A 72,089-nucleotide genomic window follows, 5' to 3' on the forward strand; every position below is an offset into this window, starting at 1 on the left:
AATTTCTTACATACAAATTAAGACGCTAAAATACTTATGATCTCACCAGCTTCAAAGCTGATACTCACATTCAAAATTACTTATATCCTCAGGTCATCATAGACAAGTACCGATGCAAGGATTAGGGAAGATGGAGCTCGTTGAAAACTCATCTTTCATTTTGATTTATGCTATAGTGTTTATCAAAATTTGACAGAACACAATTGTATAATAATTATATTATTAATGCAGTTTTGGGGTGTGACATTGGGCCTGTCCAACTGTGTATTATTTTATTCTAGGATTTTAGTGTTTAAGGTGCATGCATACATCCTTAGTAATAAACGCTTTTATTATTTTCATTAACGTATTGTAAACCCTAGCTCGCCTCTACAGTAGAAGTTCTTAATCAAGCTCTGCTGAAGCGTGACTACATTTGAATCATTCAGTATCATCTTGATTCCATCTCGTGTTCATTCTTTCGTTTATTATAATTGTTTGTTCTTCATTGATTAACCTGTAAAAGATCTAAACGATCTAGAGATTATATCTCTTAAGTAATAATAATAATAATAATAACAACAACAACAACATCAACAGGTTAGATGATAAGTATAATATTTGAGAATAGTTTCAAACAAGTTCCACTAGCCTGGTGGTAAACGAGTTGTATTTGTGGGGTGGAGATTCTGGTTCAAAGCCCACTGCCTCCGTTTTCATCTGTTCATTTTTTCCCTTGAAAAAGTCAGCAGAGCTTACGACTTGGCCAGCCACGTAACGTTTGAGTCGGCAAATTCGCCCAATTAGGATGTGGTGATTGACATTTGAAGGTAAAATCCATTTGAGGGGCAATGGTGAACAATTTATCTGGTATTTGAGGCATTATCGTACAAAAAATCAGACTTTGGGCATAACCGACCATTTCGAGTAAAATTGGGGGCTTTTACGAAGAAAAAAAAACCCTACATATAGTTATCGATGATATCTACAACTTTCGTTTAGATTCCGTCGGCTAATTTTGACTTTATTTTTCGTCCATATTTTTATAAAATTAAATTTTTTTTGCTAAAATCATAACTCTCTCGTACAGACTCTATTTTTGGCATTTTTTTTTCAAAATTCCTATTTTAAAGAGCACTACGATTTTCTTTTTTGTGGCTTTAGCTAAAAGTCATTCATTATCTTCGTAGTTTTTTACGTCACACATTCATTATGCACGGCTAACTTTTATATCTTATAAAAATCATATCTAATTCATACGGATTCGGATTTCGACAAAAATTATATTTTTAGTATCGGGACGATGTGTGCTTTCTATATATATATATATATATATATATATATATATATATATATATATATATATATATATATATATATATATATATAGGTTTAGGTTCATGTGAGACGGCCTAATTTAGTGAGACCGTGAGACACATTTTTTTATTTGTTTTTTATTTTTTTTAGTTAATTTAAGTTCTGAAAATAATATTTAAAAAAAGAATTTTTGGACTCTTCCATTTATTTTGCATTTTAAAATTATTTTTTAGAATATGTACAGTGTAATATTCTATTAGAATATTTCGCGTATTTTTCAATAAAACCGGATTTTTTTTTATTTTTTTAGTTAATTCAAGTTCCGAAAATAATATTTAAAAAAAAAGAATTTTTAGATTTTTCCATTTATTTTGTATTTTAAAATTATTTTTTAGAATATGTCAGTGTAATATTCTATTAAAATATCTCATGTATTTTTCAAAAAAAACGAGATTTTTTTATTTTTTTATCTATTTTTTATTTTTTTATTTTTTTTATTTTTTTATTTTTTTAGTTAATTCAAGTTCCTAAAATAATATTTAAAAAAAGAATTTTTGGATTTTTCCATTTATTTTGTATTTTAAAATTATTTTTACATTTTGGTCTCACGGTCTCACAAAATTAGAATGGTCTCAAATGAACCTGAAACTATATATATATATATATATATATATATATATATATATATATATATATATATATATATATATATATATATATAATGCATTAATTACTTTCTTAAAATAACTAAAATTATTGGTCCAGAATCAATCCTACATGCACACAATAGATAGTTAGAACACAACAACCTAACCTTATATATATATATATATATATATATATATATATATATATATATACACACACACTAGCCGTCTACCCGCGCAAAGCTGCGGTGACGAATAACTTTATTCGACAATTAGTTTTTTTCAACGATTAGGTTATTCAGAAGACATGTTATATTTCAAGGAACACAAAACATATACATAATGTTATTAATCGGTTTTGCAGTAGCGATTAGTTTCTTTTGGAAATTAGTTTCCTTTCGCCAATTACTTTTTTTGGCTATTATATTTGTTTCACCGATTAGTTTCTATACGGAAACATGTCATCGTCTAAAGAACATGAAATGTATCAGAACTCGATTGCATTCAACAAAATTCGGACACATTGTTTTGGTATGTTGCTGATTATCCCGAATTGCAATGTCATTATAAAGTTCTTAGGGTTTTTATGAACAGGCGAATATTAGTTTCATTTTGGCAAATACTTTCTGAGCGTTAAATAGTTCCTTTTTTTCAAATAATTTTCTTTTGACATTTCGTTTTTTAAAGCATGTCATATTTTTCTCTAGATTTGTTCCTTAACGACATTTTTCTTAGAAGTCAAATATTATTTTGCATATAGGTGTGAACATACAATACAAGGGTAAAAATGTGTCATTCATTTACACTTTGTGAGGCATGAAGAGAAATTAACCTAACATGAATAAAAAAGATACCCATTAGAAAGATGTTCTAGTGAAGAGAATAGAAAAACATCAAATGTTATGATTAAATTATGCAACAAAATGTCACCTTAGTTTATGCAACATATTTATAAGATTAGTTGATATCAACAAAAATATAAAACTTTCAGATTCTGTTTTCACTAACTCACGTTTACCACCATCACAACAATATCATTTTCTAAATTTCGAATTGATCTTTGTTTGTTGTAAGGTTCAGAAACTTCTGGCATACAACATGATGATTGTAGACGTGCCTCAACACCTAATTTTCCTAATGTTGATCGGAGTAGAATGGAATTCATCACAGTTGTCATCATACTGTTCATATATGAAAAGATAATTACCAAATTAACCCTTTGGAATATACTTCACAATTATTTAAAGTACACTTGCATTAGCCAATTTAATAAGAAGAAGTTATATCAAGACAATTTGATGTTACCCATGTGTCACCACAAAAGAAATTTCGTCCACCAACAATAATCGCCACCTGGATTTAAGACTTCAATGTTGCAGATCAGATCAGTAAATAGTCGTGCTGATATATATTTATTATTGAATTTTAAGGCTTACTTGAATTACACGAGAATATTTCAAATAAAATTCTCTAAACCATAAGAAACCAAGATCTGTCAACGTTGCAATCATAACTGAAATGCTAAAAAGAAAAAGGTTATTTTAGCAATGATATGATCAATAATCAAACCAAAAAATAAATTATTCATCAGAATACAAAAAATAGCTAACCTGAATAGTCTAGTATGTGCAGGAAGAAACTAAGCTTGTAGAAAAAGGTTTCCAATTGTTTCAAATCATTTGCAGGAATCTCAGAGCTACTATTCCCAAAAAAGACCACCTGGTTTCCTCATATTGCCACCAGATAGCAAAACGATTTCACTTAACTTTAATCATAATTATTGGAGTAGCATGATAAATGAAAAATACTAAGCTTACCTTTTATACCAAGAGAAATCATAAAGTATGCTGACTTTTGCATTTTTTAGATGATCAAGTTGAACCAAAACATTAAGTAATTTCGACATGGACAAAAGATGAGTTACAGTGGAATAATAGGGGCAATATTGGAAAATGATTAAAGATGAGTTACAGTGGAATAAAAGGGGCAATATTGGAAAATGATAGAGTCAAGGCACATACTTTAGCTGCAGTTGATGCTTGCCATCTTTGTATCTCACGAAGCGACTCATTTCCAGGTCCATTACCTGATATGTTTCTAGATACAAATCAGTCTGGCTTTGCTTCATAGAATCTGGAAGTCGGCAATAAATTTTTGCATTATATAGAGTTATTATTAAAAAAAACTTTTCAAGAATTCTCTTCATCAAACGTCAGGAAGTGCTTTGACACAACCCCGTACGCACAGAGGACTAATACCATTTCCCTGCCTTCTTGGATAAGAGTATTCTATAAATATATAAGAAATTAGTATATAGAGATATTCATAATCCAATGTACAAAAAGCTCTAGATCGAGTTAGATGAACTTAGATTACAGCCAAATGACAAATATATTGGGGACATTCTTTTCAAGATTCAAAATGAAATATTGTAAGAGCAACATACCAGTTGATTTAGTGCCTTTGTGTCCTCAGATAAAGACAGCCGATATGCATGGACTTCGCTATACTTTGCAAAAAGTGATGAGTATATTAATTAACTATAAAGCCAATAGCCACATGGTATAACCCATTTACAAGAAAAGCATGTTTGATGGTGGTAAAGTGCATATCGGAGATCGAAGAAGAACCTACCATGAAGCATATTGACAGTGGTAGTGAGGTAGGTGACTGCGGTCAGCGGTGATGGTGGTGGCGGATGTGGCGGATGTGGTGATCGATGTTGGTGGTCGTGGCGGCGGCTTAGGGTTTGTAGAGAGAAGGAAGGGAGAGATTGAATTATTGAGGGAGTGTGTAAACCAAGTATTGATAGCGTGAAGGTGCATCAGATATTTCGATCAGTGTTTGGTAATGAGAATATGCAGAGGTGGAAATAGAGGCGATTTCATAGAAACGGAGCCCGTGCCGAACAATGGTGAAAGTCATGGTGGGAGGAAGTTGAATATACCGGAGAAAGGAGGAAGTTGAAAATACGGGAGAAAGACGTTGAGAGGTAGAGCTCAAAATCTGGAGATGGGGACGACCGAGATATGAGGCTTTGATTAACAATGTGAGACCGAGTAAACAATCTCATTCAAATTTTAATATTATTTTATTTACAATTAGTTGTACTTTAGGCTTAAAGATGTGAACTTCTTTAAAAAATATTATTATTATGTTGAATTTATTTATAGAAATAGTAATATTTCTTTTATAAGTTAGTTATATATATATATATATATATATATATATATATATATGTTTTGGCGCACTTCTTTTTACGATTTACGGTCGATTCGACTGATTTTCCTATTTTATTATATTATAATAATCATGAAACATATAATATTCACATAGTTCTTCTTATTACATCAAATAGGTTACAATTGTTGACCCTAACTAATACATCATCATAATAATGATTTACCAGAAACGTGGACGTTACAGAGAATCTCTACTCGAATACTCCTTCTTGTTGGACTCTTAGAGTTCCCGAGACTCTACTAAAATATTCCTAAAAGTTGGGAGAATTTGGATCTTCAATCAGAAGTGTTTCCAGAGAGAAAGGTAAGAAAGGTGTGAGAAAATGAGGAATTTTGCATCTTATTTATAGAGTTTTAGGGGATGCATGTTGTAACACTCCAAACATTATAAAAATTTAAAACTTTTATATACCACCATAAACCATAATTATTTTACAAAAGAACCACTGATTCAATCTCCCGGTTGGATTACCCTTTAGTCCACAACCTCCAGGTTGGAATGTCCTAGCCGGTTGGACTGTCCCGGTCTGTTGACTGACAACATAAAGTAGTAGTCTCGACCCCAACGTAACATGTTGACATCAGGGGCGGTCCTAGCTAGGTTCCCGGTGTGGCACCGGCAACACCTAGCTTCCACGCACATAGTAGAAAAATTTTCGCTTTTTTTTTAATTTTACCTATTGTGCCACTACGTAAAAACATCGTACAACTACTAAAAAATTTTGTGCAACTAGCCAACTACATAAAAAAATATTTTCATTGTATCAGGAATTACCAAACGAAAAAAAATAATAATAACGAGCCCAAATGCCCAATGTTTTAATCAATTATTGTCTAATAGTCCAACTGCCCAAAGCCCAAAATAAAACTTAATTGGATAAATTAGCAATTGGGCTAATTGTTTGTAAAAAAATAGACCAATCCTAATTAATTGAGTGTTTACTTGAGTATTATCGTTAGAAAAAAAAAATCACGGTTACAGAATCCAAAATTCGACTACTCGACTTCCTGATTTGCGTGATTGCGTCCAAAAAACCTTCGACCAATCGACCTTCAATCGTGCCTTGGCAGACTCGTGACCTCATAATCGTTCATGACTTGATCGTTTTGATTGTTGGATCGATCACAATCCTTGTCTCCTTGATCGATTTCAACAATTCTCTTGAAGACTTGAAGCATTGAAGCAAGTATCGACCCTTTGCCCTTTTCTGTCTCTTTTCAATTTCTACACTACAATGAAACAAGTAAGTTCTACTACCAATTCATTAAGATATTTGAAATTGATATGCTTTTTAGAAGTTATTGATTGACTTGGGTGAAATTGATTTGTTTTATTGAAGTTATATTGTTTGCTTAGGTGCAATAGCTATGTTTTTTTATTGAATTGATTGTTTGATTAGGTGAAATTGATATGTTTTATTGAATTTATTGTTTAATTAGGTGAAAGCAACTTGTTTTATTGAAGTCATTGTTTGATTAGGTGTAATTGTTATGTTTTTATTGAATTTATTGTTTGATTAGGTGAAAGCAACTTGTTTTATTGAAGTCATTGTTTGATTAGGTGTAATTGACTAATTGTTATGTTTTTATTGAATTCATTGTTTGATTAGGTGTAATTGTTATGTTTTTATAGGTTAAACTAAGTGGTTTTTTTACCAAAAGACAAAGACCTAATCCTAATGAAAGTGGTGAAGAATGTTCCCAAATACCAATCACCAATAAATCAATCCCTTCGGTTTCTAATGCAACTCCACAAACACCATGCTCTAACCAACCTAATGATAATCTTGACTTGAAAGATCTTCCAAAGGACCCAGCGGATAGGCCATTGATTACAAGTTACAAACCAAATATAAGAGATGATGTAAGAAGAGCATATTTGCTTCAAGGACCGTGTCAAGTAAGGGCACATAAGTTTCCTAAAAAAAAATAGGTGATAGATTTAGAAGATTCGTTCCTTCATGGTTTGATGACTTTGATTGGTTGGAATATAGTATGAAAAAAAAATAGTGCATATTGTTTATATTGTTATTTGTGTGGGGACCTCATGGGACAAAAAGGAGGGACAGATGCATTTGTTTCGCAAGGTTTTGATACTTGGAATAAAAAAGATTCATTTCAGACTCATGTGGGTGGTGTTGATAGTTTTCACAACAAAGCAAAAGTAAAAAGTGTGAGTTTTTAATGAGGGAAAAACAAGCTATTAACGTAGTCTTGAGGAGGCAAACCGAAGCAGAGGACCATAAATATAAAGCTCAATTACGTGTTTCTATTATTGTTGTTAGACTTTAATTGAAAACCGGTTTACCATTTCGTGGTCATGACGAGTCGGTAAACTCGGAAAATAGAGGGCTTTACATTGAAGTGTTAAAAGTCATTCGAGAGACTAGTGAAGATATTTTCAACAATACTTTAGAAAATGCTCCTAAAAACAATCAACTTATTTCCTCTAAAATTCAAAAAGAACTTGTGCAATGTTTTGCACAAGAAGTACTTTTGAGTATTCGTGAAGAGATTGGTCAAGATGTTTTTGCTTTATTAGTTGATGAATCTAATGATGTTTCAAAAAAGGAACAAATGGCTATTGTTTTGTGTTATGTCGATAGTCTTGGCTTTGTGAAAGAAAGATTCATAGGACTAGTGCACATGAATGATACATCTTCTTTGACACTCAAAAACGCCATAAATAAAGTACTTACAAGTAATAAGTTGAGTTTTAGTCAGGTAATTTATTCTTTACTTTTTTGTTATTTCAATTTAATTTTATATATATATATATATATATATATATATATATATATATATTAATTGTTTTAAATTTTAATAGATAAGAGGACAAGGTTACGATGGAGCTAGCAATATGCGGGGGGAATTCAATTGTTTGAAAGCTTTGATATTACAAGAGAATGACACGGCTTTTTATGTACATTGCTTTACACACCAACTTCAATTAGTGGTTGTGGCTGTAGCAAAAAAGCATGATGGTGTTAGTGACTTTTTTGAGCAAATTTCGTTGATGGTTAATGTTGTTTGTGCCTCGTGTAAAAGAAAAGACTTAGTACGAGAGCAAGCAAGAGAAAAGGTGCAAAAAGGCTTGTGTAGTGGTGAACTTGAAACTGAAAGAGGGTTAAATCAAGAGACAACACTTGTTCGAGCGAGAGAAACAAGATAGGGTTCACATTTCAACACACTCACAAGTTTGATGAAGTTGTTTGCGGATGTTCTTGTAGTTTTAGATTTTGTGAAAGAGGATGGAGGGTCATTGGCAAACCGTCAACAAGCATCTGGAATCTTAGCATATTTTAAATCATATGAGTTCGTGTTTTACTTACATATGATGTATGACATTTTACACCTTACGGGTACATTGTTAAAGCAACTTCAAAGAAAAGATCTAGACATTTTAGAAGCGGCTTCGATAGTTAGAGGGACAATGGAGGCATTGCAATCTTTTAGAAACATAGGGTTTTCTATCATTTTGCCAAAAGTATCATTTTTTTGTCAAACATACGAAATTGATATTTTAGATATGCAAGAGTTGTATATTGGTGCGAGAAAACGTAGGACTACAAAGACTAATAGGTTTCATTTTGAGGTAGAAATCTTCAGCACGGTGGTAGATATGCAACTTACAGGATATCGGGATCGATTTAGTGAAACAAGCACCCAATTACTAGAATACATGGGTGCTTTGAGCCCTTGTGATTCATTTGCAAAATTTGACAAATCAAATTTATTGAAGTTGGGTAAGTTATACAAGTATGACTTTGATGATTCAGATATGATATACCTTGAAGGACAACTTGAGATATTTTATCACTCTTGCATCAAAGATGAGCGCTTCACTAGTTTGAAAGGAATTTCCGACCTTTCTCGTTTGATGGTTAGTACGGGGAAGCATCGGTCTTATCCTTTGGTTTATAAGCTTTTAAAGTTGGCTTTGATATTACCCGTAGCAACCGCAAGTGTAGAAAGATGTTTTTTAAAGATGAAGCTCTTGAAGACCGACTTGCGTAACAAAATTGGCGATGAATTTTTGAACGACGCATTGCTTTGTAATGTCGAGACCGAAGCACTTGCGAAAGTTGAGAATGAAAAAGTAATGGAGCGGTTTCAAAAGATGTCTGCACGAAAATGACAAACTTAAATTCTAATAGATCGTTGTTATATTATGTTTAACCAGAAAAAAATTTGTATTAGATGTTTTATATTATGTTTGACCGGATTTTATTTTTAATGTTTTATATTATGTTTGACCGGAAAAAAAATTATGCAACCCTACTACTAATTCCTGCATCCGCCCTTGGTCAACATATAACAAATATTATACATATTCAGCAGACAGATAATTATACACTACAAATCACGGATAATCCTGCATATCTAAGTCTAATCGCATGCATATAAATTTAGGTAGGCCTAGAACCCATGTATGTACCTACGACCCTTGCTTGTGGGTAATTTATTTTAAAAGCATTTTCATATTTGTGCGGTATTATATCCAACGGACGAAATATCCAATAGAACTGAAAAAATAGTAAAAGATATTTTTTTTTTAAGTTCCATCACTGAAATATCCAATAGAACTGAAAAAATAGTAAAAGATATTTTTTTTTAAGTTCCTTCACCCAATTAGGGTTTTATATTTTGTAACCTTTCGGTCAGTATTATGTCGGAAATTTTGGTTGGATATTCGCCCTTTTTCTAGTAGAGTTATGGATCATATGCACATCTAACATCAGCTCTTCTATTATCAACTGCTTTTCTATCGATGATTGCGCAATCTACATACCTTTGTTGCCTTGTAAAAGAAAGAAGAGCTTGTTGAGTTTTATGATTGAGAAATACAGAGTTTTACTTTTATTACTATACTATGCACGCAAGGTTTTTTGCATGGTTCGCACTTCACATGATGTACTTTGATTTTTGTAAACTCGAGGAAATTAGGATTAACTCAATACAACGTTTACATGAGCTGTACAAAAATCTAAAGACCAAAGGATGCTTATTCCTAGAGAAGACAAGTTTTAGATTAAGAACACCAAGCCATGCGTATTAAACACTTTTTTCTCGGAAGATCACGTCCAACAAATTTAGTTTTACTCTGAAAGCATATCCATTTGTAATCTTCATGCGCCAACTTCAATGGTGCAATTTGGCACATTAGGGAGAGTTTGTGGTTCAAAAACTGCATGATTGGCTTTATGTCCATTTTGTGGGAACACCGGATGAATGTCAGCGTGCAACAAAGCTTTCAGATTCACAACGTCAATGATTTTCTGATCTCTAAATTCTGGGAGTTTTTGCTCCGCCAATTCCGCAACCTTGTCTTCACATCTAGATACTTTTTCATCAATGACTGGCTTTTTGTTTTTGTATACAAAGTATAGTATCATTTGAATGATTCCAAAAGTGAATCCAAGTACATTTGGGATCTGTAAAAGATGGTATAAATACACTCATTAGTTAAAACATAACCAACTTTGTACAAAGGGACATACAAGATGCCATTGTATTGTTTGTATTATGTCATACCGCAATATTAAAGTCACCAAGAAGAAGGCCATAAAAGAACCACATAACAGCGCTGAGGGTGAGCGCCACTGATAGTAGAATTGGCATGTACTCTACGCTTTTTGTTTTAATCACTTGTCGCTGCAAAGTAATATGAATAGCATACATATTAACAAATGTCACCATGTAAAATGCAAAAAGAAAAGGAAAAACTATATATTTTATATGTGCATATGCACGTACCAGAACTCCCAAAGGTGCTACAAAAACACATAAAGAAAACACGAGGCAAATCCATCCAACTATAACGCCACGAGTAACTCCATTTGCAAGGAACTGAGTCAGGACAACAATCAATCCAAACCCAACAACTATTAGCAATATGATTAGCTTCATACTCTCCATCTGCATATATAAACCAAGTTTTATAATAATGGGTTAATTCAACCTTTCCTTGATAATAACTATGATCCTTTTATTTCATAGCGAAGTAAAGATTAGCAAATACCCGAGCCTTCTTTGGTGCATAGAAGAGAAAGAAACAAATGTACAACGTCTCGATAACACAGCCAACTGAGTTAATGGTGATGAGAAGCATGACATTGGACTTGAGTAATGCATAGTATATCCAAAGCATGGCACTGAATAAGCCCACAACATATGGCGCAGACTGAAACCCTTCGGTTGATTTCCTTTTGTAAACTTTATAAAACGTTGGTCTGCATTTTTATCAAATTATGTTATGTACGTTTAGTAATATATAGAAGCAAGGGGAGGAGAGATTAAAAAGTAGGAGACTTACATTGGTGCAAGAAATACCATAAACGAGACGACATTACCTGAAAATATTTGAAAGAAAAATGTTAGCAGCAGAATCATCAACGAAAATATAGATGTAAGGGGAGGAGAGGGAATTGAAGTGGTTATATACCAAGAAGGCCAAATGCAAGAGTGAGGTGATCAGCCATGTTCCCAGTCATCTTCCTTAACTAATTATAACAATAAGTGATACAAATATCTTCCTCTCCAAAAACCTGGTGTTGTTTAAAGAAATGTTACCTTTCTCTCTATATCTCTCTTGTTATTTGTGATGAGTGGTGAATGAGAGATTCTAGAGTTATCCCTTTATATAGGCCGGAAGGCTTGAGAAATGTGTCAATTTGTATTAGAGTTATCCACTAATACAAATATCTCTATATCTCTCTTGTTATTCGTAAGAGTTCTAGAGAATTTATTAGTTATTAATTATTGTTCATTTTGTCGTGTGTGTCAATTAACAACAGTGGACCTCCAGGTGGCACTTTTTGAAGCATATGTCACCCACTCATACAATTGAGCTGATTAAACATAGAAATCGTTATCTGCTTTCGTAAGCTTATCTTACTTTAAAGGATGGGTGTATTACGTACATATTGATTAGTAGATAGGACTCTCAATTGCTCAATCTTTTTTGTTCTAGTGCTTGCATAATTGAATATAACTTCACCACCATTTAAAAGTACCTTCAACAACATGGCATTATTGTATTTCATCATTGTATTGCTTTTAGGCACATATTTCATTCAAAAATGCCGTAATAGAAGTCTTTTGCTATTTTTCGTTTATATCAAGATCAAGCCAGGATGTCAGTGAAATCGTTATGATGTTTACATACGAATCAACACTAGCCCAGCAATTCATTATTGGGGTCTATCTCATCTTGAGTTATTTCCATACGTAATGGAGGATACTTTTAAGATTCTTGTTGGTATGCACTTTCTAATTATTGTAAGTGATCAAAACAAAAGAGCTTAATTTGCCTTTTTTACAAGCCTTCCATAATGCAATTCTGGTTCAATCTTGATGAAATTTTACCAGTTGTCCATAAAAAATCCATCTGTCAGCTGGCTAGCTAGCTTTCGTGACAACTTAACAAAATTAAAGAGATGATGAAACAAAAAATATTTTTTTTAAAAAAATCATAAATTTGTTAGTCATTTTATAAAAAAAATAAAAATAAATAAATAAACTCATTGAACTTCAGTTGAACACTAACGAGACATCTCATTATGGTTGAGTTTAATCAACTAAATGTCAACTAAGCATTCCTGATCATTCAACGATTTCATTAAACTATGGATTATGGATGTTCTTATAATAGCTTTTGTAAGGAAAAAGTTGAAATCATGGATGCTCACTAAGCATTTGCATTTGTACAAGATAGTTTAGGGACACGTTCTTCATAAAAAGAATGATGTATATATGCAAACAAACACCAATTATTGAACATCAATGGTATTCTTTAATCATTTCTTTTTCTCTTTTTTCCGTTTTCTATTTTGAGCATCGGATGGTTGTTGTCTGGGAAATATATTTAAAACTCAACAAATGTAATTATAAAAGTTGAGAAAAAAAAAAGATACAACCTAACGAAGTTTATGTTTTGTCACTTTCAAGATGTAAAGTGATCTTTCAATATGTAGAGTGATCTCGAAAATGAATCATAGAATCAGAAATAGAAGTCCATTTTGAAGAAAAAACTATTGTCTAATAGCAATTGTGTCGTCCCAAATTTTACAAAGAGATTTCTGATTTGAAAACGGATTAACCGATTTAACCCTTCAACTTAAAAACCATAAGTGACATTCATTATTTTGAAACCATTGTGTTTGTAACGTCTTGTTCTTGGTATATATTTCATTCATAATTAATCATTTTTGTATAGAAATTCGACGAGTTAGGGGCCCCAAATTCGAGTAGAGATGGATTGGGACGCGGGTTAAGAAGCCTACTCGACGAGTTGCGAAGCCTCAACTCGACGAGTAGGCGGGCAGAATGAAACCCTAATTTTGAGGGCTTTGCACCCTATTTAAACACCTTAACCCCGATAAGCTGGCCTTATTCCATCCTTCATTGTCCCAAACCCTAGCCTCGAAACCCTAATTCGCTTTTGAGAGTTTTGAGACAACTATCTGTATTCTTGGTGATTTTGAAGAAGAAAGTACTTGAAGAAGGAGCAAGGACGTATAGGAGGAGAGTAGATCCAGAAGTTGGGATTCAGTTCTGGTTCATCTGTGTATAACATGCTTAGATCTTGTTTTAGGATGCTTTCTTCATGTTTTGGTCCAAGTATGTTGGTTTTTGGGATTTGGACGTCCTATGTGGGCAAACCCTTCAGATCTAGGGTTTTGAGGGGATAAAGGTGCCAACTTTATGGCCATGGAAGTCCCATGCAACTCTTAGACCATCTTTTTGGTCTTTTGAGCCAAGTAGGTCATGCATGCAAGTAAAGATACGAACTTTACGTGACCAAACTGTCCCTAGAGTCCAGATCTATGACCCCATTGCTTCTCTTGAAGCTTTGATGGCTTTTGGAGTTAGATCTAAGCCATTGTGAGTCAGGATTAGAGCTCATTTCTTCTAGGATGGGTCTTATTGGGTAAAACCGGAAACTTTACCCTCCTAGATGTGTATTCGATCCAGATCTGGAATATAGGACTTAGATTCGAAGAATAATGTCTCAATGCATTAAGAAGGCTTAATAGACCAAAGAACTCGACGATTTCATAGAGGAACTCGGCGAGTTGAGTCGAAGTGTCCCGATTCTGTTAGAGGAAGGACTCGACGAGTTCAAAGACGGACTCGACGAGTTGATTTGGAAAGTCCCGATTCTGTTGATAGGAGGAACTCGACGAGTTGGATCGCGATTTCAGGGTTTTATGATTCATGGACTCGGCGAGTTGAAGGGCCAACTCGGCGAGTTGAGTCAACTCAGAATGTTGCGTTTGACCAGAATGTTGACTTTGACTTTGACCAAAGTTGACCTTTAAGTGGGTCATGAGTATGAAATGGTAATTAAGAAAATCTTTTATGTATAGAAGCTTGAGTTTGGTTGATTGTCGGAGCCGAGGATTTTCAGCTACTTTCCGATATTCGAGGTGAGTTACCTTCCAGTAGAAGTGCGTCGAAGGCACCAATGTCGGCCCACTAATAGCTGATTATAGTAGAGACGATTGTCTTTGTGATAATTGACTGGTATGCCACTATCTATTATGCTTTATGTGCTAGTATGATATGATATTATGTGATAGTGGTAGGAGGGGTGGATTAGACCCCGTAGCCGGTTGAGATAAACCGGAGGGTAGGTCGGGCACCCAGATATGTCTGACAGTATGATTATGATATGTTATTATGTGGTAGTGATAGGGGTGAAACGGACCCTGTATGTAACATCCCATTTTTCGGGTAGCTTCAAATTCATCCCTCAGATTTGAATTATGTCACTATTGGCCCCTGGGTTTGGAAGGAAGTGGAAAGAAAGGACCATGCATTGTAAAGGTGGCAACTGGGTGAGTACGCCCAGCGTAAGCTGGGGTACGCCCAGCGTAGAAGGTTAAATGGTCGCGGGTTTGGAGGCGTACGCCCAGCGTACGAGATGTACGCCCAGCGTATGCTTAGTGACACTAAACCCTAATTTTATGGTCAAGCACTATATAAATAACATGATGACTTGAACCCGAGCCCCTTATCAGCCTCCCCAACTTCAGAAAAACCCTAGAACGTCTTATCCCTTCATTTTTGTTTGATCTTGATCTTGAGAGGCCATCATGGTGATTTTTAAGCTTGGAAGAGGAAAGAAGAAGTTGGCATGGAACGACTTGGGAAGTTTAAGCTTATATATTTGGAATAGCATCATCATTTGAGACTCTTTGGAGGTATAAAGTTCATAACTTTCCTCAAGAATGCTTAGATCTAGTGTAGTTTGATTTTGAATTCATTTTGGTCCCAAGTATAGAACTTTATTGTTCAAATCCAATTGTTGGACTTAGAGTTGCCACTCTTAGATCAAAATGAGTCCCTAAGGCAGAAAGTTGTCATATTGAATGTCTTATTGGATTCATGCATGAGTTAAGATCATTTCTATGAGAATGGAATGCTATTTTGGAGTTTGGGCTTATTAGGGTCATGCAAAGTCACCAAGTCAGTGACTTTATGGATTAAGACGTTGGAAAGGACTTGGATATGTGATTGTAGCTTCTGGATTGGAGTATTAAGCACTTAATGGGAAAGTGACTTAACAGGAAAGTACGATGAGCGTACATGCAGGTACGCCCAACGTACTCACCATTTAGCTAGTACGCCCGGCATACATAGGAGTACGCCCAACGTACTCATCAGATATGAGACTTGCAAGTTTTAGGCCTCGGTTTGGGCCATGCAAGGGATTTTGGTTCTTTGGGCCTTAGTGGGCCATCAGAAGTCAAATAATATGGGCCACTAGTAGGCTTGGAAAGCCTACCTAGTGTTGGGTTTTGTTTTGGTATTGGGCCTTGGCCCAAATTAGAGAAAAGACAAAATGGACTATATGGACCACCTTAGTCAGGATTGATAGCCCATATGTTGACTCAGCATTCGTTATTTGGATAGTTTGGGATCTTTGGTGAGGCAGCGATTCGGGAGTTCGATTCTTCAGTTCGGATCGGCTTTGTGAGGTGAGTTTTCCTCACTATACTCAGGGGTTTAAGGCACCAAGGTCGGCCCTTTTGAATTGCTATTATGATATGTTATATGCTCGAGTATTGTTATGATCCGTTAGATCAGTATCCTGGTAGATAGGATGTTATATGTTGTTATGATCCGTTAAATCAGTATCCTGGTAGATTGGATGTTATATGTTGTTATGATCTGTTAAATCAGTATCCTTGTAGATAGGATGTTATATGTTGTTATGATTCGTGAGATCAGTATCCTGGTAGATAGGATGTTATATGTTGCCATGATCTGTTAGATCGGTATCCTGGTAGGTCGAATGTGGTTATGCTTAGTGACCTATAGTTTGGTCTGACTGTCTGTATGTTGTTAGGAGATTACATGTTATATGTGCACATGATTGATTGGTAGTTGAGGGTATTCCATCCCGAGGATGATAGGACCTTAGTATGTTGTCTTTATAGATTGTTATATGATTATTTGATATAGGTACACATGTTTGATTGGTTATGGGGGTATTCCAACCCGATGGTTGATTGGACCCATAGTACGTTTGCATTCCAACCCGATGGTTGAGGGCCTGGGGTATTCCAACCCGATGGTTGATTGGACCCATAGTATGTTGGCATTCCAACCCGATGGTTGATTGGACCCATAGTATGTTGGCATTCCAACCCGATGGTTGAGGGCATGGGGTATTCCATCCCGATGGATGATTGGACCCATAGTGTCTGTTATATATGTGTTGTGTGTGGGCATTCCAACCCGATGGTTGAGGGCCTGAGGTATCCCATCCCGACGGATGATTGGACCTATAGTATGTTGTTTGTTATTGTATGTGTATCGTTGTGTGTATGGGTATTTTAGGGGAACTCACTAAGCTTCGGGCTTACAGTTGCTGATTTTGTTTTAGGTATTTCTGATGATCGCGGGAAGGCGAAGGCGTGACCGTACACTTCCTCATATTTTGATTTGGATTTCTGGGATACTCTGATATGAAACTATTTTGAAAAAAAAAAATTGTAATAACTCTTGGCATTTGAAATGTTTTTAAAAGTTTAAATTTGGCATGAATTTCAATGGTATTCTTTAATCATTTCTTTTTCTCTTTTTTCCATTTTCTAGTTTAAGCATCGGATGGTTGTTGTCTGGGAAATATATTTAAAACTCAACAAATGTAATTATAAAAGTTGAGAAAAAAAGATACAACCTAACGAAGTTTATGTTTTGTCACTTTCAAGATGTAAAGTGATCTTTCAGTATGTAGAGTGATCTCGAAAATGAATCATAGAATCAGAAATAGAAGTCCATTTTGAAGAAAAAACTATTGTCTAATAGCAATTGTGTCGTCCCAAATTTTACAAAGAGATTTCTGATTTGAAAACGGATTAACCGATTTAACCCTTCAACTTAAAAACCATAAGTGACATTCATTATTTTGAAACCATTATGTTTGTAACTGATGAGATATTAATTAACTTTTTGATCGATTAGATCTTTGTAACAGGTATGCGATGAACGTAAAAACAGTAAACAAAACACAAATATGAGTCAAGATGTGTCGAATGATTAGATTACTCGATCCTCAGCAGAGCTCGACTAAGAACTTCCGCTGTAGAGGATTCTAGGGTTACAAAACAAGAACGATAAATTTGCTAAACAATAAATCTCTAATCGTTACTGATCGTCCTTCCTTTCTAGGATGCATGCAAGCATCTATTTATACTAAACCCTACAAAACTCACGGATGGACAGGCCCATACCGGAGATACATATTGGACTAGCTAACGAGCCCAATAGACACAACACAAAATACAACCCAACAATCTCCCCCTTTGCGTAAAATTGGAGCGAGACTACTTCTTCTTCTTTCTTGGGCCAGCAGCGAGAGCCTTCTTTACTGTATCAAACAGACGTATGATAAGTGCAAGGATTGTCTGTCTGAACCGAATGTACCATTGAATCATATCATCAAAGTACTTTACATCATCCGTTGTGTTCTGCTTGCATCGATGGATGATCCCTAGAATGTGTTCCAAACAGGCAGTGGTGTAGAGATGTTTGTCTGCCAAGGCGAAAAGACATTTCTGTCCTTCGTTCCTGGTAAACATGACAGAGTTTCTCTTTGGGTCAATCTTCCCCATCTGCATCATGTTGAGATCACTGGCAGAGCCAACAGGAGATATGGTGGGCTTCTTCTTGAATACGCTCGCAATCTCCTGATCCATCAAAGCAACTTCCATGATATAGCAAACAAGCATCCTCTTAAAGTGGTCGATGATCGGACCATATTCAGCTTCATTTGTAAGAAGGGTGTTGTGCAAGATAATCCAATCATGGGGATTCAGGTTGGGAAGATCTGCAAGTGAGATGGCATGTTCGGCTTTGGCAGATCCCCTTAGTACCTTGAACCGAACGTTGGTGAAGTTACCTTCCCTATATGGCTTCAGGACCCGAACATTAATGATTTTCTGAGCGCTCCAAGTTTGGTATTGAGGTTGAGCTGCCCTCAGATAAAATTCAACTAAGTCCCGATCAACCTGTGGATGAGGATGGGGGAACTCAGCAATGTTGTCAAAGGCGTGAAAAACAAACGCTTTTCGGGTCAGTGGCATGTCGAACTGAGAGTCGACAGTGTTAGAACAATCTAAAGAGATCACAGGTTCTAGCCACAAGATACTTGGTGTTTCGATGGCTTCTTTAATCAGCCTCTCAAGAGTCCACGGAGGAAAAAGAGTTTTCTGCTCTCGAGAAGATCGTGGGCTTCTTTCTGTCTTCTTTCGGCTTCTTCAGCCTCTCTAGCCACACGAGCACTGATGTCAGCCTCTTTATCTCGACTTTGCGGCTTCAGAATGTCGGCAATCGTCTCTTTATCATCTTCATCACTCTCCTCAGCAATGTTTTTGCCTTTGTTTTTCACACCAGAACCGGAGGCTTGGCCTACTGGAGGAGGTTCGGTTGTGTGAGTTGTTGTTGATGTAGGAGGTGGTTGAGACACTTGTTCTTTTTCTCCCCCTTGTTTCGGAATGGACACGAAATCAAGGAGCCCTTCAAGTTTGCTCAAAAGAGAAAGGGCGGGAGCAAGCTTCTCTGCAAGGGTACGGTGTACTGAATAATTGATGATTGGGTCATGTGCTTCAAGGATGTTTGAGATAGCAGAGTGGACATTCGAAGCACACGATTTAACCACCTCTCTTTCAGATCGAAGAGAGTCAATCTCCTGTTGACAGTTGGAGAGTTGAGTACTCTTGACCTTCAGAGCAGTAGTCTTCCTTGCGAGAGCATCCATTAGAGTGTTCTCGGCAGCTAAGTCTTCTTGAAGCTTGGAGAGACATTCCTCAATGGTTGTTCTGAAAGCTGAGTTGTCATTAGAAATAGATTGTCTAAGTGAAGCGAACGACTTCAGCTCAGAATCGACTGATGTAGCCAACTGGTTGATAATGGGTTCCAGTGTAGTCTTGGTGGCTTCAGCACTTTCCTATAAAGATTTCAACAAGGAAGAAGCATCAGTGAATAGTTTATCGACTTTTTCGGTCGCTGCCTCACAAGCTTTGGTTGAGGCGTCTATGGCTGCAGTGGCGGAATCGATAGAAACTTGATGAGCTTTGGAGAAAGCGTCAACAATTTTCTGAATGGCAGCTTCAGATATGGAGGACTGAGATGTGGAAGATGAGGCGATGAGCGAATCGATTTTGTCATGGAGCTCTTTGAGATGCCTCTTTGTGACAGGAGCATCGTCATCATCGTCACTCTGAACTTGAAACGGACTGTAATAGACCGAATCAAAAGTCATATTCTCCCCTTCAAGGAGTGGTTCTTCATCCTCTAAAGCATGAGCAGGAGAAGATGGTGGTGGTGAAACTGGAGGCTCGGTGGTAGTAGTAGTTTCGGGTTGGGTGGTGTGTTCGGTTGTTGGTTCGGTAAAGATTGGAGGTGGTATTGGGATGGAAGTAGGTGGTATTTGAGTGGTGGAGGTTATGGGGGGAATGGAAAAAGGAATTGTAACGGGTGGAGAGGAAATTGGAGAAGTAGAGATGTGAATCTCTGGTGTAGGCAAACGTAGTGGGGTGTTGCCACGGTGAGATCCATCTGAATCAGAACCCTCGTCCTCAGATTTACTTGAGGATGAAGCGATAATCAGCTTTCATCTCGGTTGGGTTTTTCTCCTCTTCTGTGGTGGAGACTGAGCAGCCTTAGTGGTTTTCATTTTCTTGGGAGATGGGCCTTTTACTCCCTTTGCCACCTGTTTTCCCTTATCAGCCTTCTTGCCTCTAGAAGCAGGCTTGTCAGCGTCATGAATTGATTTCAGCATCTCTGGAGTAAGATCCCTCGGACCAGAACGTTTGAACTCCTTGTACATTCTGATAATCCGGCTTTCAGCAGGAACATCACCATACATCGTTTCCGGGATAGACCCGTTGAAGGGAAATTTCGAAGCATCCGACACAATGACCTTCGTGGTATGGAAAGTACCAATCGAAGACATTGGAGCATCAGCGACAATGGGGACGTGGTACTTGTCCATCACCCATTTCGTGACAATAGTCCAGAACCGGGCATAAGAAATCTCTGAGTTTCGAGAAGTAGAAGAGAGACTCTGAATGAGTTGTTGCCATAGGACCGACCCGTAGTCCATGTTGATGCCATTGTAGATCCCGTACATGATTGAGAGAAATAAACGACTTGCCCCATCGGATCCAGCACTTCGTTCAGATAAGCCCTTGAAAAGAACAGTGAACATCTCATTCCACTGAGGGGGCAGGCATGACTTTTTGAATTTCGTGACTGTAGTGAGCACCTCAGTGTACCCCATGGTGTAGAACATGTTGAACAGATGACCCATTGGAATGGTTTCCGGATTAACCCTCGAAGAATCAGGTTCAAACCCTAACAGCGTACAAAACCTTTGCTTTGAAATCGACGCCTTGTGCTCAAATACATCGAAGAAAATCCTGTCGACGACCTTGTCGTAGTGATCCGTGGCAATGATTTGTGATAGGAACTCCATTGGAACAGCTTCAGCCCTGGTAAGAGCAGGAGCGATTGGCGAGAACTTCAGGCATTCGATGATGGGAAACATGAAAGCGTCGTACGCCTGAGGAGTGAGATCAATGATCAAACTCTGCTGGGGACGAATGGGCAAGATGTGAGAAGTTGCGTGAACAGATGAAGAATCCGCCATTGTTGAGATGAAAGTGGGAGAGATGATGAACAGTAGAGGGTTAGAGGATTTTCTTGCTCTCTGGTAATATAGGTGCAGTAAAGAGGTAAACGGTGGATCACATTGCCTTTTATACTGTGGGTAAAGGAGAGAGAAAAATCTTTCCCAAATCTTTGATTGAAAACGAAGGGTTTTTCGGAGGTGACTGACGCGTGACAGTTGGGTGTGCCGATGATCACGCAAGAGAGAGAGTGTCAGTCCCTAATCACACGCCTTCCCATCAGGCGCCGTTTGGAGATGAAACGGTTCCTTTTCGCATGCGTTTCCCTGTTGCGCCGTTTGAAATCAAATCGATTGGACTCCCGCCTAAGTCATCATTTCGTCATCTTATCCCGTTAGAGATTAACGGCATCTTTAAAGTAAAATCCCCACGTGGATCAATATTAACCACAACCTTTTATAACAACCAATCCAATTAAAATTCCTTAGAATTAATGAAACCAGAATTTTGGAAAATCAAAAAGATTTTTGTGCTGAGTGTGTAAAAGAAAAAGAAATAAAGCAACATTTTTGAGGGATTATGTGATGTCAATAAAGACACGAAACAATGGATCCCGGGCACGAATCTCTTCCTACAAAGTCAAGAGAGAATTTAAAGTGTTTGTGTGGTTTCCCGTTGAATACCGATCAGACACTTATTAAGAAGTGTTGAAAGGCTTCTTTTAATTAGGCTTTTGGGGTGGCTTTCACTTCGATTCATAATTCCTGATCTTGATATAAGATAGAAATCGAACAAAGTACTTGTGAGACCAGTGTAGTCTGTTGAACAAGTAGGTTGGAGATAATATAAGTGGTAAGGTAAACTAATATATATGAAATCTCAAAAAAAATTAAAACTGGATCCCAAGGGAAGAAATGTTATTGGATTTAACAATTTCATAGGAATCACACAAAAGAAAAATAGAGATTTCATGTTGTACCCCCATGGATAAGTCTGTCAATTCATTAGTGAAAGCTAGAGCAAGTTAATTGTTCACCGTCAATGCATAGTAGGTATTGAATTGTGGGTTTCACTTAGCACGTAGTGACACGAAGCTAAGATCATGAACACAGAAAGTTTGCAACCATAAACCTCAGTGGTAATGTCTGAGAGTCTCAAGGGTTACGTTTGTGAAACGAATGAGATGGAGAAAAAGTAATGTAGATGGTGTAAAGAAACCAAAGAACCTCTGCTGTGAAAAATAAGGACTAAGCAGAAAACTCTTATCTCATGTGAGAAGAGAGTTAGGTAGCTCATGATTAGAATAAATATGAGAGCCTAATTGGGTAGACAAGGTTTGTTTGTACCAAGTCAGTAAGGCTATTATTCAGAATCAGGTGAGGGTTTGGACACATACAGCAGCATGCTTCTAGGGACACTTAGCTAGTGAAATAAGTTAACCACAAAAAGATAAGAGCCAAAACTAAAATAAAAGATAAAAAAAATATTTTTGGAGTTTTTGAATTTTAAAAAATAATAAAAAAAATAAAAAAATAATAAAAAATATTTTTGGGATTTTTGAGAAAAAGGAAAATAAGACATAAAAAAAATTAATAAAAAAATGTTGGAACCAAACCCGAGCGTTCGGTTTATTTCGGTTGAGAAAATTTTGGAACCGAACCCGAGCATTCGGTTTATTTCGGGTGAGAAAAATTGTGGAACCGAACCCGAACGTTCGGTCTATTTCGGTTGCCAAAAAAAAGGTTGAAAAAGAAAAGAACTTTGACAATAAGATAAACGAATTTGGAAAAATAATACAAAAGATTTACAACCAAAGAAACTACCTTTGAGTGGTAGGCGAAGATCAAATGATACAACCGAACCCGAGCGTTCGGTTTATTTCGGTACACCAGAACAAGACCCGAACCCGAGCGTTCGGTCTATTTCACTTCTTCCTTTTGATCTTGAGAGGTAATTTTTGGTACTGACTCCGATTCCATCATTCCAAGCCCTTGTAGAATTTTGTTGAAAGAAGCTTCAGGAAGAGCTTTGGTAAAGATGTCGGCCAGTTGATCAGTGGTTCGAACAAAATGAATTTCGACGTTCCCATCTTCCACATGATCCTTAATGAAGTGATAGCTCAGTGCTATGTGCTTAGTCTTGGAGTGTTGCACTGGGTTATGACAGATCCTAATTGCACTTTCAGAGTCGCAATATAGTGGGATCTTTTTCATATTGAGTCCATAGTCCCGGAGCTGGCTTTGGATCCAAATCACTTGAGATGTGCAGGAGGCAGCTGCGATGTATTCAGCTTCAACAGTAGACAAAGATACACAAGTCTGTTTCTTTGATTCCCAGCTAACCAACTTCCCGTCAAGGAATTGGCAGCCTCCTGTGGTGCTTTTCCTGTCTAGTCCACAACCTCCAAGGTCTGCATCTAAGTAGGCTTGAACGAAGAAACCTGAGTTTGATGGATACCATAAGCCAAGAGAGGTAGTTCGTTTCAGATATCAGAGAATGTTCTTCACTGCAAGCATATGAGGTTCACGAGGATTCGCCTGAAATCTAGCACAGTAACAAACAGAAAACATTATATCAGGCCTGCTTGTAGTAAGGTACATTAGAGAACCAATCATCTGGCGATATAGCGTAATATCGACTGCTGGCTTATCCAAGGATGGAGTAAGCTTGGTGCCGAACGCCATTGGAACTTTAACATTTGAGTCTCCCATCATGCCGAATTTAGCAAGGAGAGTCTTGGTGTAGGCTTCCTGGTTAATAAAGATGCCTTCGGGTCCCTGTCTAATATTTAAACCAAGAAAGAAGTTAATCGGACCCATTGAGATCATTTCAAATTTAGTCTCCATCAGCTTTCTGAATTCAGCTGTTAAGCTAGGATTCGTTGAGCCAAAGATGATATCATCGACGTAGATTTGAACAATCATAAGGTTGTTACCTTCCTTCTTACAAAAGAAGGTTGGGTCAACCGAACCTTGTTTGAATTTGGACATCTTTAAAAACTTAGTTAGCGTTTCATACCAGGCCCTAGGTGCTTGTTTCAGTCCATAAACCGCTTTATCCAGAATATAGCAGTGATTGGGGTACTTTTCATTGACGAACCCCGGAGGTTGCTCCACGTATACCGTTTCTTCAAGTTCTCCATTTAGAAATGCGCACTTTACGTCCATTTGGTAGACCTCAAAGTTCTTGTGTGCAGCATAGGCAAGAAATATTTGAACAGATTCCAGCCTAGCTACAGGAGCAAAAGTTTCCTCATAATCGATTCCTTCCTCCTGGCAGTATCCTTTCACAACTAGACGAGCTTTGTTTCTTATTACATTGCCTTCCTTGTCCATTTTATTTCTAAAGACCCATTTGAGACCAACGACCGAGCCATCTTGAGGAGTTGGAATGAGGCGCCAAACTTTATTTCTTTCGAACTCATTAAGTTCGTCTTGCATAGCTTGAACCCAATCAGAGTGATCAAGAGCAGTGTTTACTGTCTTTGGTTCAACTTTGGAGACGAAAGAATTAAACATGCAGAACTCTACTTTTGAGAACAAAGAAGTTTGTTTTGCCTTCAGTTGAGATCGGGTCAAGACCTTTTCAGAGACATTACCCATAACCTGTGAAACAGGATGATCTCTAGTCCATTTGACAAGAGGAGGGTAATTTGGATCATAAGATGGATCCAATTTAGCATTTACCATCTCTTCTAATTCAGATTGACTGTCATCATCATAAAACATATCGGCATTCTCCCCCTCGACTGATGAGCTTTCAGGTGTATCTTGACTTTCCGATGCTACAGGAGTTTCGGGTGTATTTGAGCTTTCGGGAGCAACAGTACCTTCGGGTGCAGTAGAGCTTTTGGGAGTAGCTGGAGAAGAGTTCTCCCCCTCAACTTGTGAACTCGGCAATTTTGAAGAAGATGGATTCTCCCCCCTCAACTGAAGCACTGTGCGGAGAAGGTTCATTTGGAACTGATTCTCCTTCACCCAGTCGTTTGGCAGCGTCATCGACGATTTGCTTCAGATGGTCAACTTTGTTGTCTGCTGCATTGGCTTCTGAGAGAGTAGCCTTCTCTGGTTCATCGAATAACTCCACAAACTGCTCAAATAAATTGGCAACTGAGGCTGTGACTTGGCCTGTTTGAGAGAAGATTTCTCCAACTGACTCTTCCATGGCCTTCAGCTTCTTGACATAACTGTCATCGAAAGTTACATAATACGTTTCTTCAATCTTCCTCGAACGCTTTTTTAAAACCCTGTATGCTTTTGAAGTGAGAGAATATCCCAGAAAAATCCCTTCATCGGCTTTTACGTCGAACTTGTTACGATGTTCTTTAGAATTGAAGATAAAGCATCGTGAGCCGAATACGTGGAAGAATTTGACATTTGGCTTTCTGTTGTTGATGATCTCATAAGGAGTAAGAGTGAAACGCTTATTGAGATAGGACCTGTTCTGCGTAAAACAAGCTGCAGCAATAGCATCAGCCCAGAAATATAGAGGTAGAGAAGCATAACTTAGCATGGTTCGGGCCGCCTCACACAAAGATCGGTTTCGTCTTTCGACAATCCCGTTTTGTTGAGGGGTGTAGGGAGCTGAGAAGTTGTGACTGGTTCCTTTTTCTGCTAAAAATTCTTCAAATTCTCTATTCTTGAACTCCAACCCATTGTCGCTTCTGATGTTGCGAACAACTTTCTTCAACTGCACTTCAACCTGCTTGATAAACATCTTTAGCTTGAGAGTTGCCTCAGATTTGTGCTTCAGAAAGAACACCCATGTAAAATGTGAAAAGTCATCAACGATAACAAGAATATACTTGCTACCGCCAATGCTTTCAATAGATGAGGGACCACACAAGTCAATGTGAATTAACTCAAGTGGTTCAACGACTTTAGTGTTTATTATGGATGGGTGACTTTGACGACTCTGCTTCCCCATTTCACATGCAGCACACAAGTGTTCTCGATCAAACTTGAGCAATGGAATACCCCGAACATGACCTCCTGTGACAAGTTTGTTGATATCCTTGAAATTGAGATGGGAGAGCCTTCGGTGCCACAACCAGCTTTCATCAGAATGTGCTTTGGATAATAAACAGACAGCTGGATTTCCTTTGATAGATTTGAGATTGAGAGGAAACATTTCGCCTTTGCGCTCTGATTTGAGAATCACTCTTTTTTTTTTCTTCTCTATTATTTCCGAACCCTCATCATCAAACGAAACTTTAAGACCGGTACCTCCAACAAGTTGAGATACACTTATGAGGTTACGCTGTAGTCCTTCAACATATGCAACTTTTCTAATCGTGAAGTCTCCATTTGTTATTATCCCATAACATTTTATCGTGCCATAAGATTTTTTCCCAAACTTGACATTCCCGCTGTTTGGAAGAGATCGGAATTCCCTCAACTCTTCCTTCCTTCTTGTCATGTGACGTGAGCAGCCACTGTCAATATACCATTCTTCGTCGAACTGCTCGTCACTGATAACCTGCAAAAATCAAGCAGATTTAGGAACCCAAAGTTTCTTGGGTCCACGTGAGCCTTTCACAGGAACAGGAATAGCAAGAGAAATTTCAACAAGATATGTTCTTTTTATTAAAGTTGTTTCATCTTTCTTCTTAATAGTGAAAACTTTAATTTTGTTGGGATTTGTTACAGTCGGTTTGGATTCAGGTTCAGGCGTTTGGGCCTTAGAATGCTTTTGATCATTCTTGACTAAGGAAACCTTCGATTTTCCTTTCAAATCTGTTGAAGATTTTGGATTTTGAGTTTGAACAGAATTGGATTTAGAATGGGGTTGAGAAGAATTAGAATGAGAGAATTTAGCCTGAGAAGTTTTCTTGACTTGAGGTTCTAGGTGGCCCTTTTGTTTTTGGTCATTAGTGGGACCGAACCTTGAACCTTGGTAGCTTTTGCTCTCGGAACCGAACCTATGCTTTCGGTAGCTGGTGTTCTCTGAACCGAACCTTTCCCTTCGGTTGTTATTACTTTCTTGTGGCCTGACAGTACTTTTCTCTGACTTTCTGTCATGATCAGAAAAATGGGCGTTTTGAGATCGCCAGAACTGTTTTCGCTCTGAGAGATTCTTTTTTTTCTCAGATTCCTTTGCTGCTTTTGATCCTTTACTTGCTTCGGCTGTCGGTGGATGTTGGCTTTTTTGCTTTTGCTTTTTGTCAGCCGGTTCACATTGAACTGATGATGTTTCGCTTGAAGGAGTGACTTCTTCTTCAGGAACTTCTTTTGCACCGCTAGTACTTGGCACATCGAAGTTGTCAGGCTTGTTTAGTGGCTCTGGCACATATCTACCTTTGGTTTTCCAGGACGTTCGCTCTGACAGACCAACAGTTTCGTCTGCATTATCTATAGGAGCAGACCAGAAAAACTCATCACAACCATCTGCATTATCTTCGTTTACAATGGCGGTGAGTTCAGCTGTTTGATGTTCGGTTACTCCTGTGATCTTATACACCTGATTTGGTGTAGTTCTCACCTTTTGGTACACCACGACCTTTTCTTCAAGAATCGGGGACTTATTTTGGGATAAACGAGCGAACTCCACAGAATTTTCGGAAATAAGATTTTAGTGGTTTTTGGGTTCGCTCTTGACAAACTCAGAACAGTCGACTTCATCCTCTACAAAAATTTCACTCATATCATCATCCTCATTGAGCTCAGACGCGTTTTCAACATCAATTTTATTTCTGAGCTCAAGTTGGCATTCAATGAGTCAAACTTTTGTATGGTTTCGGTCCTTAGTTTCAGTTTATCGTTTTCATCCAAAAGATTTTTCAACATGTCCTTATGGTCCTTGGACTTTATAAAAGATTCAATTTTGTCCAGACCATATATATAAGTCGGATTCACATCATCAGATGAAACTACACTTTCACAATTATATGCTTCAGCGTCGATTTCATCCTCCTTAAACTCAAGGAAGGGCAAAATCATGCGATGAATTTTCTGCCCTATTTCACAGTTAAGATGAAGTTGAGTGATGTTAGCATAAAGACGTTTAGCAATTAAACAAAAAACATTTCTTTGTTTCAGAAGTTTTAAATTGTCTCTTTGTAAATAAATGTTTTCGTCTTTGGATTTAATCAGCTCCGACTCCTTCAGCTCTATCCACATCCTCCGTTCCTCACTCTTGGAAGACACCCTGCTTATTTGGTCAGTTATGTTAGAATTGGTGACCCGTGTTTGAGTTAAACTACTATCTAGATTTGAGATTCTTGAATTTAAGCTTTTTAATTCTTTTTCATACGAATTTTGTGGGACTTTAAATGAAACAAAAACGGATTGTACCTTCTTGATCAATTCATCTAGCTCATTGAACTGCACGCTGAGAGGTTTTGCTGTGAAGCATAGGTCCTCTCGCTCCTTGGAGTCTTCATTCCCACCATCCGTATTGTATCCCCTCATTTGTGATACATCTGACACCATCAAACACTTCCCACCACTTCCTTCACCTCTTGCAACGTATGCCTTTCCATGAGATGGCTTCTTGACCTCATCATCCTCTGAGTCGGTTGACCAGACCTGCACGCCACCGAACTCATCATCCGCTGCCGAACCCTGCACAATTAAAGCATTCATTGAAGGGTTAGCAGTAGCTTTCTTTCTCTTGACCTCTTCCAGCTTTTTTCATCAACACCGCCTCTTCATCTTTTTCCTCATCCTTCTCTGTCATTTTCTTTAGAACGCAATCTTTCGCATAGTGGTTCTTTCCTCCACAGTAGTAGCAGTTCACACCTGAATCTCCATCAACTTTCGCCTCTTGCTTTGGTTCCTCTGTCTTCGGTTCCTCTCTAACTTTTTCAGAACTATAGCTTCCCTGCCAATTTCGGTTCTTATTGGTAGGGAACCTTTTCTTAATGAACTTCTTTGGATTCGACACCATCATTGCATAGTCTTCAGAAGTAAGATCATAATCTTCTAAGTTGAGATCTTCATCATCTACCACACTTTTGCTTTTGGACAAGAGGGCCAAGGACCCTAAACTGGAGACCACATTCTTCTCTTGCAAAACAATCTTTTCTTGGGATTTTAAAATCCCCACCAGCTTTGCCAACGAATAAGATTTAAATTGATATTTGGTGAGGCAGCGATTCGGGAGTTCGATTCTTCAGTTCGGATCGGCTTTATGATGTGAGTTTTCCTCACTATACTCAGGGGTTTAAGGCACCAAGGTCGGCCCTTTTGAATTGCTATTATGATATGTTATATGCTCGAGTATTGTTATGATCCGTTAGATCAGTATCCTGGTAGATAGGATGTTATATGTTGTTATGATCCGTTAAATCAGTATCTTGGTAGATTGGATGTTATATGCTGTTATGATCCGTTAAATCAGTATCCTTGTAGATAGGATGTTATATGTTGTTATGATTCATGAGATCAGTATCCTAGTAGAAAGGATGTTATATGTTGCCATGATCTGTTAGATCGGTATCCTGGTAGGTCGAATGTGGTTATGCTTAGTGACCTATAGTTTAGTCTGATTGTTTGTATGTTGTTAGGATATTACTTGTTATATGTGCACATGATTGATTGTTAGTTGAGGGTATTCCATCCCGAGGATGATAGGACCCTAGTATGTTGTCTTTATAGATTGTTATATGATTATCTGATATAGGTACACACGTTTGATTGGTTATGGGGGTATTCCAACCCGATGGTTGATTGGACCCATAGTACGTTTGCATTCCAACCCGATGGTTGAGGGCCTGGGGTATTCCAACCCGATGGTTGATTGGACCCATAGTATGTTGGCATTCCAACCCGATGGTTGAGGGCATGGGATATTCCATCCCGATGGATGATTGGACCCATAGTGTCTGTTATATATGTGTTGTGTGTGGGCATTCCAACCCGATGGTTGAGGGCCTGAGGTATCCCATCCCGACGGATGATTGGACCTATAGTATGTTGTTTGTTATTGTATGTGTATCGTTGTGTGTATGGGTATTTTAGGGGAACTCACTAAGCTTCGGGCTTACAGTTGCTGATTTTGTTTTAGGTATTTCTGATGATCGCGGGAAGGCGAAGGCGTGACCGTACACTTCCTCATATTTTGATTTGGATTTCTGTGATACTCTGATATGAAACTATTTTGAAAAAAAAAAAATTGTAATAACTCTTGGCATTTGAAATGTTTTTAAAAGTTTAAATTTGGCATGAATTTCAATGGTATTCTTTAATCATTTCTTTTTCTCTTTTTTCCATTTTCTAGTTTGAGCATCGGATGGTTGTTGTCTGGGAAATATATTTAAAACTCAACAAATGTAATTATAAAAGTTGAGAAAAAAAGATACAACCTAACGAAGTTTATGTTTTGTCACTTTCAAGATGTAAAGTGATCTTTCAGTATGTAGAGTGATCTCGAAAATGAATCATAGAATCAGAAATAGAAGTCCATTTTGAAGAAAAAACTATTGTCTAATAGCAATTGTGTCGTCCCAAATTTTACAAAGAGATTTCTGATTTGAAAACGGATTAACCGATTTAACCCTACAACTTAAAAACCATAAGTGACATTCATTATTTTGAAACCATTGTGTTTGTAACGTCTTGTTCTTGGTATATATTTCATTCATAATTAATCATTTTTGTATAGAAATTCGACGAGTTGGGGGGCCCCAAATTCGAGTAGAGATGGATTGGGACGCGGGTTAAGAAGCCTACTCGACGAGTAGGCGGGCAGAATGAAACCCTAATTTTGAGGGCTTTGCACCCTATTTAAACACCTTAACCCCGATCAGCTGGCCTTATTCCATCCTTCATTGTCCCAAACCCTAGCCTCGAAACCCTAATTCGCTTTTGAGAGTTTTGAGACAACTATGTGTATTCTTGGTGATTTTGAAGAAGAAAGTACTTGAAGAAGGAGCAAGGACGTATAGGAGGAGAGTGGATCCAGAAGTTGGGATTCAGTTCTGGTTCATCTGAGGTATAAATCTCATACCTTGTGTATAACATGCTTAGATCTTGTTTTAGGATGCTTTCTTCATGTTTTGGTCCAAGTATGTTGGTTTTTGGGATTTGGACGTCCTATGTGGGCAAACCCTTCAGATCTAGGGTCTTGAGGGGATAAAGGTGCCAACTTTATGGCCATGGAAGTCCCATGCAACTTTTAGACCATCTTTTTGGTCTTTTGAGCCAAGTAGTTCATGCATGCAAGTAAAGATACGAACTTTACGTGACCAAACTGTCCCTAGAGTCCAGATCTATGACCCCATTGCTTCTCTTGAAGCTTTGATGGCTATTGGAGTTAGATCTAATCCATTGTGAGTCAGGATTAGAGCTCATTTCTTCTAGGATGGGTCTTATTGGGTAAAACCGGAAACTTTACCCTCCTAGATGTGTATTCGATCCAGATCTGGAATATGGGACTTAGATTCGAAGAATAATGTCTCAATGCATTAAGAAGGCTTAATAGACCAAAGAACTCGACGATTTCATAGAGGAACTCGGCGAGTTGAGTCGAAGTGTCCCGATTCTGTTAGAGGAAGGAATCGACGAGTTCAAAGACGGACTCGACGAGTTGATTTGGAAAGTCCCGATTCTGTTGATAGGAGGAACTCGACGAGTTCATGAAAGAACCCGACGAGTTGGATCGCGATTTCAGGGTTTTATGATTCATGGACTCGGCGAGTTGAAGGGCCAACTCGGCGAGTTGAGTCAACTCAGAATGTTGCCTTTGACCAGAATGTTGACTTTGACTTTGACCAAAGTTGACCTTTAAGTGGGTCATGAGTATGAAATGGTAATTAAGAAAATCTTTTATGTATAGAAGCTTGAGTTTGGTTGATTGTCGGAGCCGAGGATTTTCAGCTACTTTCTGATATTCGAGGTGAGTTACCTTCCAGTAGAAGTGCGTCGAAGGCACCAATGTCGGCCCACTAATAGCTGATTATAGTAGAGACGATTGTCTTTGTGATAATTGACTGGTATGCCACTATCTATTATGCTTTATGTGCTAGTATGATATGATATTATGTGATAGTGGTAGGAGGGGTGGATTAGACCCCGTAGCCGGTTGAGATAAACCGGAGGGTAGGTCGGGCACCCAGATATGTCTGACAGTATGATTATGATATGTTATTATGTGGTAGTGGTAGGGGTGAAACGGACCCCGAATGTAACATCCCATTTTTCAGGTAGCTTCAAATTCATCCCTCAGATTTGAATTATGTCACTATTGGCCCCTGGGTTTGGAAGGAAGTGGAAAGAAAGGACCATGCATTGTAAAGGTGGCAACTGGGTGAGTACGCCCAGCGTAAGCTGGGGTATGCCCAGCATAGAAGGTTAAATGGTCGCGGGTGTTGGAGGCGTACGCCCAGTGTACGAGATGTACGCCCAGCGTATGCTTAGTGACACTAAACCCTAATTTTATGGTCAAGCACTATATAAAGAACATGATGACTTGAACCCTAGCCCCTTATCAGCCTCCCCAACTTTAGAAAAACCCTAGAACGTCTTATCCCTTCATTTTTGTTTGATCTTGATCTTGAGAGGCCATCATGGTGATTTTTAAGCTTGGAAGAGGAAAGAAGAAGTTGGCATGGAACGACTTAGGAAGTTTAAGCTTATATATTTGGAATAGCATCATCATTTGAGACTCTTTGGAGGTATAAAGTTCATAACTTTCCTCAAGAATGCTTAGATCTAGTGTAGTTTGATTTTGAATTCATTTTGGTCCCAAGTATAGAACTTTATTGTTCAAATCCGATTGTTGGACTTAGAGTTGCCACTCTTAGTTCAAAATGAGTCCCTAAGGCAGAAAGTTGTCATATTGAATGTCTTATTGGATTCATGCATGAGTTAAGATCATTTCTATGAGAATGGAATGCTATTTTGGAGTTTGGGCTTATTAGGGTCATGCAAAGTCACCAAGTCAGTGACTTTATGGATTAAGACGTTGGAAAGGACTTGGATATGTGATTGTAGCTTCTGGATTGGAGTATTAAGCACTTAATGGGAAAGTGACTTAACAGGAAAGTACGATGCGCGTACATGCAGGTACGCCCAACGTACTCACCATTTAGCTAGTACGCCCGGCATACATAGGAGTACGCCCAGCGTACTTATCAGATATGGGACTTGCAAGTTTTAGGCCTCGGTTTGGGCCATGCAAGGGATTTTGGTTCTTTGGGCCTTAGTGGGCCATCAGAAGTCAAATAATATGGGCCACTAGTGGGCTTGGAAAGCCTACCTAGTGTTGGGTTTTATTTTGGTATTGGGCCTTGGCCCAAATTAGAGAAAAGACAAAATGGACTATATGGACCCCCTTAGTCAGGATTGATAGCCCATATGTTGACTCAGCATTCGTTATTTGGATAGTTTAGGATCTTTGGTGAGGCAGCGATTCAGGAGTTCGATTCTTCAGTTCGGATCGGCTTTGTGAGGTGAGTTTTCCTCACTATACTCAGGGGTTTAAGGCACCAAGGTCGGCCCTTTTTAATTGCTATTATGATATGTTATATGCTCGAGTATTGTTATGATCTGTTAGATCTGTATCCTGGTAGATAGGATGTTATATGCTGTTATGATCCGTTAAATCAGTATCCTGGTAGGTTGGATGTTATATGCTGTTATGATCCGTTAAATCAGTATCCTTGTGGATAGGATGTTATATGTTGTTATGATTCGTGAGATCAGTATCCTGGTAGATAGGATGTTATATGTTGCCATGATCTGTTAGATCGGTATCCTGGTAGGTCGAATGTGGTTATGCTTAGTGACCTATAGTTTGGTCTGACTGTCTATATGTTGTTAGGAGATTACCTGTTATATGTGCACATGATTGATTGGTAGTTGAGGGTATTCCATCCCGAGGATGATAGGACCCTAGTATGTTGTCTTTATAGATTGTTATATGATTATCTGATATAGGTACACATGTTTGATTGGTTATGGGGGTATTCCAACCCGATGGTTGATTGGACCCATAGTACGTTTGCATTCCAACCTGATGGTTGAGGGCCTGGGGTATTCCAACCCGATGGTTGATTGGACCCATAGTATGTTGGCATTCCAACCCGATGGTTGATTGGACCCATAGTATGTTAGCATTCCAACCCGATGGTTGAGGGCATGGGGTATTCCATCCCGATGGATGATTGGACCCATAGTGTCTGTTATATATGTGTTGTGTGTGGGCATTCCAACCTGATGGTTGAGGGCCTGAGGTATCCCATCCCGACGGATGATTGGACCTATAGTATGTTGTTTGTTATTGTATGTGTATCGTTGTGTGTATGGGTATTTTAGGGGAACTCACTAAGCTTCGGGCTTACAGTTGCTGATTTTGTTTTAGGTATTTCTGATGATCGCGGGAAGGCGAAGGTGTGACCGTACACTTCCTCATATTTTGATTTGGATTTCTGGGATACTCTGATATGAAACTATTTTTAAAAAAAAATTGTAATAACTCTTGGCATTTGAAATGTTTTTAAAAGTTTAAATTTGGCATGAATTTCAATGGTATTCTTTAATCGTTCAAGGAGATTTCTGATTTGAAAACGGATTAACCGATTTAACCCTTCAACTTAAAAACCATAAGTGACATTCATTATTTTGAAACCATTGTGTTTGTAACGTCTTGTTCTTGGTATATATTTCATTCATAATTAATCATTTTTGTATAGAAATTCGACGAGTTGGGGGGCCCCAAATTCGAGTAGAGATGGATTGGGACGCGGGTTAAGAAGCCTACTCGACGAGTTGCGAAGCCTCAACTCGACGAGTAGGCGGGCAGAATGAAACCCTAATTTTGAGGGCTTTGCACCCTATTTAAACACCTTAACCCCATAAGCTGGCCTTATTTCCATCCTTCATTGTCCCAAACCCTAGCCTCGAAACCCTAATTCGCTTTTGAGAGTTTTGAGACAACTATGTGTATTCTTGGTGATTTTGAAGAAGAAGGTACTTGAAGAAGGAGCAAGGACGTATAGGAGGAGAGTAGATCCAGAAGTTGGGATTCATTTCTGGTTCATTTGAGGTATAAATCTCATACCTTGTGTATAACATGCTTAGATCTTGTTTTAGGATGCTTTCTTCATGTTTTGGTCCAAGTATGTTGGTTTTTGGGATTTGGATGTCCTATGTGGGCAAACCCTTCAGATCTAGAGTCTTGAGGGGATAAAGGTGCCAACTTTATGGCCATGGAAGTCCCATGCAACTTTTAGACCATCTTTTTGGTCTTTTGAGCCAAGTAGGTCATGCATGCAAGTAAAGATAGGAACTTTACGTGACCAAACTGTCCCTAGAGTCCAGATCTATGACCCCATTGCTTATCTTGAAGCTTTGATGGATTTTGGAGTTAGATCTAAGCCATTGTGAGTTAGGATTAGAGCTCATTTCTTCTAGGATGGGTCTTATTGGGTAAACCCGGAAACTTTACCCTCCTAGATGTGTATTCGATCCAGATCTGGAATATGGGACTTAGATTCGAAGAATAATGTCTCAATTCATTAAGAAGGCTTAATAGACCAAAGAACTCGACGATTTCATAGAGGAACTCGGCGAGTTGAGTCGAAGTGTCCCGATTTTGTTAGAGGAAGGACTCGACGAGTTCAAAGACGGACTCGACGAGTTGATTTGGAAAGTCCCGATTCTGTTGATAGGAGGAACTCGACGAGTTCATGAAAGAACCCGACGAGTTGGATCTCGATCTCAGGGTTTTATGATCATGGACTCGGCGAGTTGAAGGGCCAACTCGGCGAGTTGAGTCAACTCAGAATGTTGCGTTTGACCAGAATGTTGACTTTGACTTTGACCAAAGTTGGCCCTTAAGTGGGTCATGAGTATGAAATGGTAATTAAGAAAATCTTTTATGTATAGAAGCTTGAGTTTGGTTGATTGTCGGAGCCGAGGATTTTCAGCTACTTTCCGATATTCGAGGTGAGTTACCTTCCAGTAGAAGTGCGTCGAAGGCACCAATGTCGGCCCACTAATAGCTGATTATAGTAGAGACGATTGTCTTTGTGATAATTGACTGGTATGCCACTATCTGTTATGCTTTATGTACTAGTATGATATGATATTATGTGATAGTGGTAGGAGGCGTGGATTAGACCCCGTAGCCGGTTGAGATAAACCGGAGGGTAGGTCGGGTACCCAGATATGTCTGACAGTATGATTATGATATGTTATTATGTGGTAGTGGTAGGGGTGAAACGGACCCCGAATGTAACATCCCATTTTTCAGGTAGCTTCAAATTCATCCCTCAGATTTGAATTATGTCACTATTGGCCCCTGGGTTTGGAAGGAAGTGGAAAGAAAGGACCATGCATTGTAAAGGTGGCAACTGGGTGAGTACGCCCAGCGTAAGCTGGGGTACGCCCAGCATAGAAGGTTAAATGGTCGCGGGTGTTGGAGGCGTACGCCCAGTGTACGAGATGTACGCCCAGCGTATGCTTAGTGACACTAAACCCTAATTTTATGGTCAAGCACTATATAAAGAACATGATGACTTGAACCCTACCCCCTTATCAGCCTCCCCAACTTCAGAAAAACCCTAGAACGTCTTATCCCTTCATTTTTGTTTGATCTTGATCTTGAGAGGCCATCATGGTGATTTTTAAGCTTGGAAGAGGAAAGAAGAAGTTGGCATGGAACGACTTGGGAAGTTTAAGCTTATATATTTGGAATAGCATCATCATTTGAGACTCTTTGGAGGTATAAAGTTCATAACTTTCCTCAAGAATGCTTAGATCTAGTGTAGTTTGATTTTGAATTCATTTTGGTCCCAAGTATAGAACTTTATTGTTCAAATCCGATTGTTGGACTTAGAGTTGCCACTCTTAGTTCAAAATGAGTCCCTAAGGCAGAAAGTTGTCATATTGAATGTCTTATTGGATTCATGCATGAGTTAAGATCATTTCTATGAGAATGGAATGCTATTTTGGAGTTTGGGCTTATTAGGGTCATGCAAAGTCACCAAGTCAGTGACTTTATGGATTAAGACGTTGGAAAGGACTTGGATATGTGATTGTAGCTTCTGGATTGGAGTATTAAGCACTTAATGGGAAAGTGACTTAACAGGAAAGTACGATGCGCGTACATGCAGGTACGCCCAACGTACTCACCATTTAGCTAGTACGCCCGGCATACATAGGAGTACGCCCAGCGTACTTATCAGATATGGGACTTGCAAGTTTTAGGCCTCGGTTTGGGCCATGCAAGGGATTTTGGTTCTTTGGGCCTTAGTGGGCCATCAGAAGTCAAATAATATGGGCCACTAGTGGGCTTGGAAAGCCTACTTAGTGTTGGGTTTTATTTTGGTATTGGGCCTTGGCCCAAATTAGAGAAAAGACAAAATGGACTATATGGACCCCCTTAGTCAGGATTGATAGCCCATATGTTGACTCAGCATTCGTTATTTGGATAGTTTGGGATCTTTGGTGAGGCAGCGATTCGGGAGTTCGATTCTTCAGTTCGGATCGGCTTTGTGAGGTGAGTTTTCCTCACTATACTCAGGGGTTTAAGGCACCAAGGTCGGCCCTTTTTAATTGCTATTATGATATGTTATATGCTCGAGTATTGTTATGATCTGTTAGATCTGTATCCTGGTAGATAGGATGTTATATGCTGTTGTGATCCGTTAAATCAGTATCCTGGTAGGTTGGATGTTATATGTTGTTATGATCCGTTAAATCAGTATCCTTGTGGATAGGATGTTATATGTTGTTATGATTCGTGAGATCAGTATCCTGGTAGATAGGATGTTATATGTTGCCATGATCTGTTAGATCGGTATCCTGGTAGGTCGAATGTGGTTATGCTTAGTGACCTATAGTTTGGTCTGACTGTCTGTATGTTGTTAGGAGATTACATGTTATATGTGCACATGATTGATTGGTAGTTGAGGGTATTCCATCCCGAGGATGATAGGACCCTAGTATGTTGTCTTTATAGATTGTTATATGATTATCTGATATAGGTACACATGTTTGATTGGTTATGGGGGTATTCCAACCCGATGGTTGATTGGACCCATAGTACGTTTGCATTCCAACCCGATGGTTGAGGGCCTGGGGTATTCCAACCCGATGGTTGATTGGACCCATAGTATGTTGGCATTCCAACCCGATGGTTGATTGGACCCATAGTATGTTAGCATTCCAACCCGATGGTTGAGGGCATGGGGTATTCCATCCCGATGGATGATTGGACCCATAGTGTCTGTTATATGTGTGTTTTGTGTGGGCATTCCAACCCGATGGTTGAGGGCTTGAGGTATCCCATCCCAACGGATGATTGGACCTATAGTATGTTGTTTGTTATTGTATGTGTATCATTGTGTGTATGGGTATTTTAGGGGAACTCACTAAGCTTCGGGCTTACAGTTGCTGATTTTGTTTTAGGTATTTCTGATGATCGCGGGAAGGCGAAGGCGTGACCGTACACTTCCTCATATTTTGATTTGGATTTATGGGATACTCTGATATGAAACTATTTTGAAAAAAAAAATTGTATTAACTCTTGGCATTTGAAATGTTTTTAAAAGTTTAAATTTGGCATGAATTTTATGGGTGTTACACCGTAACCGGTTGAGATAAACCGGAGGGTAAGTCGGGCACCCAAATATGTCTGGCAGGGTAGGTCGAGCACCAAGATATGCCTGACAGGGGTAGGTCGGGCACCTCGGTATGCCTGACATGGGTAGGTTGAGCACCCAGGTATGCTCAGCAGGGTAGGTCGGGCACCCAGATATGTCTGACAGTATGTTTATTATTATTATTTCGAAGACATAAAAAAAATATTTTACAAAAACATATTTTTTATATTAAACGTATTTTTAAAGATATAAAAAAATATATTTTATGTTAAATAAATACATAAAAAAATACATACAAATTGTTTGTAAAAAACTATTTTTTTTATAATACGTACTAAAATAAATTTTGTTTTATTTAAAAAAATATGTAAAAAAAATGTTTTTTATAATTTATTTATTATTTATGTATTAACGATTTTGTTATTATATAAGTTAGTTTTAGAAAATTATAACCAAGTGAGCCTCCAGCTCAAATGGTTAAGGCCTATTGTCATTTTAGGGGGGGTGAAGGTCTCAAGTTCGAGCCTTCCCCCCTTCATTTAGTCAATTAATTCTTTTTTCCAAACAAACTTCAAAAATGGTCCCTGTGATTTATCAAATGTCACGAATTTAGTCCCTTTATATTTAAAAAGACGAAAATGTCCTTACAAATTCAGTCCCTAACGGTTATATACTAACTACTAACGGTGTTAGTAAAAAGGGCTAACTTTGCAAGTTTTGCAAACCACAAGGACCATTTGCATCAAAAAAATTAGCAGGGACTAACTTTGTGACTTTTGGTAAACCATAGGGACCATTTTTGTAATTTTGTCAATATTTTGGAGTAAATTACACGAATGGTCCCTATGGTTTGGGGTAATTTGCATGCTTGGTCCCTAACTTATTTTTTTAACTTGGAAGGTCCCTACTGTTTGTTTTTGTTACACGCTTGGTCCCTACAGTTTGTTTTTGTTACGCACTTTGTCCTTATCTTACCTAAAAAGACTATTATTTATGGTTTGGGGTAATTTGCACGCTTGGTCTCTAACTTATTTTTTGAACTTGGAAGGTCCCTACTGTTTGTTTTTGTTACACGCTTGGTACCTACAATTTGTTTTTGTTACGCACTTGGTCCTTATCTTACCTAAAAAGACTATTATTTAGATAGGAAAAAATTGTGAGGTAGGTAAGGTAAGATGAGGGGGGGGATTGGGAGTGTATTTATTTAAATAAATTAAAAAATCAAGGGCAAAATAGTCTTTTTAGGTAAGACAGAGACCAAACGTGTAACAAAAACAAACAGTAGGGACCTTCCGAGTTAAAAAATTAAGTTAAGGACCAAACGTGGAAATTACCCTAAACTATAGGGACCATTCGTGTAATTTACTCAATAATTTGAATGGAATTGATATTCATCAAAAAGATTGGATTTCAATCTATTTAGAGTTTAAAGAAATTAACATTATGAGACATGTTTGGTTAAACCCGTCAACTCGTGACCTGTATAGTTAAATGGGTCGTGTTCGGATTGGTATATTTTGATCTGCCAACCCGAACACGACACGATTATCAGGCCTAAAAAAAATACTATTCCAATTCCTACGAATTCAACCAAACGCCACCGTGAAGTGTTTTGCTTTAGAAATTTATATCGTATATTAATTTGTTTAACTTGTATGGTACAAATATTGGCCAATGGGCATTATTAAAAAAAAGAAAAAAAAATCACCCTAGCCATAAGAAACCTTTGGTCTGGCTCTGTAAATAGTCATTTGGGAAAGTGTGACAATGTTGGAATATTACATTAATATGTGGGCTTAGAACCATTTTGTGATAATTGTTTTGTGTTTTTATTTCTACATGTAATGATAGTATCTTTTCTTAAGGGTATCTTTGGTTGTGGAAAATTTTCCAGTTTTCTAGGAAAAATTTTCAAGAAAAACGAAAATTTTGAAAACGCGTTTGATTCGTTTAGTTTTCCAAAGTTTTCTAAGAAAATGGAAATTTTCAGTTTTCCAAATTGTATATAAATTAGAAAAATGATTTTTAAAGTTTTCTAAATTTCTAAGATGGAAAATAAAAACTCCACCCATACCAACCAAACGGGGTTTCATTGAAAACTAAAAATGAAAACAAAACTTTATTTTCTGAAAACATTTTCATAGAAATTGAAAACAGTTTTCCACAACCAAACTCACCCTAAATGTTACTTGGAAGTAGGGGAAATTGATTTCTCTTTAGATATTTTGTACGACACATTGAAGAATAGAGAATCGTCATTCAGTTTCTCCATAATTGAATTCCACAGAACACCACTTAAATTCTCAATGTAATCATTCATAAGTTGGAACATCATAACAATAATCATGAACTCATCTTCTACACTAAGCATCCCTTTGAAAATTGTAATCGATACGTGTTTGAATTTATTAGAAAAATGAATGGCACAAAAGCATACACATGTTTTATGATACAACCAAGAGAGATACAACACCAAGTATTTTACTTTCACACCAACATTCACTCGAAATCACACTAGAGAGACCAATCTAGATATGGTCTTTTCGCAATGTGTTTGACGCATACCAAGGTATTTGCTCTTACCTCATTAAAACACTTTGCAACTAAGATTGGACGTTTAATGAAGATACATCTTGTCGTGTTCCTAGATTTCCAAAGAAACCACAATGTAGCAAAGGTGATGTAGTCCATTAATTTACAACCGATTAGACCTTTGCTTCTATGTGCACCATGAATTTCATCAAGAATGGAAGAAAACGGAAGTGGAGGTTGTAGGAAAGATTTTACACGAGTGTAAGAATGCCAAATTCAAAGATTTTAAGCTCCCTAACACTAAGACTATTCTTTTGGACCTATTACCCCAAAGAAACTTTCTTCTAATTGTGTCAATTGTAGCATATATTAATGAAAATATAAAATATATAAACTATAAAAAAAAAATAACGTATATATTAAACAGTTCAAGGGTATATAGCATTAAAAACCAGGCCTGCGGAGACTAGGTGTATCCATCCCGATCCAACCCCATTTGGCCAATTTTATGTTGAGGAGGAGGCAACTGGCAACTGGCAAGCATGTGGATTTTCAATAAATATGACCACAAATGTTTACCAAAATTCCTTAAATAATCCAACATTTATTCTTCCATGTGGTTTCCACCCACTTTTGAATTATTATCTCAATAAAAAAACAGAAGAGTTATTTTCTGCAAAAACCGTCTCATTACTATTTAAAAATATTGGTTAATTAATAAACAAAATGGATTTTGTTTACATGGATATCACAAAGAGAAATAGGAAGTTACTTTATAAGTGACTAATGTCAGCCACAAAATTTCTAAAAAATTATGAAATTATGTTTCTTTTGTTCTAAGAATCAGTTAAAAAATTTATAAAACAATGTTGCTGGTAATTTGTTTTGTAAAATTTAGGTCAATGCTAAAAAAAAAAAATCAATGTATTATCCGTTATAGAAAACTATTATGTTATTTTTTATCTATTAAAGGATTATGTTTTCTTAGTTTGGTTATATTAATATTTACTATATTAGCAAAGAAAACAAACAGCAAACTCAAGTGAGAAACTCGAGCAATTACAAAAAACAGTCTAAGATAGGGGAGGAGTTTCAAACATGTTAAACAATATAATTACATTTATACATACGTTTAATCCAATTGTAAGTATCCATACTAATATCATCTGCAATCAACATAGTCGTTCGTCTTATATTCCTGAAAACAATAGCATTTTCTGTCTACCATATCATCCATAGTGTGGTGTAAGATAAAGATAAATGCAACTCTTCATGTATTTACTTTCGGTCGCAGACTCAAGCATCTCATCAGATCATGGTAATTATTCGATAACCTTGTAAATAAGGAAGACCAATTCATCAATCATCTCCACAAATAAGACATGAGAAAAAAAAATATATGATCAACACCCTCCTCATCAATTCGACAGAAAGGGCACAGAGAAGAAGAAATGGTCACTCTCGTCTTTATAAGATTCAAGAATGTAGGAATTCTATTTTGAAACAAACGTCACGCAAAGCAATTTAGTTTTAAAGGAATCCAATTGATCCATTTGAAAGATAGAAAGTTCCCCATGTTGGATTAATTTAGCATCATACTCCTCAAATCTTTCACTCATAATCCAAAAAAAATTGCATAGCCTATGTAGATTTAAAAAGATTATATGTCACTATTAAAGCTTATGTTAAATAACAATTATAATTTCTAACTAAACTACAACATTTTTTCTGCAATATAAGTTATAGTTTCTTGAAATTAATAATTTCAAATTAACCTTTTAATTTCAGTTAAACTTTACAAACAGTTTTCTACAATTATCTAATTGTTAAACTTTAATTTAACCAAAATTAAAAATAAATGATAAGTTTAATACCTACAAAAAATAACATTGACAATTTCTAAAAATAGAAAATGATACACTAAATTTTCTTGAATATTATCCTAAAATTTATTTTATAATAATCGTTTAAAATATGAGAATGAAACAATAATCCATTTGGTTAATTTAGTTATTATCACTAAAAATAATATCTTAACTTAACTGTTTTATTAATATTCAAATAAGAATTGACTGCAACACGTTTACTTTAGCACAAGTTCGGTTGTGTTTGGTGAAGTTTCTGTTTTTCAATTTGCGTGCGCTGGTTTCTTCTGACGCTTTCCCTCTACCCTTCAATGGAAACTCACCAAAACAAATAGTCAAACCTCTCTCTCTCTCTCTCTCTCTACATCCACCCTTTGACATCTTCTAATTCTCTCTACAAGCTTTATTATTTTTAGAGAGAGAAAACTGACAGCCAAACAGAGAGAGAAAGAGGGAGAGATCATGTATGGAGTACATCCGCCAAAGAAATCCGATGAGGTCGTCGCCGGTGGAAAGACGGAGGTTATCCGAACGTATCAGACTTGGAAAGGCAGCAACGTAAGTTCACTGATTTTGCTTTGTAACTTAGGGTTTGTTTTTTAGGATATGATTCTAATTCTGATTCTGATTAGGATTCAATCTGTTTCAGATCGTTAATTTCGAGTAGAGTGATTATTATTTAATGCGATCCGATTGGCTACTTTCGTTTTCATGATTCTATGAAATCATCGGCTTCTGTTTCTGTTTAGTCGATTAGGTTCTAGCTTATTTCGAAACAGAGGTCAATTGGATACATGAATTTGAACACTCTGAACTAATTGATGAACACCGAATTTTGATTTAGGCCTGAATTATAAGAAATATGTATATTTCGAAATCGAGATCATTATTCATTAGCAGTTTCATGATTTTGTGCATTTTTTATCTCAATTTTTCTAGATATTTTTCCTTGGAGGAAGATTCATATTCGGACCAGATTTCAAATCAGTGTTTCTATCAATGTTCCTAATCATAGCTCCAGTTGCAGTCTTCTGTGCATTCGTCGGCCGAAAGTTGCTTGATCATTTCCCCCATCACCTCGGAATATTAATCATGGCGATACTAATTGCATTCACAATCTACGTAAGTTCTATCATCTTCCAATTTCATCATCATCTTTCTACATTCTATCCACACTCAAATGTTCATGAATCTAATTCTACAGTCTGTATCCCTCCTTGTAATAACCTCCGGAAGAGACCCTGGTATAATCCCCCGCAACACACACCCACCAGAACCCGAAACAATGGATCAATCCTTAGAAATCGGATCTAGCCAAACTCCACAGTTACGTTTACCTCGATTCAAAGAAGTAATAGTCAACGGGATGACTGTAAAAGTCAAATACTGCGACACTTGCATGCTTTATCGACCTCCACGCTGTTCTCACTGTTCTATATGTGACAACTGTGTTCAACGATTTGATCATCATTGCCCTTGGGTTGGCCAATGTATTGGATTGGTAAGAATCAATAAACATTTTTACATCTTCTTTTCATGATTTATAATTAAAGTTGTTGGTTGTTATTGCAGAGAAACTACAGATTCTTTTTCATGTTTGTCTCCTCAGCTACTCTTCTTTGTGTTTATGTTTTCTCCTTTTGTTGGGTATATGCAATCAAGATTATGAAGAGTGAAGATGTGTCTATATGGAAGGCATTAATCAAGACTCCTGCTTCCATTGTTCTCATAATCTACACCTTCATATGCGTTTGGTTTGTTGGTGGACTTACTGTCTTCCATCTTTATCTCATCAGCACAAACCAGGTAAACAAACACACAACTAATCTTTTAACTATTATTCACCGTCCATTTCAATTCCTTCTGACATGTGTAATTACGATATTACCCTTTTTGTAGTCTACGTATGAGAACTTCCGTTATAGATACGATCGAACTGAAAACCCGTATAACCGAGGGGTTTTTGAGAATTTTAAGGAGGTGTTTTGGACTAGAATACCCCCGTCCAAGAATGATTTTAGGGCGGTGGTGGAGAGGGAGGCTGAGATGTTGGGTAGGACTCCCAGGGGTAGTTTCGTAAATTCAAATGTAGAGAAGACTCCGAGTGATGTAGAAATGGGGAATAATAGGAAGCCTATGGAGAGATTTGACAGGAGGAGAAGTGGAAGCTGGGATTTAGCGAGTGATGTCGGGTCATTTGGGTCGGGTTATGGGGAGTCAAACCGGATAATGGGTGGAAGTAGTGGGAGTTTGGGTGGTGGTGCGTTGACTAGTCAAAATAGGCAGTGATATAAGTCGTTGACTTTGACTCCTATGTGCAGTGGTAATGTTTAATAGTTTGATTTTTTGGGGTGTATAGAATGGGGAATATAAGAAAAACCCATTTCTGGCTTATGAATTATAATAGTGTGTACATAGTTTTCTGTTTTGTTTTGTTTTTTTTTTTTTTATAATTTGTGTTTTATTTATATATTCACTTTGTGTGTGAGGATTTTAAATGTTACAAAATTAAATGGTAACTTGTACAATTCATGAATTTATTTACGAGGTAAAATGAGATCGAATTACATCGTATTGATCTTTGGTTCCCTTATGGAATGACATGGTTGGGTGGGTACTTGGGTCCATGATATAACAAGCCAACAACTTGTATTAATGACCAGGTGGTGACTAACCCTACCAAACTATGGGGTTGTTTGCTTATTTAAATAAGTTTATTTTTTATTTTTTATTTTTTATTTTTGAAAATCTCGTATCAAAATGGAGTTTAACAAAAAAAAATATTTGGATTAGTTTATGTGTTGTAAAAAGTGAGTTGACAAGTTGTTTTTTAGTATTTGATAGATTTTTCTTATACATATAAGATAACCAAAAAAAAAAACTAGGCAGACAAGTTAATTGGTATATATATTATAAAAAAAATAATAAAAATAAAAATAAAAATAAATAATTAACTGGTTATGTAGGGTTAATACATGTGTAAATTGATAAATTGGTTTTCATATGTAATAAATATTTTCAAATAAGTTAATAAATGTCTTCGATAAGCAATAAGCAATCTCAAACAATGAGCGTCTATGATAAGCAATAAGCAATTTCAAACAATAAACGTCTTCGATAAGCAATAAGCAATCTCAAACAACACGATATGTATTAAATAGATATTGATTGATTGATTGGTTTTGTTTAGGGTCAAATGTGCCTCGAAATAATAATATTTATAAATATTTGTTCATTATTCTAACGGAGTTCCTTTTCTGGACACAAGATATAACGATATAAATTTACAGGAATTTCATCGAGGGTACAGATGTAAGTTCATTTATGCAATAATCTCCATTTTCGAACAATGAATTGAATTTGGTTCTTCACTTCTTTGAGCCAATTCAACTAAAAACCTTTAAATTTTTCGAGTCGTAAGCCAAACAAAACTGGCTTCCGTGACCAGGTCAAAAAGAAATTCTAACTTTATTCAACCCTCTTTAAAAACTTGTATCATTTCCATGCATCAATACTCCATAGAAGCCATATTAAGGAGGCAAATATGTAATTCACCACCATTGCTAGAACATCAAATAAGCTTTGAGCAATAGAATAATCAAAAAAATATGAGTATCTGAATTTACCTCTCAATGCACAAAATGAGCATAGAAGGAGATGTAATTCCAGCCCACATGGATCTAGGGGCCATTTGGTTCTCAAAATATTTTAGAAAAAAATGGAATCGGTCATAGAGAATTAGAGATTGGTGAGAAATTGGAATATGAATGACTTAAATATATTATGCGTTTTTTTTGACATTGAACAGAAAATGTTTAGTTTATGAATTTATCAAAGGAATTAGAAATTAATTATGATAAAACTTCCATTTAATTAAAATTTTCATTTATTAAAGTTTTTATATCCTCAAATATACGTTTTTATTGAATATGCAAATAATATATAAAGAAGAAAAAAACAGCTTTACAAAACAAATATATAAAATTGCATTACACATATCTTGTTTTGGGTTAGGCCTAGGAACATTTAGTCATAAGATAGCATGGTTTTATTAATAGGACAAAGGCCGGAAACTTGTTCATCAAGGCCAGTCCAACAACTTCAAAACCCGATTTTTCATCAAGAAAAAATTAGATTTTTTAAGATTATTAACAATGTAATGAAAAAAATTTTTTTTTTTTTTTTTGTATCAAGGTATAATTGAATAAATGCAATTTGCATGAAGCATGTGTTTCTTAGCATTTCGAGCTTTTCCTTGTATTTTGTTTTTTTATAATTTCAAATTTAATTATGATGTAGCAACGAGGGAATGGGTTTAAGTATAAGGGTAGGGTTCATAGGTATGGGGAGAGATGACAGTTTGTATTGATTTGATAAATTATAGATAAAATAAATAGGAGATTGGAAGGGCATTTTTGTCTAAAAAAAGTACATCCCTCAAAAACTTTAAAACCACTCCCATGAATCCCTTTTTTTCAATCAAAAATAAAAGCCCAATTCACAAAAGTTACCATGTTCTTTTTCTTTTGTGCAAATTTATGATATATTGAGCTTCAAACATTTCTCTTTACCATATTTTGCATTCGACAAGATTTCCAATATAAATACATGGAATTTCAGTCCTAATACAGTATTAAACAAGCAAATTCAAAACACACTGTTTGAAGTAATGAAAACAAAATCATAACAATTTGAAGTGCAAGAAATACATGACATATTTTCAACTAATTGTTTACTCATCAACGAAAAAGTAGAAAACATCATCACATCATGTATGAATTATGGATGAAAGTTACTTGCTACTTATATGAAAATTTCAATAATCGCATTATATTTGTGTCCTAACCTTATACCATTAGTGCATTGACTGAAAACGTTTGACAATCATGATGCTCATATCCATGTAACGTTGAGCACAGTTTGAAAGGCAACTCGATTCACTTGAACTGAACTTGCTTCCAGGAGTACCCGTGATGCACTTATCCCAACACGCACTTGTTAGCTTTGCAATCATCTCATTCGCCATTGCCCTTTCTTTTTCTTGCTGCATCAACCCCAAATTCCGTTAAACACAAGAACAACCAAAATACTTTCATTGCTATTCGAATTCAGAACGATGTAAGTAACGGATAACCTAAATTCAATGATTGTAGATCCACTCTTACATAGATTGAAACAAATTGAAATCAAAACAAGTGGTTTAGGTTTTAAGCGATCAGAAATCGCATCAACTGAGACCCAAATCGATGCGGATCTCAAACATCTATTCCCAAATTTGGTAGATGTAATATAAATATATACAAACGGAATCAATAGAAATTCAGAGTAGATCTTACATTGATCATGTGTTGTAACTGAGGGTTTGATAATGCTGAAGCGTCCATGGAAATCGAAGCTTGAGAGCAAATTGGCTGATCGATACAGAAAAGCGATGGAAAGTTGAAAAACCCTAAAACCCTACAAACAAAGGAGCGAATGGTTGTAAACGTTGATAACAAGTCAACAAGGAGGATACCAAATCGAAAGTCCAATTAAGTTATTGGGCTTGAATGGCCTTTTGAGTTATTGGGTTTACACAGTTGTGATCAAATCCAAACATATTGGATATTCTTTGACCACAACAAATGTTTTTGTTCGTTGTTGTTAATGTATTAAAAATCAACATTAGTCAACATTTAAAGAGTTATATTACAAGTTCAAAAATCAAAATAAGGGGTCTCATTATTAAAAACCAATATATGTTGTAGGTGAGTATTTTATTATAAATTTATAGATGAGTTTATTTTGAAATAAAATTTGACTAAAATATGTCACTTTTAATTTGTTTGTTATAAATGTGAGTTTGGATAGACCCCATACTCTTCATCTAATTTGATTTTGTGTAATTGACAAAATTGCAAATTTGGTCCTTGCATTTAGCTGATTTCTTTTGTTATTGGCCTTTCAAAATTACGGATTCTTCTTTTTGGTATAGTTTGGTTGTGAATTTGGTCCCTTTAAATTTTGAAAAGACTGATACATGATTTTTAGTTTATTACACGTTATGCAGCTAAAACTTTAAGCAACGGTTAAATGAATTATGGTTTGTTTATAGATTAAATTGGTATTAATTTCTATTATCGGATAAGACATTCTTTTGTTGCTAATTTTATAACCATGATTCACATGAGTTATAAACTAGTGTTCTTATGAAATCAAGCCAATCCGATCCACTACTAGAAGTTTATGCAAATTATAGACTAAATTTATTATAAAAGAATCTTGGCTTAAATCATTGGTAGAAAAGGTAACCTTGACGTACCTATTAAATTTCGAAATATATTCGTATATTCTTGAATAAAACAATAGTGCATAGTACTAAAATAAAACAAATTTATAAAGGTATATGAATCTTATCTGTAATTGTTCTCGCTAATATGCCTCCTAGTTTGAATGGGAGGAAGATGGACCAAAATCTGATAAATAAATGTCTTGTAGGGCCTGTAATGAATATGTATGCATATTAATTAGTGGTGTTCATTGTTGAAATCCAATGGATAAAATTTATAAAAGGAAATCTAAAAATATAATGTCAAATATAAGACATGTTCTTGTTCTATGTAGTCAATACTAACCTCAAAGAGATAAGTTATCTTTTAACAAGCTTTTCTACATGTTTGACTACACATGCATAATCAAGTCAAGTATCATCGCTATTCAGCGTAATTTTAGATATGAAACAAAATATATGATGTCATGTATGCAAATCCTTACAAAAAGCTATCAAGGCCTTATAAACATTTGTAAGGTCGTACAAATAGATCTACAATGCGGCAATGCCCTCTACAAACTAATTTGGGAGCCTTAAGAACCTGCGACACCCATTTTGCCGTCTTACAAGGTCTTACAGACATGCACATGATGATACCCATTTTTTTTTGGAACCGTAGAATTTTATTAAGAAACTAGTAAGAAGTTAGAAAATAACCATTACAATAAAATAAAAGCTAATAACCATTACGAAGAAACCCAATGAATATTAACTTTTCTACATCTACTCGTAATCCAAAAATAAGATCGGTCAACAACATTATAAAAAATATAAGAATTTTTAGGAATACTTGTTCCAAAAATAGTGGAATTTCTAAAATTCCAAATGCACCAGAAGGCCATCATTACAAGTTTACCATAGCATCCAAAGCTTTACGTAGAAAATCTTGTGGAGTCTGCCCACATGAGAAGAGTACCCCCCCCCCCCCCCCCCCACACACACACACCCCCCAAACAACAACTCTAATCCAAACAACCGTAAACTCCGCACATTTTGTAAAATGATGGTCAATTGACTCCACTGCATAGCAAATCGGGCACATAATTGAATTAAGGGTAATACCCCTATACGATAGCCTCTCTCTCTCTCTCTTCGGTTATTCAAGGACACCCTCCATAAAAGAATATTCACCTTGATTTGGATCAAATTGTTCCAACGAGTCTCCAACCCCCCATTATGAAGTAAACCTTTGTCTAAAAAAAACATATGAGCCGAAAAAACTAAGAACATATCGTACATATCTAGTAACAATCCCAATCTGTCTAGAGCATCTTCCAAATGAACCTCCAGCAAAAATACTCATCAAACCATCCCACTAAGTCTACTCGATAAATCCTATAGGGGGGGGGGGGGGGGGGGGTCTTAACCAATCGAACTCCCATCCTTGAGCAAACCGGTCTTATGCTTTATGTTGCCCATGATGACACCCATTTTGACATCATTTATGACCTCACAAACCAATTGGTAAGGCCTTACATAATTACACAATTGAACATAACCAAGATCTTATTTTGTGGTTTTTACAAAATTTCTTAATCTCATCAACTCAAGTCAGCTAAAGGGTCAAATTTAACGATTTAGGATGGATCCAAAACTCAACTTAAACATGAACCAAAATTTAATAACATCATTAGCTTAATTAAATCTTTAATCTAAGATATCATCCCATAAATCTTCAAATTTAAACCTTAAAACTCAAGGAATGTTACTTTTCACTCATGATTTGACCATACGATGGTAAAATCTAATTCCAAACCATGATTAAATATTAATAACATCATTAAATTTCAACTCAAAACTCCATTAAAACACTATAATTTCTTTTCACATGTGAATTCATCACCCATAATTTGGATTTAGAATTGTAAAACTTACATCCAAATCACATTGCGAAGCTTAAATCATGATCAAAATTGGATCCATATAAATCCATGGATGATTCATGAAGATATGGTTTCAAAATTTATATGGCAAAGCTTCATAAGCTAATTTTAGTAATGGAGATGAACGCACATCTTTAGAGTCACAACATTCGATTTCCACAATTAAGTAAATCCCAAATGACATTTTAATGGAACGGAATAACTATATCCCAAGTTCTACTTCAATGTTTTGATGTTAGGACTCAATTAGAAATTTAAACCTTGTCCCAAATTCAAAGTCTTAATCTAAGTCCCCCTTTTCTCCAAACTCCAATCTCCCTATTCTAATAAAAGAATAGGTTTATTCTCTTTGTGACATGTATCACCCTATTATGCCTCATAATTAATGTCATGTCACTTATCAAACATATTGATTCTCTATTTTAAATTTTAAAATTTAAATTTCTCACTATAATTACCAAGGTTCTAAATAACGTAAGGCGTGACTTGGCGGCAATGTCAAACATCAAGTTTTTCCAAGCCTTGGTGAGCCACGTTGTTTGTAAGGCATGACTTAAAGCCTCAATTTTGTATATAATTAATATTTTTATATGTATTTTCAACTATTATTTCTTTTTATCCACATATATGAGTTAAAGCGACATTTTGGTAAAATTTTGCGGCAGGTACAAGTCTTGGAGCCATGACGAGCTTTTTAGAACCTTGCTAATTACATAAATTAGTAACATTAAAATAAAAATTAAAATAAAATTAATACAAGTTATAAAGTGATATAATTTCACGTATTTATTTAAATCAACGATTATAAATTTGTATAACTAAAAAAATATATTATTAATAATTTATTTAAAATAACTGATTAATAATTTTGAGTTTTTAGTATGAAAATTTAATTAATTTTGTAACCATAGTTTTCACGGGTTATAAACTAGTTGTTTCACCCTAAAGGCTGGTAATAACAAAATAAGTCCAAAATCTATTTAGGCTTCAGTCAAGATTAAAGACATCAACTCTAACTTTTGACAAGTAAACTAAACACTTTTGCTTAAATTGTAACCTTTTAAATACTTTTTTACTAATTACAATCATTTATTTTAATAAAGCTTTATTTTATTTAAATGTTAAAACTTATAACCCCAACTGAAACGACTTGGGTTAGTTTGTTAGGTCCAAAGAGAATCTCAACCACCTTGAGTTAGGTATGGCGGCAGAAGCCGATGGTTAGGCCTAAAGAGAAATAGGTTACCCCAAGGGGTATAAGTGAGGTGTACATTGGTGTCTGTTACCAACAAGATGAGGTTGGGACTAATGCGTTTATCGATGATCATGTATTCATTTTATAGACATTGGACATTGAAGCTAAGTGTGACTACAATTAGAGCAGGAAATCATCGGGTCAACAAGGGGGTCAATGGTTTTCAGAATAGAAGATGTTAGGAGAAGGCACTCTCTCAAGCAAGTTGATGACTTCATTATGATTGTGGGTTGTTTTGAAGATCAACAACCTTCGATTGTTGATAAAATTGATGGTGTCACATTCGACCTGAAAGGCATGAATATCCACAAGCATGAAGTTTGAAATGTTGTGGGGTGAGACGTCGATGTCATTCAAGACCTTGCATTCACAAGCGTGAAGTTTGAAATGGTTAAAATGTAATTTACTAGGTTTTCAAAAAAGCTTTTATCTCCAATTGTAAAATAAAAAAATAAAAAAAAAAATCAAAAATTTTTTAAAATAGTAAACAACTTTTGAAAAAACCATCATTAGACCGGAGGGTATGGTTGGAGAGTTACCCTCACTTTTTGTGGGTCACACCACCATTTCCTTCACTTTCTTTTCCCTCGTCTAAATCCAAGGAATGAGTGAGAAGTTTCTCTCACTATTTTGTTTTTTTTTTTTTTAAATTCATTCTTTTTTATGATTTATAATTTTTAAATTAATAATAAACATAAAATTTAATTAAAAATAAAAAGCATTTCATTAATTAAAATAAAAATTACATTAAACCTAATATTTAAATAAGTAGAAAATTAAAAAAACACAAACAAAAAATCAAACAAACCACAAGATAGAATCCTAATTAAAAAAAACCAAAATACATCACTCGAAATCATTGTCCTCGTCATCGACATCATCGTCTTCATCATTCTCCCGAACGTCACTCTCGTCATCGGAATCTTCGCTCTCGACGAACATATCAGAATCCTCGTCTGATTCGTCAACAAATCATCGTGAGAAAACTCTACCGGGGGGCTGAATATGAGCCCTATAAATGTGCTCCACCAAATCAGCACGAAGGGCGTGATGAATGTCGCAATTGTGTACTTCTCTTCTATTCTCCCTATACTCTTGTGTACCAACGGCTACTCCTTCGACATTTGGCAAAAACTTCATTTTCGTTGTACAGACATATCGCTCTTCATTCGTCTTCAAGAATCATATTATGCAATATGATACATGCATACATTACGTGCTATAACATTTTCACTTCATACGACCTTGCCCCGACTGCTAGTACTTGTCAACGTCTCTTAAGTACACCAAATGTTCTTTCCACATCCTTCCTCTTACGCCTCTTTAAACTTTTTCCTTTTCGGGCCATTAGGACATGTAAACGATTTCACAAAAACAGACAAGGGAGGATATATACCGTCAGTAAGATAGTATCCACGCTTATATGCTACCCTATTTGCTTGAAAAGGTACATCGTGCGACTTTCCAAGGTAGATATCATTGAATACCGACGACCGGTCTAGTACATTGATGTCATTGTTTGCACCAGTTGGACCAAAGAATAAATGTCATATCCAAAGATCATGTGATGTGATAGCCTCTAGAACGACCGTCGTCCCTTTGTGGTCGCCTCTCATGTACTGACCACGCCATGCGTTGGGGCATAATGACCAACCACAATGCATGCAATCGATACTACCAAGCATTCTAGGGAATCCATGCTTACCTTCATGCACCGTGTACAATTTGTGGATATCGTTCATAGTTGGTTTGCGCAAATATCTTTGCCCATAAGTCAAACAGATCGCTTTGCAGAACTTGTACACACACTCCCGCACGATACGCTCTGAAATCCTAAAATACCCGTCTCATTTGTCTGTGCCCATGCCGTATGTTAATTGACAAATTGCAGTCGTGCATTTTTGAATTGGAGAGAAACCTTTTCACATCCATTTTCCATTGGAAATATGGAAAGGGGCCTTCCAAAACGCCAACAATACGTAAGAATAGTTCCTTCCTCATCCGAAACCGACGTCGAAACTTTATAGCGTAGATGGCGTAATTTGCAAGGTAATCTTCTATAAAACGATCGAATGCGGCTTCGCGATTTCTACGCAGCCGCGACTTTCTTGGTTTAGATCGTGCACGTGATGTTACGCCTAATCGGTTTTGAAAATATGCAACCGTTTTCGTCATGACGGAACCGATAAACTTAGCCTCCTCTAGAACCGTCGAATCGGATGATGAAGATGATGACATTTTGATTAATATTTTTTGGAGATAATTATAAGATATGAGTTAAAAAAATGGTTGAATGTTGTGTTATTTATTTATAGTTTAATAAAAAGATATATATATATATATATATATATATATATATATATATATATATATATATATATATATATATATTAACGGCTATATAGCCGTTTGAATAAAAAAAAAAGAGAAAAAAATAACGGACCAATAGAATGAGAAGTGAGATCGCAGCATCCCCACCCTCCTTCCCACGCCTCTTTCCTTGCACCGACGGTGCGGTGTTCCCGCATGCGGGACTCTTCCCGCACCCTTCCCCGCATACCATACCGTCCGGCCTTAGTGATACTACAACCACATGTTTTGTCGGACGCCATTATGAATTAGGTGGCGAGTTAACCATTGTTGAACGCAAAGAGAAAAGAAATTAATGGAGAGAGAAGTCGACAACAATTATGATTTTAGAGTTGTGGCTCGAATAGCATAAATGTGAATATAGTATACCTATGTATAGGTACAAAAATACAACAAACTCTAAAGCTATATAAATCTTATCTATAAATAAATATACATAAACTAAGAAATGTTATCGTTAATACTACCAAAACACCAAAGCTTAACAAACAAGATATTTTTTACCAATTTAGAATGTCAAAAGTTACGAAGTGCCTACTTTTTCACGTATTCCATAACCTACTCAAAATACATACGACCTAGGAAATCCGATCATACTATATACAAAAAATAATTTCTGCTTTGTAAATTGTACATATAAAACTCAAAATAAACCCCAAAACAAATCATATTTCATTCAAGAAACTATAGAACATGAAACAAATGTCAGAAACATCTTAAAAAAAAAATCAAGTTAAAAAAAAAGGCATTTATTTATATCTACCTTCTGTTGCCAAAAACTGCCTCTTTGGTTTTGAATCTTAGATCCATAGAAGTTGGAAGGAATGCACGGATGAACTTACTAGAAGATATTGTATGTGATCGTCCCCTTCTATGTTTTTTCTTTGAAGTGGTCCCCACTTCTTTCACTGATCTTGAAGATTTTGAGTCAAAAATTGATGAGCTAAATGACGAGTCATCACCTCCATTGAAAGAAATAGGACCGTTATTATTATTATTATGGGACGGATCAAGTGGATGTCCGACCGCCGCATCACGGTGGGGCGGCGGGAATTTCTCGCTCTTGCTTTTCGCGTTTCCTTGTGTTACAACTCTCCATCTCTAAACATCAAATTCAAGAAAAATGAACACAGAATCACAGGACAAGACAAAACAGAACAACATTGTACTGGGACTAGGACTGATTGGACTGATGTTAGTGGGACAAAAATAACTGCTTTTGTCCCACTAAAAAGGTGAAAAGTAATACAAGATCACGTGACATGACATGTGTCAGTGGGATAAAAATGTCACTTTTTGTCTTATCCAAAAAGGTTTTTATGTAGAAAAATCTTATAATTTTGGGAAAATTTTTGATAAAATCCTAAAAAAAATTAACAAAAAAGTCTTGATTATTTAATTTTACATGATAATCTATCATTTCCTGTTAAAACAAAAATAAGGATTTTTTTCGTTAATTTGAGCAAAATATTAAATAATTGAGACTTTTCTATTCAAAAAAAAAGACTTTATCAAAAAGTTTCCCAAAATTATGAGGCTTTTCTACATAAAACCCTACCCAAAAAGGTGGAAATGAATACAGAATGTCGGAATTACATGACAAGACATAACATAACAGAACACAATGACTTTGTACTGCATTTGGCATGCACTGGAATGGGTCTTTTTGTCTGGCCCAAAAAGGTGGAAATGAATACAGAATGACATAACATGACATGATGATCTTGTACTGCATTATTGGATTGGGATTGAAAAATAGCTCTAGAAAGCTTGTCCGGTCCGGTTATCAACAGTAACAAACACATTTATTGAGGCGAGGAATATTGAAAAATTTGACTACTCATTTCTTGCCACCTATTCACTCTAATGATGATAAATTGATAAAGAAAAGAATTGAATTGGTAGAAAAATATGAGCGCGTAAAACTAAAGGTGGTGCCTTTTTTGGATCTAATGATGGATACTTTTTGGCAAAAAGGATAAATCCAAAAGTGTTACTTTTCCTCAAAGAAACTTTAGATTAATTGTATAAAAGAAAGATACTAGTGCATTTTTTTAATCACATATGGAAGATAGATTTTATTAATTTTATATAAACAATGAGTAAAATCATCAAGAACAAGAACAAGAAAGTAGAAAAAACATACATCTAAATTTGATTGGATCTCTGCATTGGCTTCTGGAGCTGGAACTGCCCGACCTGCCCGATCACGTGTTCTTCCTTTTTTATTCCCATCAACAGCATGAGATTTCCCACTCAATCCCCTTTGCCTAAGAAAAAAAAAAAACAACAATCTGCATCAACATATACCCAAAACAAAACAAGGGTAAAAAGGTAAAAAGGAAAAATGGTAAAAACCTTCTGGCTTCTTCATCTCTCAATTTGACATCCAGTTCTTTGCTTGGAGGGTACTTTGGTAATTCCGAAGGCTCACAAGCATAAGGTTCTGTGTTAAAAAACTGTATACATGTGGAGCATAAAGATTACTCCAAAAATCAGAATTGTTTATCTTGAAAACTTCAAAAAAGGTAAAATCTTGGAAACTCACATCACTGTTCAAAGATGCAACAGCAGAGCCACGTTTATCGGGATCAATTGCAAGAAGATTTTCTAATAAAGGAAGAGAAGAAGGTGGAAAATCTTTAAAAGTTTCTACTGTTGATCGTTTGTATGGTTGTTGTGGCTTAAAAAGAGTAGCATTTGGTAATCGGGATCTCTTCCAATATTCCTCTGATGGTGAACCACATAACTTGAATATCTTGTGTAGTTGTTCAACCTTCAAAAAGAAAAAAAATATCCAAAGATTATAACAGCATCCAACTTATGTTTGAAAAGATAATTGCTTAGATTTTGATTAAAAGAAATGTTCTTTTTTTATTTTTTCATTTTTTACCTCTGTGCGACCTGGCATTATTGGTTTTCCAGCAAGAAGTTCAGCCAAAATGCATCCAGCACTCCAAAGGTCAACACCAACACCATAATAAGTTGCCCCTAAAAGAAGCTCAGGGGGTCGATACCAAAGAGTAACAACACGACTAGTCATTGGTTGTTTATGTCTTGGATCATAAAAAGAAGCCAATCCAAAATCTGCTATTTTGAGAATCCCATCATTGTCTATCAGCAAATTAGATCCTTTGATATCTCTGTGTAATACACCATTCTTATGGCAATGTTCAAGCCCAGAAAGTAATTGTTTAATGAAGCATTTGATCTGCAGATATAGGAACAAGAGCAACATAAACAGTTTTACTTCTAAACCACCAATTAATTAGGGATAATGAATGTATGAAACAATTTGGATCTTGAAGATTACCTGAGGCTCTGTAAATTTGACACCTTGAACAGCGGCAAGACCAGAGAGATCATGTTCCATGTATTCGAACACTAGGTAAAGACTGCAGGACATTCTAGATGTAACCAATCCTTCAAGCTTTATGATATTTGGATGATTAAGCTTTTTCAAGATGATAATCTCTCTTGCCATGAACTTCACATTCTCGGGGTCTAAATTATCAACCCTAACTTTCTTCAAAGCTACTATCTTCCCTGTTATTAAATCCCTAGCTTTATATACATTGCTATACGTTCCTTGCCCAATCTGATCATCAATTATTGAAGAAATTTATATCAGAGAAAGTCAACATCTCATAACCTGTCACTCGAGAAATCGATTCAGAATCGATGAAATGAAAATAAATTCTTCATATATAAGTGATGAGATTCAGGTTTTTTATAATTTACCTTATCGAGTTTCTCAAAAGTATTAGCACGACGAGGTATCCAATCTTTAATGGCATCACCGGCGACGTCGGAAAGCCACGACGGCCATCCTTGAACAACTTTCAGGCTATATTCCGGCTTCGGCCTACGCCGGTCAGACGGTCGAACTTCGCCGTCGGTTTGGCGGATCGTTTCCACAGCTCCAACTTTTTTATCATCCTTGGCCCCATCCGGCGCTACCTGCTCGACGTTTTGTCTAGGTTGCGTAGAATTCGTAGTTGTAGATTCTTCTCCATTCCGGCGGCGGTTGTTTGACTTTGACCGGCGATCTGAAGTTGATGTCGTACCGAGCACACAGCCCATGGCTTAACCTACCTCGCCATTAACTATAAAGCCAGGTATCTGTTGTCTGCAAAACAGCCACCAGTATCGGCGCTTTCTGCATTAAATTTTGAGAAATTACGGCAGTTTAACAGGAAAAGTGAAGTGATTCCGGTGGTGGAACCGCTGGCGGTGACTTGTACGATGCAAATAGCCACTGGAACTCTTTTGGAAATTTTGCAGATTGCAGAGAGAGAGAGAGAGAGAGAGAGAGAAAGAGAGAGGGGGGGTAAAAAGGAGTCAGTTTTTTAGTCTTTTAGATTTGGATTTCGATTCGAGTTGGTTTTATCAGAAACTTTTCAGCCCTCCTTTATAAACATAATTACATTATTACCACTGTCGCTAAATCAATCAACATCTCATTCTTCAACTCATTAAAGTCTTTTGACTTCTAGAATGGAAAACCATTTATTTTTTAAAAATTAAATATGCAATTTCAATTTAAGGGTGCTAAAATAAATCGGTAAAATAATGAAGTAAACTGATTGATTTTTAAGATGGGTTAAAACAAGTTTGATTGGGTTTATTTTTTAGGAAACTGCAAGAATGCTCCTTGTGTTTAAACAAAAACATAAGAGTTTAGTTCATTTATAGAAAAAAAAAAAAAAAGTAAGAATTACAAAAAACGTTCTTATGATACATGGGTTATTGAAAAGCAACGACATGGAAGCATCCGTGGAGTAGTATGAAGGACAAGCTAGAAATCAAAATGGCTTTTGATATTTGTTAGCTCATATGTTACTAGTCTACATGTTTATGGATCATTTTATCTCTAGCCCATAAACAAATATATGTTTGTTTGTTCGATTTGTTGCAACTGTTGGTTTGTTGTTGTTCCTGTTCTTTCTTTGCTTGTCTATTGTTGTTGGTTTGTTGTTGTTCTTGTTCTTTGTTTGCTTGTCTATTGTTGTTGCTGTTCTTGTTGTGGTTATCTACCAAACATGATTGGAAATGATGATTCTCTTTAGCCGATCAATACTCGATTAGATTGAAAAAATTACACGTATTGGAGCTACATTATGAAAATCTTCATTTGTGGGAATAATATGTGGGATTATGTGATACGACACAATTTAGTTATTGGCCTATTTTCTTGCCATGACGTTAAGTTGCTTTCGAGTTATTCTTTATTTTATGTTCCACTAAAGCATTAGTAGGTCACGATTTACAATTCCTCAATTTTAGCTACTTTTAGGAGTCTTTGTTTATTTAATTCATGTATTGTTCCATTTGAGAATTATGAATGAAATCATAAAAGTTGTTTTAGTTTTGCCTGTCTCTTGTATCTAACTTTTATGGATAATAGTCATCTGTAAGTGGTGTCTATCAACGATGCTTTCATTATCGTTCATCATGCCTTCCCGTCAAGATCTGTCCACCGATGTCACACCGCCAAGTATCCGCGAGCAACTCTCCACACTCATCTTTATTTCCACCGTTAATGTCCGCCGTCTTGCTTCAATTATCACACAAATGGCTACCGTCAACATCCTCATCGGCATTCAAACCGAGACCATGGCCAAACTCATCCCGCATCCACCTCCACTTCCACCATTGAATCAACAACTAAGGTCGTCGTCGCCGACATCCACATTGCCACTGTTGTCGCCACAACAGTCGTTATTGCCACCACCGCCTCCAAAATCATTGTAATCGTCCATGTCAACCCAACAACCACTTCTTTCTTCGCAACCGTTGCCATCATGGGTTTCGAATGTTTGATCAAGACCACTCATTCGAAATGAATATGATTTGGAGTTTCGAATTTTGGTACTGAAGCAAATGTTTCGTGAAAATCTGGAACATTGTTCCCCGTCAATTCCTTAAAAGTGTAGTGAAAATTGGATTTCACTTTCATCATGGTCTCATGATGTCAGATCATAAACACAGATTTTTTATATGTCTAAGTCTCGATGGGTTTGATCAGAGACCTCTCGGACATATGTCTTCGTGTGTGATCGTGTAAGAACTTTATAGGTGAAAAAGATTGATATAAGACACGAAAAGTACCTCTGTTATATTTGGACAAAACAGTAAACGCTTAACTCATTTTGAGAAGAGTCAGGTAGCTCAGGAACTAATGTGAATATAAGCCTGATTGGGAAGAAATTTTTGTATGAATAATTTCATTAAGGCTTTCGTACACACACATTGAGTCATTTGAGGTTTTGGACAACATGCAACAACATGCTTCTAGGGACAACTTAACTAGTTCAAGTGATGAAAAATGTATTAATTCATACGAAAAATGTACCTGACCCTAGAACGGCAAGCATAATTCACTGTTTATCTTCATGATTATCTGCAACAAAATACTAAAACGAAATAAGAATCAGAATATTTTTGTTGTTTTGATTTTTCAAAAGTAGAGACTGAACAAACAAAAAAAAAATGGATTTTTAAGTTTTCGAAAATTAAATGACAAAATAAAAGAAAATCTTTTTGGATTTTTAATTTTTTGAAAATTAAATGACAAAACAAAAGAAAATCTTTTTGGATTTTTAATTTTTCGAAAATTGAAAATAAATTGTACTTGTTGCAAAAAATACAAAATTTTATCATCCCCTTATAAGTGACAAATGTACGAATTCGAAGGGGTCGAAGCGTTGAATATGAACAGTAACCTCTGAATTAACCCTTAAAATAAGTGATAAATTTACGAATTTGAAGGGGTTGAAGCGTTGACTATGAACAGTAACCTCTGAATGCTGATGGTTATTGCTTTGTCTTTCATTCAGCGCCTCTGAATCATTCCTGGTCATTCATCATTCGCCTTTTTCACATGGAAAAGAATTTCCATCGATCATTCCAAGTCCTTCTATAATTTTCACAAGGTATTTTTCATCTAAAGGTTTCGTGAAAATATTAGCTAATTGATCAGTTGTTTTCACGAAATGTACTTCAATATTTCCATCCTACACGTGATCCTTGATGAAATGATAACGAAGTGTTATATGTTTAGTCTTCGAATGTTGCACCGGATTATGACAAATTCTTATAGCACTTTGAGAATCATAATATAATGGAATCTTTTTCATATTGATTGCATAATCACGCAATTGACTTTGAATCCATATAATTTGTGAAGTGCAAGCAGCAACAGCCACGTATTCTGCCTCAGCTATTGAAATTGATACACATGTTTGCTTTTTCAACTGCCAGCTCACCAATTTGCCATCGAGAAATTGACATCCACCACTTGTGCTTTTTCTATCAAGATTACACCCACCAAGTCTGCATCCGAATATGCTTGTATAAAGAACCCAGTTTTCGAAGGATACCACAATCCTAACGAAATTGTTCCTTTAAGATAACAAAATATATTCTTCACAGCAGTGAGATGTGGTTCTCGTGGATTTGACTGATACCTTGCACAATTACACACATAAAATATATTCTTCACAGCAGTGAGATGTGGTTATGTCAACTGCAGGTTTATCTAACGAAGGTGTCAACTTTATGTCAGTTGCCATTGGAACTCGTAACTTTGTGCTATTCGTCAATCCAAACTTTTCTAGCAGATTCTTCGTATATTTTTCTTGATTAATAAAAATTCCTTCTCTGCTTTGACGAATATTCAGTCCAAGAAAATTATTGATTTTTCCCATCATGCTCATTTCGAACTTACTTTTTATCAAATCTTTGAATTCTCTAGATAAAGTAGAGTCAGTCGAGCCAAAAATAATATGTGACATCCCCAAAATCACGGACAGAAAAGACCGGTTTGTTTATGCTTTGTTTAAAAATCAGAGTTACATTTTAAATGAAAGTGTTGCGGAATTTGTCCCAAAACAAAAATATGATAAAGATTTATCAAAAGCATTTCCATAGAAATGTATTTCATTAAAAGACTCGGGATGTCATGTTCGTACAGATCAAAAGCATAAACAGTACAATATAAGCCTTACTACATTATTTCATATCTACAGGCCTATATCCGTAATCCCTCGTCCAAAACATCACACCTATGCTCATGCGCCACTACCTGTAATACATAAAACTGAGTGGGTCAGGCTTGGGAGCCTGGTGAGCACATAGGGTTTTCAACCACAATAAATAAGTTTATTAATTTCATCGATCAACAATAACCCGATTACCCGTTCCCGTTATCCTCACTTTACGTCCCTAAACACCTATCATAAGGGACCTAGCCTAAGGATCATCATCGGGACGGACACTACTGCTAAGGGGATTCCTCAGCAATAAATGTCCTAAAGGCAACCATGTGGGGGATGGAGTACACCGGTGAACATATCGTTCACAAACACCTACAGGTTGCGAGCCTGCTAGTGTTCCACTGGACTGTCTAGAAGAGTCCGTGGTCGTCATCCATACTCCGCTAGATGACAGAATCAACAACATCAACATCGAGGCCTCTCATCATTTTATCACACATCACCTATTTCATCTACCCATATTTTACCCCAACATTTTCGTAGATATAAAATACATATACAGTTTAAATCATTGAAAACATGTATAACAACGTTCATCTAGCATAGATAGCAAGTATTCAGATAATATGCACACATAACACGTAATTTATATAAAATACTTCATATCTATGTGTAAGTTGAAAGTAACTATGCACTCACTTGTTAAGGTGATGATTCCAAAATCGGGCAGCGCTTGCTTCTAACGATTCTATTTTCCTTCGACGAAACCTAGCATTATTATCGCTAAATTTTAGTCTAATATTTACCGTGACCAACTATTAGTCTTAGTATTATTATTATTATATAAGCGTTAAACAATATTTTCCAACCACTATGTACAGACAGGGGCCAGACATAAAACACCGGAGGGCAGGACCATTTTGGCATATAGCACTTCTGAAATCCAACAACCCTATGCGGCCCTTTAAACCAGATTCCCCGTACCGTGAGTAGTTAAAAAAAATATTATAACGACACTTATATAAGTTATAATAATAGCTCAAATATTTATTATAAGTTCATAATAACAATACTAATTTTAAATATAAGCTATATTAAAATAAGGTAAGCATAACTTACTTACAAGGGGGTTTTAGCTAGGAGTCGGGCTCTGCAGGGGCAGAACTTCGTCGCTGAATCTTTCTAAGAAAGATTCGTGCAGCGCTTCGGCGCTCACCTTACTATACTAAGCTACAGAAAGAGAAGTCGAATCACGAGGGACCGAAATGCTCGGGGGATAAGGAGAGAAAGACTCTTGAATCAAGAGAATGGTGCAAGAAATATGAGAGCCCAAGGCTCTTATTTATACTAATTGAATTTTCAAAAACTACCCTCCATAATTACTTAATGACCTTTTAGTTATATAAACAACTAAACACCCCTCTATAATACTATTATAAATGGATTTAATGATATTTGTACTAAACTAATGTCGAAAGAACTCAACATTAGTCTTATAATGACCGCATCGTCGATACCTTTCTAATGATATATACATATGCATATATATGTGTACGTATACATGATTTATACTTTATTTTAATACGTAAATATGTTATTATAATTTGTAACTCGTTCATACGAACTCCGTTTTTGACGTTCTTTATATCCACGCGTAGGTGAAGACATACTCTACAACTTTCGTTTAGACTCCGTCGGCTAATTTTGACTTTATTTTTAAAGTTATATTTTTAACAAGCCGGGACAGGATTGGTCTGTTTAAAATCTCATAACTTCTTCATACGAAGTCAGATTTGGGCGTTCTTTTTATCGATGTTCTTAGTTTAACATATTCTACTACTTTCGTTTAGATCACTAAGGCTAAATCTCGCTCTATCGTAAATTCACTATTCACGCTTCCCGGTATCGTGCCGGTTCTGTCGTGAAACTTCGACGGGTCATAACTTCTTCGTTATAACTCGGATTTCGGCGTTCCTTATATGCACGGAAACCTTGAGACATATTCTACAACTTTATGTAGAGATATCGGGATTATCTCACACTTTAATTTTGACGCTCATTTTTATTCTTTATTAATTATACATTTATAATTAAATAATAAACACATATAATTCACATAATACTCAAATATTTCATCTTTATTACTTCAAAAAGAGTTACAAGAGTTGACCTAGACTATTACATTGACAAAAATGCTTAGCCCTGAAACCCGGGCGTTACAATTCTCTCCCCCTTAGGATGATTCCGTCCCGGAATCATGCATCAGCAAACAGATGTGGATAGCGACTCATCATGTCATCCTCTGTTTCCCAAGTGAGATTCGGCCCATTCGAATGTTTCCATCGGACTAGCACCAAGTCGACCATCTTGCGTCGTAACTTCTTAGTCTTACGGTCAACAATTGCCTCAGGCTCTTCGATCAACCTTTTATTTTCATCCATCCTTAACTCTGAGATTGGAATTATGTTGGGAACATCTCCCGTGAATTTCCTCAAATAACACACATGGAAGGTGTTATGAATACCATTGAGTTCTTCGGGCAATTCCAGCTTGTAAGCTTGGTTCCCTATCTTCTGAAGAACTTTGAACGGTCCAATAAACCTTGGACTCAACTTTCCTCGTTTCCCAAATCGTATAAGTCCCTTCCACGATGAGACTTTAAGCAAAACGGAATCCCCAACTTCGAAAGTTATCGGTCGTCTTTTCTTGTCAGCATAGCTCTTCTGACGATCCTGGGCTGCTAACATCCTTTCCCTAATCACCTTCAACTTCTCAGCAGTCTCATGGACTATCTCGGGGCCCATAAACTGCTTTTCTCCGGCTTCAAGTCAACAAGACAGCGTACGACACTTCTGCCCATACAAGGCTTGATAAGGAGCCATCTTGATGCTTGAGTGAAAACTATTGTTGTAGGAAAATTCTACCAGAGGTAAGTGCTCGTCCCAATTCCCTTGGAATTCGAGGGTACATGCTCTCAGCATATCTTCCAGCGTCTGAATCGTTCTTTCGCTCTGACCATCAGTTTGCGTATGATAAGCAGTACTCAAACACAACTTTGTACCTAACTCCTCTTGTAGACTCCTCCAAAACCTTGACGTGAAACGACTATCACGATCTGATACAATCGTAAGAGGGACACCGTGAAGTCTTACAATTTCCTTCACGTAAGCATTTGCGAGCTTATCCATAGACCACTTCTCGTTGGCTGCTATGAAGTGTGCACTCTTGGTGAAACGATCCACGACTACCCAAATCATGTCGTGACCGTTCTTCGTCCTGGGCAGTTTAGTCACAAAATCCATGGTGATGTCTTCCCATTTACCCATGGGTACATGTAAAGGTTCCAAACTCCCATACGGTTTCTGATGTTGTGCCTTAACCCTCGCACATGTTACGCACTCGGCCACATACTTTGCAACATCGAGCTTCATCGTCGGCCACCAGTAGTAGGGTTTTAGGTCCCTATACATTTTAGTGCTACCGGGATGAATCGAGTACATGGTCTTGTGTGCTTCTTCCATCAGAAGATCTCTTATTCCTCCCGTCTTAGGTACCCAAATTCGATCTTGGAATACCTTCAGTCCTCGACTGTTTGTACCAAACACTAACGTTCTTCCCAAACGTTCTTCCTTTCGGTCATTTTTCTCTAAAGCTTCTTCTTGAGCTTTCCTGATACTTTCCACAATCGTCGAGACGACTTCAATTCTTAACGCTCTTGGCCTTTTCCTTTCCAGATTGACTTTCCGACTGAGAGCATCAGCAACAATATTTGCTTTACCTGGGTGGTAAAGTATCTCACAGTCGTAGTCCTTGAGAAGTTCTCGCCAGCGTCGTTGCCTCATGTTCAACTCCTTCTGATTAAAGAGATACTGGAGACTCTTATGATCAGTGAAGAGCTTGCACTTCGTGCCGTAGAGGTAATGCCTCCATATCTTTAAGGCAAAAACTACCGCTGCCAACTCCAGATCATGAGTGGGGTAGTTCTTTTCGTGCTCTTTCAATTGTCGAGATGCGTATGCTATCACCTTTTCTCTTTGGGTCAGAACACAACCCAACCCGACTCCAGAAGCGTCACTATAAACCGCAAAATCTTCGACTCCATCGGGTAGAGAAAGTATCGGTGCTTCACATAACTTCTTCTTTAGCTTCTCGATGCCTCATCGTGTTTCTCACTCCATGTATACGTAGCTCCTTTATGAGTCAAAGCTGTTAATGGAGCAGCTATCGAAGAAAAGCCTTGGATAAATCGTCGATAATATCCGACTAATCCTAGAAAGCTTCGAATCTCCATGGGACTCTTTGGACGTTCCCACTTCATTACAGCCTCGATCTTTGCGGGGTCAACCATTATTCCCTCCTGGTTAACAACATGACCCAAGAATTGGACTTCCCGTATCCAAAAGTCGCATTTGGAGAACTTTGCAAAAAGCTTCTCCTTCTTCAACACTTCTAATACTTCCCGTAGATGCTTGCCATGCTCCTCTTGGCTTTTCGAGTAGATGAGAATGTCGTCGATGAACACTATCACGGATTTATCGAGGAATGGTTTACAAACCCTATTCATCAAATCCATGAATGCTGCGGGAGCATTGGTTAGCCCGAATGACATAACCAAGAACTCGTAGTGTCCATATCTCGTTCTGAATGCAGTCTTCTCAATATCCTGCTTTCTCACCTTTAGCTGATGATATCCTGACCTAAGATCGATCTTTGAGAAGTAGCTCGAACCTTGCAGCTGATCGAATAGGTCATCAATCCTCGGCAATGGATACTTGTTCTTCACCGTTGCCTTATTCAGCTCTCGGTAGTCTATACACATTCTCATACTTCCGTCCTTCTTCTTCACGAATAACACCGGAGCTCCCCAGGGTGATGAACTAGGTCGAATAAAACCGTTGTCCAACAGCTCCTGAAGTTGCGTCATGAGCTCCTTCATCTCCGTCGGTGCTAATCGGTAAGGTGCCTTTGCTATCGGTGTTGTTCCTGGTAACAAGTCTATACGAAACTCCACTTGCCTATCAGGTGGTAATCCGGGAAGATCTTCGGGAAAGACTTCCGGATAATCACACACAACTGGTATATTCTGCACCTCTTTCTTCTCCTTCTTGGCATCGATTACGAATGCCAAGTATGATGCACATCCTTTGGACAAACATTTCATGGCTTTCATCAGGGAGATGATTCCAGAATTCACTCTGCGTTTGTCACCATACACCATAAATGATTCTTTTCCGGGTGGGTTTACCTTTACTATCTTCTTTCGGCATTGAATCTCAGCATCGTTGGCGCTAAGCCAATCCATACCCAAAACGATGTCGAAACCGTTTAACTCTATGGGTAATAGCTCTTCGTGGAATTCGTTTCCGTTTAGGTCAATGACGATGTTCCTAATACGATTACTAACAGGTACGAATTTGCCACTGGCAACTTCTACAATCAGGGCATTATCTAGTTTTTCTACAGGCAATGCTAATTTCCCACCAAATTTATGCGACGCAAAGGAGTAGTTGGCTCCGGAATCAAATAGTATATTTGCAGGCAAACCATTTACAAGAAAGGTACCTAAAGCGACGTCTGCTGCCTCCTTTGCAGCCTCGAGCATCATCTGGAAGGCTCTCGCCTTCGGCTTCGGTGGTATGTTGGGTCTTCCTGTTTCCTTCTTCTTCGGGCAGTCCTTCAAAATGTGCCCTTCTTCATTGCACCCATAACAGGCTTTCTGGTTGAGGGTGCATTCATTGGCGTAGTGCCCAGGCTTTCCGCACTTGTAACAAGTGACCCCTCCGTCACACTTCCCAGAGTGCTTCTTCTTGCACTTGTCACACCACTTCGCTTCTGATCCTCCTCCCCTCGAACCAGACTTCGAGAATCTACTCTTCTTGTTGGACTTCGAGGATCCATTGAACTTCCGTTTCTCACCAACCTCAGCCCTCTCCAGACCTCTTTCCTTTTGTTGGGTCTCCACGTTCTTAGCTGCTCGAACAGCTGATTTCAGAGTGGTTGCCATCTTGACTGTTGGGGCCAAAGTTAGCCGGCAATCCGTTTGCGAATTTCTCAATTTTGGAAAGTTCGGTTGGCACTAGGTATGGAAACAACTTCATCTTTTCCGTAAATACAGCAACATAGTCATCGATGCTCATTCTCCCATTCTTCAAATTTTGGAACTCATTGTTCAGATCAATCAGGTCTATCTCTGAACAGTATTGCGCCTTCAGTTGTTCCAAGAACTCATCCCATGACATTTTCAGAGCTTCTCCCCGTGGCATTGTATCTGCCAATAGCTTCCACCAGCTCAAGACTCCAGTTTTCAATTGTCTCACAGCGAAGACAGTCTTCTGCTTCTCGCTGCAATCGCAGCTCTCAAACACCATCTCCATCTCGGAGATCCAGTCCATAATCTCAACAGGCTTTGGGCTTCCTGAGAGACTTGGTGGTTTCGCACCCAAGAAATTTTTGTACATCCGCCCGTCCTTGTTGTTTCTTCCTTCTGGGCCATCCTTTTGCTCACCTTGAGTCCCTACTTGACTCACTTGGCGGCTATAGTTCCCTTCCTCAGATGGCTCGGGAACTGGCTCCGTCGGTTCAACATGTATGGTAGGTTCGTCCCTATTTTCGTGGAGCATCCGTCTCATTTCTTCCCTTTGTTCAGCTAGCATAGCCTGAATCATGGCTTGAACTCCAGCCATGGTGACTGGCTCAGGTGCAACTTCTTCAACAACGGGTATTTGCTGAACCACTGGGGGTTGGTTCCTACCTCCATTTGTGTTCACGTTTCCGCTATGGGTCCTTGCCATCTTGATCTATACACCGAATAAGGTGAATTTAGATCTTTATTTAGGATAGACGTTTTAAATCGTCCTTATCACTCCGAAACGTTTACATGCTAGTTCTAATATCGTAGTCGTACGTTTAGAATCCTAAACACATAAGGTTTGCAGATCCGGTCGGCAACAGACCATAGATCCGAACAATTAACAGCATATTATGCACAAAGCATTTAGCACATAAAAGCATTTTAGGCACAATTCCTAAAATAAGCTAGTGCTCACACCTCACAATCATCGCTTAGCATTCTAAGTTTAAGTCTAGAAATCCTACAAATTCCTAGTTCGCTTAAACTAATGCTCTGATACCAACTGTGACATCCCCAAAATCACGGACAGAAAAGACCGGTTTGTTTATGCTTTGTTTAAAAATCAGAGTTACATTTTAAATGAAAGTGTTGCGGAATTTGTCCCAAAACAAAAATATGATAAAGATTTATCAAAAGCATTTCCATAGAAATGTATTTCATTAAAAGACTCGGGATGTCATGTTCGTACAGATCAAAAGCATAAACAGTACAATATAAGCCTTACTACATTATTTCATATCTACAGGCCTATATCCGTAATCCCTCGTCCAAAACATCACACCTATGCTCATGCGCCACTACCTGTAATACATAAAACTGAGTGGGTCAGGCTTGGGAGCCTGGTGAGCACATAGGGTTTTCAACCACAATAAATAAGTTTATTAATTTCATCGATCAACAATAACCCGATTACCCGTTCCCGTTATCCTCACTTTACGTCCCTAAACACCTATCATAAGGGACCTAGCCTAAGGATCATCATCGGGACGGACACTACTGCTAAGGGGATTCCTCAGCAATAAATGTCCTAAAGGCAACCATGTTGGGGATGGAGTACACCGGTGAACATATCGTTCACAAACACCTACAGGTTGCGAGCCTGCTAGTGTTCCACTGGACTGTCTAGAAGAGTCTGTGGTCGTCATCCATACTCCGCTAGATGACAGAATCAACAACATCAACATCGAGGCCTCTCATCATTTTATCACACATCACCTATTTCATCTACCCATATTTTACCCCAACATTTTCGTAGATATAAAATACATATACAGTTTAAATCATTGAAAACATGTATAACAACGTTCATCTAGCATAGATAGCAAGTATTCAGATAATATGCACACATAACACGTAATTTATATAAAATACTTCATATCTATGTGTAAGTTGAAAGTAACTATGCACTCACTTGTTAAGGTGATGATTCCAAAATCGGGCAGCGCTTGCTTCTAACGATTCTATTTTCCTTCAACGAAACCTAGCATTATTATCGCTAAATTTTAGTCTAATATTTACCGTGACCAACTATTAGTCTTAGTATTATTATTATTATATAAGCGTTAAACAATATTTTCCAACCACTATGTACAGACAGGGGCCAGACATAAAACACCGGAGGGCAGGACCATTTTGGCATATAGCACTTCTGAAATCCAACAACCCTATGCGGCCCTTTAAACCAGATTCCCCGTACCGCGAGTAGTTAAAAAAAATATTATAACGACACTTATATAAGTTATAATAATAGCTCAAATATTTATTATAAGTTCATAATAACAATACTAATTTTAAAGATAAGCTATATTAAAATAAGGTAAGCATAACTTACTTACAAGGGGGTTTTAGCTAGGAGTCGGGCTCTGCAGGGGCAGAACTTCGTCGCTGAATCTTTCTAAGAAAGATTCGTGCAGCGCTTCGGCGCTCACCTTACTATACTAAGCTACAGAAAGAGAAGTCGAATCACGAGGGACCGAAATGCTCGGGGGATAAGGAGAGAAAGACTCTTGAATCAAGAGAATGGTGCAAGAAATATGAGAGCCCAAGGCTCTTATTTATACTAATTGAATTTTCAAAAACTACCCTCCATAATTACTTAATGACCTTTTAGTTATATAAACAACTAAACACCCCTCTATAATACTATTATAAATGGATTTAATGATATTTGTACTAAACTAATGTCGAAAGAACTCAACATTAGTCTTATAATGACCGCATCGTCGATACCTTTCTAATGATATATACATATGCATATATATGTGTACGTATACATGATTTATACTTTATTTTAATACGTAAATATGTTATTATAATTTGTAAATCGTTCATACGAACTCCGTTTTTGACGTTCTTTATATCCACGCGT

General features: G+C 36.9%; 6 protein-coding genes across 6 annotated transcripts; 3 read left to right on the forward strand and 3 right to left on the reverse strand.

Annotated features, from left to right (window-relative positions):
- The first annotated feature begins 6,420 nt into the window (after window positions 1-6,420).
- On the forward strand, window positions 6,421-8,357 carry LOC145098877 (uncharacterized). The gene is made up of 7 exons (XM_079036473.1): window positions 6,421-6,429; window positions 6,626-6,655; window positions 6,707-6,736; window positions 6,819-7,085; window positions 7,180-7,349; window positions 7,534-7,909; window positions 8,013-8,357. Exons 1-7 carry the CDS (start codon window positions 6,421-6,423, stop codon window positions 8,355-8,357), a joined length of 1,227 nt encoding a protein of 408 aa, XP_078892599.1.
- Window positions 8,358-8,387: 30 nt separating this feature from the next.
- LOC145098878 (uncharacterized) lies at window positions 8,388-9,323 on the forward strand. Its single transcript, XM_079036474.1, has one exon. The coding sequence runs from the start codon at window positions 8,388-8,390 to the stop codon at window positions 9,321-9,323; it is 936 nt and encodes a 311-aa protein (XP_078892600.1).
- Window positions 9,324-9,995: 672 nt separating this feature from the next.
- LOC145102644 (bidirectional sugar transporter NEC1-like) lies at window positions 9,996-11,812 on the reverse strand. Its single transcript, XM_079040093.1, has 6 exons — window positions 11,631-11,812; window positions 11,502-11,538; window positions 11,208-11,418; window positions 10,943-11,104; window positions 10,721-10,840; window positions 9,996-10,620 (listed from the first exon to the last, which is right to left on the reverse strand). Exons 1-6 carry the CDS (start codon window positions 11,677-11,679, stop codon window positions 10,315-10,317), a joined length of 885 nt encoding a protein of 294 aa, XP_078896219.1. The 5' UTR covers window positions 11,680-11,812; the 3' UTR covers window positions 9,996-10,314.
- Window positions 11,813-43,533: 31,721 nt separating this feature from the next.
- Window positions 43,534-45,815, forward strand: LOC145102646 (putative protein S-acyltransferase 7). The gene is made up of 5 exons (XM_079040095.1): window positions 43,534-43,833; window positions 44,215-44,397; window positions 44,480-44,776; window positions 44,848-45,081; window positions 45,175-45,815. The coding sequence occupies exons 1-5, from the start codon at window positions 43,738-43,740 to the stop codon at window positions 45,562-45,564; spliced, it is 1,200 nt and encodes a 399-aa protein (XP_078896221.1). The 5' UTR covers window positions 43,534-43,737; the 3' UTR covers window positions 45,565-45,815.
- A 2,093-nt stretch (window positions 45,816-47,908) lies between these two features.
- Window positions 47,909-48,768, reverse strand: TIM8 (translocase inner membrane subunit 8). Its single transcript, XM_079040094.1, has 2 exons — window positions 48,612-48,768; window positions 47,909-48,319 (listed from the first exon to the last, which is right to left on the reverse strand). The coding sequence occupies exons 1-2, from the start codon at window positions 48,657-48,659 to the stop codon at window positions 48,131-48,133; spliced, it is 237 nt and encodes a 78-aa protein (XP_078896220.1). The 5' UTR covers window positions 48,660-48,768; the 3' UTR covers window positions 47,909-48,130.
- Window positions 48,769-55,574: 6,806 nt separating this feature from the next.
- On the reverse strand, window positions 55,575-59,450 carry LOC145102647 (putative serine/threonine-protein kinase At1g54610). The gene is made up of 7 exons (XM_079040096.1): window positions 58,835-59,450; window positions 58,407-58,691; window positions 57,987-58,304; window positions 57,642-57,869; window positions 57,452-57,552; window positions 57,240-57,363; window positions 55,575-56,194 (listed from the first exon to the last, which is right to left on the reverse strand). Exons 1-7 carry the CDS (start codon window positions 59,174-59,176, stop codon window positions 55,853-55,855), a joined length of 1,740 nt encoding a protein of 579 aa, XP_078896222.1. The 5' UTR covers window positions 59,177-59,450; the 3' UTR covers window positions 55,575-55,852.
- Between the last annotated feature and the right edge of the window lie 12,639 nt (window positions 59,451-72,089).

The sequence above is a fragment of the Lactuca serriola genome, chromosome 4 (assembly GCF_051521515.1).
Source record: "Lactuca serriola cultivar US96UC23 chromosome 4, Lser_US96UC23_V15, whole genome shotgun sequence".
In the NCBI taxonomy this organism is placed as follows: domain Eukaryota; kingdom Viridiplantae; phylum Streptophyta; class Magnoliopsida; order Asterales; family Asteraceae; genus Lactuca; species Lactuca serriola.

Coding starts and splice junctions, on each gene's coding strand:
- LOC145098877 (XM_079036473.1), top strand. Junction 6,656..6,706: donor CTTGTTTTATTGAAGTCATT/GTTTGATTAGGT, acceptor TTGTTTGATTAG/GTGAAAGCAACTTGTTTTAT. Junction 6,737..6,818: donor CTTGTTTTATTGAAGTCATT/GTTTGATTAGGT, acceptor ATGTTTTTATAG/GTTAAACTAAGTGGTTTTTT.
- LOC145098878 (XM_079036474.1), top strand. CDS start 8,388: ATGAAGTTGTTTGCGGATGTTCTTGTAGTTTTAGATTTTGTGAAAGAG.
- LOC145102644 (XM_079040093.1), bottom strand. CDS start 11,679: ATGACTGGGAACATGGCTGATCACCTCACTCTTGCATTTGGCCTTCTT. Junction 11,419..11,501: donor ATGGTATTTCTTGCACCAAT/GTAAGTCTCCTA, acceptor ATAAAAATGCAG/ACCAACGTTTTATAAAGTTT. Junction 11,105..11,207: donor ATGCACCAAAGAAGGCTCGG/GTATTTGCTAAT, acceptor TTATATATGCAG/ATGGAGAGTATGAAGCTAAT.
- LOC145102646 (XM_079040095.1), top strand. CDS start 43,738: ATGTATGGAGTACATCCGCCAAAGAAATCCGATGAGGTCGTCGCCGGT. Junction 43,834..44,214: donor AGACTTGGAAAGGCAGCAAC/GTAAGTTCACTG, acceptor CAATTTTTCTAG/ATATTTTTCCTTGGAGGAAG. Junction 44,398..44,479: donor TAATTGCATTCACAATCTAC/GTAAGTTCTATC, acceptor CTAATTCTACAG/TCTGTATCCCTCCTTGTAAT.
- TIM8 (XM_079040094.1), bottom strand. CDS start 48,659: ATGGACGCTTCAGCATTATCAAACCCTCAGTTACAACACATGATCAAT. Junction 48,320..48,611: donor AGTTACAACACATGATCAAT/GTAAGATCTACT, acceptor GGGTTGATGCAG/CAAGAAAAAGAAAGGGCAAT.
- LOC145102647 (XM_079040096.1), bottom strand. CDS start 59,176: ATGGGCTGTGTGCTCGGTACGACATCAACTTCAGATCGCCGGTCAAAG. Junction 58,692..58,834: donor CTTTTGAGAAACTCGATAAG/GTAAATTATAAA, acceptor ATTGATGATCAG/ATTGGGCAAGGAACGTATAG. Junction 57,870..57,986: donor TAATGCCAGGTCGCACAGAG/GTAAAAAATGAA, acceptor TTCTTTTTGAAG/GTTGAACAACTACACAAGAT.